The 57,431-nt window shown below is 59.0% G+C and overlaps 2 protein-coding genes across 2 annotated transcripts; both read left to right on the top strand.

The window, feature by feature from the left end:
• Nucleotides 1–3,130: 3,130 nt before the first annotated feature.
• SLC9A1 (solute carrier family 9 member A1) lies at nt 3,131–35,150 on the top strand. The gene is made up of 12 exons (XM_079325572.1): nt 3,131–3,614; nt 26,481–26,941; nt 28,413–28,663; nt 29,088–29,305; nt 29,740–29,942; nt 30,145–30,234; nt 30,571–30,641; nt 30,934–31,107; nt 31,233–31,347; nt 32,092–32,193; nt 32,474–32,546; nt 33,997–35,150. The coding sequence occupies exons 1-12, from the start codon at nt 3,287–3,289 to the stop codon at nt 34,317–34,319; spliced, it is 2,409 nt and encodes an 802-aa protein (XP_079181698.1). The 5' UTR covers nt 3,131–3,286; the 3' UTR covers nt 34,320–35,150.
• Nucleotides 35,151–40,721: 5,571 nt separating this feature from the next.
• TENT5B (terminal nucleotidyltransferase 5B) lies at nt 40,722–48,054 on the top strand. The gene is made up of 3 exons (XM_079325664.1): nt 40,722–41,144; nt 44,654–45,705; nt 46,030–48,054. The coding sequence occupies exons 1-2, from the start codon at nt 40,971–40,973 to the stop codon at nt 45,671–45,673; spliced, it is 1,194 nt and encodes a 397-aa protein (XP_079181790.1). The 5' UTR covers nt 40,722–40,970; the 3' UTR covers nt 45,674–45,705; nt 46,030–48,054.
• Nucleotides 48,055–57,431: the final 9,377 nt, after the last annotated feature.

Below are 57,431 nucleotides of genomic sequence, written 5' to 3'. Positions count from 1 at the left end.
GGCCCCGGGACCCCCGAGAGCCCCTGAGCTCCGAGACACAGCCCGGGTTTGCCTGCGAAATAAAACTCCCAGAAAGAGCCAGGAAAGAGCCAGGGGGTGGCAGTGTTAGCAAAACCCTTCCCTTCTCCTTGTCCTCCCTGGCCGCTGGCCCTGGGGACACTGAGGACAGTCCCAATTATCTCAATGAACCCTCCCAAAAAGGGGATGTGCGCAGAAGAAATCAAAACTTAACAATTCACCTCCCTATACTTTATTTCCACATTTAAACATTCCTGAAGTCTGCTAATAAAGTACAATTAATAGTTTAAATTTTCATTTGGAAGTTAATTCCCTGGCTCCCAGATAATCCCAGCTGCATGGCAGAAGAAAATTGATACTTGATTATTCCAAAAGAAGGAGGAAAAGCCCCTTAAATCAGAGACAGCCTGAGGACTCTTCCCAGCACCTCCAGCCTCATAAATGACAGCTACAATGATCTGTCTCCACCTTGCAAGTCATTAACCCATTCAGCTGTTGTCAAAGTTCTTTACAGAAGGTAATTGTTAATTGTTGCCTCTGCATCAGTCCAGACTCTTTAATTAAACAAATAATAATCGAGATCCATCCTCACAAAAGGGCTTTATCTTCTTTTCTCAGATGCCATCTCCACGGGGATCCAAAGCTCCACGCAGAAAATCAGGCAGGCTTCAGATGCCCTTGACATGGAAGTTTTTGTTGCTGATGGAGAGAAAATTGGGGCACGGGAGCTTGGTTTTTTCTCAAGCTGGTGAGGGGAATAACAGGGCTGGAGCCAAGGAGGCCTTGCTGGCTCTGCCTGCCAGGCCTGGAGTTTCCTGATGCAGGCTCTGAGCTGGGAATGCCAGCACGGTGCTCTCCCAGAGGACAGCCACACCTTGCACAGTGTCCTCGAGGAGCAGGGCTGGGGCCTTCCAGTCCAAGGAAAGTACAGGGAGCAAGGAACAGCTCTGCCTGGGAGCTGCCTTTTTACAGGGCTGAAGTAATACAAAAGGCATTTTTAACACTTTCAATAAATACCTGTCTCCTTTCCTATCCTCAACCTACGCTACACAGAAAAAAAAAAAAAAAAAAGAAAAAGAAAATTCAGTGTAAAAACCTCACAACACACACATAAAGCTCAGTTTTACACCCTGAGCCAGAGACAGGATGTCCCAGGGTGCAAATGCAGTTTCACAGACACAGATGTCACTCTGAGTGGTTGGTCCTGGAGCTGCGCTAGGATTTGTTTGCAGCTTAGAACGGTCAGGCCCGAGCAAGGGAAATTCCTTTTGGCCAAGAACCAGCCAAAATCCTTTGCAGAGCTGAACAGGCTGGCAGGCCCCTGTCCAACCAAGACAAGCAGAGCTGCTACCAAAGCAGGAGCCCTTCCCTGGCTGCTGCATCTCCCCTGGAAACACCCACCGGCTGAGCCGGGCATGAGGAGGGAGAAAAACCCGACCCAGCCACTTCACAGGAACACTGCACCTGTTTGAGCTTCAGGAACTGCTCCTGGGAGCAAAGCAGCCCCCGTGTTTTGGGCTCAAGGAGCACAGTCCTGCTCAACCCAAACATCACCAACTGCATGGCACCAGCTCCTTCTCACCCAGATATGACTCAGTCCTTTCAGCACGAGAAACGCTCAGGATTTCTTACTTAATTGCTAAAACAGATTAATGTGACCATCCAGCACAGAGCCAAGCGGAAAAGAGGAATTGACACACCTAGCAGGTTCCTGCTAGGCTGACGATGTGCTGTAATTGATGGGTCACGTTTGGGGATGATTTCCCAGCACGTTTCTGCCGCTGGGCTCCCCTCCTGCCACACTCCCTGCAGCCTGCTGACCACTGGCGCTTCGGGAGGCTCAGATCCAGAATGTGACTGATGCAAACCAGCAAACCTCACCTTCAGAGCTCCAGGTTCAGCTGCCACATGTATGGAAAGGGCCCGTGCCTTCCCCACAGGCAGCTCTCCCAAGAATCTGGCTGCATCTTTACCTAAAGGCCCCTTGGCTCCTCAAGTTTGGGCAGTAAAGCAGGTCAAAACTCGTTTGGATTGCTCCGGTCACGCACATGTGACAGTCAGGATGCTGGAGGGGAGCCAAGAAATCAGGGTGGCCGAGCCCGGCCGCAGTGCCAAGCAACCCCCCACGCTTCTCCAGAGGTTTTATTGGAGCCTTATCAGATTTCCTGGTGACTCAGAGCAAACGGTCACTGGGCAGAAGGGCACGGCCACGGCAGCAGAGATGGGATTACAGCTCTATCCAGAACGGCAGCCCGTGCCCCCGGGCCCCAGAGCACGGCTGTGAGGGGCAAAGGGGGGCTCAGGGGGCTCTGCCAGCGCCCCGTGCCCGGCTGGCTCTGCAGGGCGCTGGGCTGGGCACTGCCCCCCGTCCCTGCCAGCCCCAGAGCCACCCCTCTGCTCCCCTACACGCGGTGCGCTGCTCTGCCTCGGAGCGCAGCGGCTGCTGCACAGCTCCCCTCTCTCTGCGCCCCTCCTGGGCTTCCCATCCGTGCACAGCTGTGCCCCTGCAGCCCCCTGCACCCCTCACACACACACACACCGCGACCCTTCCCCGCGCCCACCTTCCCCTGCCCTCGGCACCCCCAGCCCCCGTTCTGCCCTCTTCCCCCCTCCGAGCTCCCCTCGCACACCCCGAGTCCCGCAGCCCTCCCGCCGCTCCCGGCCCCATCCCTTCCATGCCCTCCGTCTCCCCTCACTCCATTCTCGGCCCCATCCTTTCCCTCTCCCGGCCCCATCCCTTCCATCCCCTCCCTATCCCCTCACTCCATTCTCGGCCCCATCCTTTCCATCCCCTCCGTCTCTCCCCTCACTCCATTCCCGGCCCCCTCCCCTCCGTCTCTCCCCTCACTCCATTCTCGGCCCCATCCCCTCCCCGTCTCCCCTCACTCCATTCCCGGCCCCATCCCTCTCCCGGCCCCATCCTTTCCATCCCCTCCCCGTCTCCCCTCACTCCATTCCCGGCCCCATCCCTCTCCCGGCCCCTTCCCCTCCGTCTCTCCCCTCCCGCCGCTCCCGGCCCCATCCCCTCCCTCCCCGTCTCCCCCGCCCCGCTCCCGCTCCGCTCCCGCCCGCCGCCGGCGCCGCCCCCGCCGGTCCCTCCCGCCGGTGCCTCCCGCCCGCTCTGTGGGCCGAGCCCGGCGCCGCGGCCGCCCCAGCTCCGCTCGGGCTGTGGCGGGGCGGCTCCAGCCCTCGCCGCCGCGGCGGCCCCGCCGCCCCCCGCCCGCCCGCCCGGCCCGGCCCGGCCCGGCCCGCGCCCCCGCCCGCCGCCATGGGCGCCGCGGCCCTGCGCGCCCTGCCCTGGGCGCTGCTGCTGCTGGGGCCGCTGCTGCCCGGCCAGGTCCTGCAGGCCAACCCCATGCTCACCTCCGAGGGGCAGCCCGCGCCGCTGCCCGGCGCCGACGTGCCCGGCTTCACCGCCGCGCCGCCCGCCGCCCCCGAGCTCATCCACCCGCTGAAGGAGCAGCCGGCCAACGGCTCGGGAGAGGGGCACGCCAAGCCCCGCAAAGCCTTCCCGGTCATCGGCATCGACTACAAGCACGTCCGCATCCCCTTCGAGATCTCCCTCTGGATCCTCCTGGCCTGCCTCATGAAGCTGGGTAGGTGGGCGGCGGGGTGGGGGGAAGGGCTGGAGAAGGGGGGACCCCCGGAGCGGGATCCCCCGGGCAGGCGGGACAGACACCCCCGAGCATCCCAAGGAGCGACCCTCGTGAGCTTCTACCAGGAGGGACCCACCGAGCATCCCAGGACGGGACCCCCTGAGCATCCCAGGGCAGGACCCCCTGAGCATCCCAGGGTGGGACCCCCTGAGCATTCAAGAGTGGAACTCCCTGAGCATCCCAGGGTGGGACCCCCTGAGCATCCCAGGGCGGGACCCCCTGAGCATCCCAGGGCAGGACCCCCCGACCATTCCAGAGTGGAACTCCCTGAGCATCCCAGGGTGGGACCCCCTGAGCATCCCAGGGTGGGACCCCCTGAGCATCCCAGGGCGGGACCCCCTGAGCATCCCAGGGTGGAACCCCCTGAGCATCCCAGGGCAGGACCCCCTGAGCATCCCAGGGCGGGACCCCCTGAGCATCCCCAGCTGTGTGGGACAGACACCCCCAGTTATCCAGGCAGTGACTCCTGTGAGCATTCCAAGGAGGGACCTTGGAGCATCCTAGAAAATTCCAAGGTGGGACCACCCCAAACATCCCAGGGCAAAACCTCCTGCACATCTGCAAACCTCCCGGGCTGGCTGGGCCGGGGTGGGCACTGCTCTCCCCACGACCTTGGCTCTGTGTCCTGGGCCTGGACAGCGCTCCCCGGTCCCTGCGCTCCCGCAGCCTGCTCCGCGCCTGGAGCGGGCCCGAGATGCTCCTGACCCCTGCTTGCCCCGGGGCTTTCCCCCCCTTTGACACTTAGGGAGGAGGCATCCAGTTTGCTCACTTCCTCTCCAAACCACAGGGTGCCTTTTGTAACCTTGGAGAAGTGACTCAAACCCCTGGCGCTGCTCCGGCCTCCCCTTCTCCCCTGCGCAGCACACCGGGCTGGGTTTGCCTCTGCTGCAGAGCGTCCCGCGGTTCCCGCATTAAACAGAGCGCCTGGGGCTGGAAAAGTCACCGGCTCTGGGAAGGCATCCCTCCCAGAGGGATGCCTGGGAGCGGGGGTTGTTGACAAAGTGTTTTCCAAACTTCTGCAGCTGGATCAATACCAGCCGAATTTCCCCCAGGCTGTGATGTAACGCTGTCCCCGGTCCCGGCAGCGCAGGGGTGGAGCTGGCCCTGCTCCCATGGCTGTGGTAAAGCCAGGGGACAGGTGAAATGCTTGCCTTGGAGCAGGTGAGGAGGGAAGGGAGCTCTGCACTCCTTCATTTTGTTCCTCAGTCGTGGTTTAGTAACACTCACTTATGGGGTGCTCCAGCTTGCCGAGGGAAATCCTACTTTGGGAGCTTTTTAAAGCTGGTTCCTGTTGTGAACTGTGCCCTGTCCTGGTCTGGAGGGGTCTGAGAGACCCCCAGGAGCTCACTCAAAATACCCTCCTCAGAACTGTGAGCCTGCGTGGGCAGGTGAAGCCCCATTTCCAATTCCATTCAATCCCTCCGGAGTGTTTTATTTAGTGCAGGCAGAGGAGTGAGAGCACTTCAGACCGGAGGCTTGCCTGGGAGGGAGGCAGGCAGGCAGGCAGGGTGGAGCCAGGTGGGAACCTCGGGGTTTGTGCCTTCCTGGCAGTGCCCAAAACCACCTGGGGCACCTTCAGCTGTCCCTGGGGAAGGCAGATCTCCTTTGGCAGGGCTCTGTGTTGCACTGCACCTTCAGCCCTGCTCGGGGAGCAGGCAGTGAGGAAATCAGGAGGATCTGCACGGAAGCTGGTGGAGAAAGGAGGGGCCAATGGCCTGCGGGCGTGCCGGGGAGCACGGGAGAACTGCCTGGAAAAGAGCAGAATGGGCAGGGGGAACAGCTCTGGGCCACGGATGGAGCTGCTGGGACACCCTGCCTGCCCTGTCCCTGCTGGGACACCCTGCCTGCCCTGTCCCTGCTGCTGGGACACCCTGCCTGCTCTGACACTGCTGGGACACCCTGCCTGCTCTGACACTGCTGGGACACCCTGCCTGCCCTGTCCCTGCTGGGACACCCTGCCTGCCCTGTCCCTGCTGCTGGGACACCCTGCCTGCCCTGACACTGCTGGGACACCCTCCCTGCCCTGTCCCTGCTGGGACACCCTGCCTGCTCTGACACTGCTGGGACACCCTCCCTGCTCTGTCCCTGCTGGGACACCCTCCCTGCTCTGTCCCTGCTGCTGGGACACCCTGCCTGCCCTGTCCCTGCTGGGACACCCTCCCTGCCCTGTCACTGGGGGAAGCTGCTCCTGCCACCCTTACTTGGAGTGGGGGCTCGTTCTTGCTGCAGGAAAAGTTGTGTGTGCCAGCTGTCAGCTTTGATGCTACAGACATTGTGCAAGACTGTGTGTTTAAGGGGTGTATTTGAGGAGAGGCTGCCCTGCAAGTTTGGCAAAGGACTTTGGAGGTGGCAGGTGCTCTGCAGAGCTCCAGAGATGCTGATTATGCCAAAATCCACACTTTAGCTTACCCACACCTCTGACAGGGCCTTGACAGTAGGGCTGCCCTGGGGCACCCTTTTCCTTGGCCTCCTCTCCAGGGTTTTGCATTTCTTGTTCCTGCTGCCTTGGCAGGTAGTTCCCAAGCTGCTGGTACAGCTCCCTCTGCTCATCAGCTGCAAACACATCTCACTGCTCCGTGTCCATATCCCAGCCTTGTCTGCCCAGCCCTGGATCACAGGCTGTTGTTCAGCAGCAGCAAAAGCAGCTCCTCCTGTTGTCCCATCCAGGGGATTTGTCCTTTCAGCAGCTCTCACTGTGAGTTCCTTTGGGGAATCAAAGGTGTGAGTTGGGCCCTTCCCTCTTGCTGCAGTTTTTGTGAAATGCCTCAGAGATGGTTTCTGGAGGATTCCTCACCTGCCAGGGCACAGAGGGATGTGTCATCCCAGCATGTCCTGCAGGCATGGGCTGTTCTGCTTTGTTAATCCCGTGGAGAAGGGGAAGCTGCTGCTGGCTGCTTCACTGAGTACTCACATGGTGTTTTAAGGCCGTCTAGGGGAGGAGGGGGTGAGGGGCAGCGACAGCCATGCACAGGTCAGGTCTGGTGGTGGCCTGGCTTTGCCAGGAGAAGCCTTGGCAGCTGCAGGTTGCTACCAGAGATGGTCTCAACCTGTTGTGTTGTTGCAGAAGGTCAGGCCTTCATAAAACACCCCAATGAGGAGCTCTCTCCAAGGCTTTGCAGGGATAGCCTAAGGGTTCCTTCACACCCTGCTAGGGAGTGGTTGGGAAGCTGAGGGCTTTCCCAGCAGGAGAACTCCACTGTGCAATTCCCTCTCTGAGCATTGACCTTTCAGCTCCCAGAGGTGTTTAGGGGAATTCAGGTTTGACTGTAAATACTTGCTGGTTTCGAGGGGAAGGGAAGGAGTGAGTCAGGAATGCAAATAACAGATTGTGGTCAGCAGTGCCTTTGCTGGCTGTGCTGGGGCCCAGCAGGCACAGCTCTGTGGTGAGCACCAGCTCTTACCCACCTTGGGGAACAGCTGGGGTACCTGTGTCTCCAAAGTCTGCTGGCCCTTCCTAAAGCCAGAAACAGAGTGAAATTCCACTAGCCACCTTCCACTGGGGCATGACCTTTGTCTGTCTGCACCAAATGGCTTCCCAGCCTCCCTGGAGCATCCTGGCCACTCCACCATCAGCTCATCATCACAGGCTGTGCTGGGTTCACCTTGGCTGGAAAGGAACCTAAAATTCCTGTCTTGAGCCCAAGGTTTGAACGTTGGCTGATGCCTTTCCATTGTTCTGTGCCCACCAGGCTGCTTTATCACTTCCCTCCTCTGCACAAGAAACTAGGATGGAAAAAACCTCATGGATCAAGATAAAGGCAGTTTAATAAAGCAAAAGCAAAGGTCGCGTGCAGAAACAAAGGGAAACAAAAGATTTATTCTCTACTTCCCATCAGCAGATGATGTCCAGCCACTTCCTGAAGTACCTTCAGGAGCACGCGGCTGCTCCGGAAAGCAAGTGTCGTAATTCCAGCTGCCCACCCTCTCTTCCTATTCACTCTTGGCTTTTCTGTGGTGTGGAACATCCCTTTGGTCAGTTTGAGGCAGTCCCAGACTGCTGCCCACCCCCACCCCTGGCGAGGGGCAGATGTGGGGGCAGCTGTGATGCAGTGAGTTCTGCTCAGTGTTAGCAGTGAGTGCTGCTCAGTGTTAGCAGTGAGTTCTGCTCAGTGTGTTAGCAGTGAGTGCTGCTCAGTGTGTTAGCAGTGAGTGCTGCTCAGTGTTAGCAGTGAGTTCTGCTCAGTGTTAGCAGTGAGTGCTGCTCAATGTTAGCAGTGAGTGCTGCTCAGTGTTAGCAGTGAGTGCTGCTCAGTGTTAGCAGTGAGTTCTGCTCAGTGTGTTAGCAGTGAGTTCTGCTCAGTGTTAGCAGTGAGTTCTGCTCAGTGTTAGCAGTGAGTTCTGCTCAGTGTGTTAGCAGTGAGTGCTGCTCAGTGTTAGCAGTGAGTGCTGCTCAGTGTTAGCAGTGAGTTCTGCTCAGTGTGTTAGCAGTGAGTGCTGCTCAGTGTTAGCAGTGAGTGCTGCTCAGTGTGTTAGCAGTGAGTGCTGCTCAGTGTTAGCAGTGAGTTCTGCTCAGTGTGTTAGCAGTGAGTGCTGCTCAGTGTGTTAGCAGTGAGTGCTGCTCAGTGTTAGCAGTGAGTGCTGCTCAGTGTTAGCAGTGAGTTCTGCTCAGTGTTAGCAGTGAGTTCTGCTCAGTGTGTTAGCAGTGAGTGCTGCTCAGTGTTAGCAGTGAGTTCTGCTCAGTGTTAGCAGTGAGTGCTGCTCAGTGTTAGCAGTGAGTTCTGCTCAGTGTTAGCAGTGAGTGCTGCTCAGTGTTAGCAGTGAGTTCTGCTCAGTGTTAGCAGTGAGTGCTGCTCAGTGTTAGCAGTGAATGCTGCTCAGTGTTAGCAGTGAGTGCTGCTCAGTGTTAGCAGTGAGTGCTGCTCAGTGTGTTAGCAGTGAGTGCTGCTCAGTGTTAGCAGTGAGTGCTGCTCAGTGTGTTAGCAGTGAGTGCTGCTCAGTGTTAGCAGTGAGTGCTGCTCAGTGTTAGCAGTGAGTTCTGCTCAGTGTTAGCAGTGAGTTCTGCTCAGTGTGTTAGCAGTGAGTGCTGCTCAGTGTTAGCAGTGAGTGCTGCTCAGTGTGTAGCAGTGAGTGCTCTCAGTGTTAGCAGTGAGTTCTGCTCAGTGTTAGCAGTGAGTGCTGCTCAGTGTTAGCAGTGAGTGCTGCTCAGTGTGTTAGCAGTGAGTGCTGCTCAGTGTGTTAGCAGTGAGTGCTGCTCAGTGTTAGCAGTGAGTTCTGCTCAGTGTGTTAGCAGTGAGTGCTGCTCAGTGTTAGCAGTGAGTTCTGCTCAGTGTTAGCAGTGAGTGCTGCTCAGTGTTAGCAGTGAGTGCTGCTCAGTGTGTTAGCAGTGAGTGCTGCTCAGTGTGTTAGCAGTGAGTTCTGCTCAGTGTTAGCAGTGAGTGCTGCTCAGTGTTAGCAGTGAGTGCTGCTCAGTGTTAGCAGTGAGTTCTGCTCAGTGTTAGCAGTGAGTGCTGCTCAGTGTTAGCAGTGAGTGCTGCTCAGTGTTAGCAGTGAATGCTGCTCAGTGTTAGCAGTGAGTGCTGCTCAGTGTGTTAGCAGTGAGTGCTGCTCAGTGTGTTAGCAGTGAGTGCTGCTCAGTGTGTTAGCAGTGAGTTCTGCTCAGTGTTAGCAGTGAGTGCTGCTCAGTGTTAGCAGTGAGTTCTGCTCAGTGTGTTAGCAGTGAGTGCTGCTCAGTGTTAGCAGTGAGTGCTGCTCAGTGTTAGCAGTGAGTGCTGCTCAGTGTTAGCAGTGAGTGCTGCTCAGTGGTAGCAGTGAGTGCTGCTCAGTGTGTTAGCAGTGAGTGCTGCTCAGTGTTAGCAGTGAGTTCTGCTCAGTGTGTTAGCAGTGAGTGCTGCTCAGTGTGTTAGCAGTGAGTGCTGCTCAGTGTTAGCAGTGAGTTCTGCTCAGTGTGTTAGCAGTGAGTTCTGCTCAGTGTGTTAGCAGTGAGTGCTGCTCAGTGTGTTAGCAGTGAGTGCTGCTCAGTGTTAGCAGTGAGTGCTGCTCAGTGTTAGCAGTGAGTTCTGCTCAGTGTTAGCAGTGAGTTCTGCTCAGTGTGTTAGCAGTGAGTGCTGCTCAGTGTGTTAGCAGTGAGTGCTGCTCAGTGTTAGCAGTGAGTTCTGCTCAGTGTGTTAGCAGTGAGTGCTGCTCAGTGTGTTAGCAGTGAGTGCTGCTCAGTGTTAGCAGTGAGTTCTTCTCAGTGTTAGCAGTGAGTGCTGCTCAGTGTGTTAGCAGTGAGTGCTGCTCAGTGTTAGCAGTGAGTGCTGCTCAGTGTGTTAGCAGTGAGTGCTGCTCAGTGTTAGCAGTGAGTTCTTCTCAGTGTTAGCAGTGAGTGCTGCTCAGTGTGTTAGCAGTGAGTTCTGCTCAGTGTTAGCAGTGAGTTCTGCTCAGTGTTAGCAGTGAGTGCTGCTCAGTGTTAGCAGTGAGTGCTGCTCAGTGTGTTAGCAGTGAGTGCTGCTCAGTGTGTTAGCAGTGAGTTCTGCTCAGTGTTAGCAGTGAGTGCTGCTCAGTGTTAGCAGTGAGTGCTGCTCAGTGTTAGCAGTGAGTTCTGCTCAGTGTTAGCAGTGAGTGCTGCTCAGTGTTAGCAGTGAGTTCTGCTCAGTGTTAGCAGTGAGTGCTGCTCAGTGTTAGCAGTGAGTTCTGCTCAGTGTTAGCAGTGAGTGCTGCTCAGTGTGTTAGCAGTGAGTGCTGCTCAGTGTTAGCAGTGAGTTCTGCTCAGTGTTAGCAGTGAGTGCTGCTCAGTGTTAGCAGTGAGTTCTGCTCAGTGTTAGCAGTGAGTGCTGCTCAGTGTTAGCAGTGAGTTCTGCTCAGTGTTAGCAGTGAGTGCTGCTCAGTGTGTTAGCAGTGAGTGCTGCTCAGTGTGTTAGCAGTGAGTGCTGCTCAGTGTTAGCAGTGAGTTCTGCTCAGTGGTAGCAGTGAGTTCTGCTCAGTGTTAGCAGTGAGTTCTGCTCAGTGTTAGCAGTGAGTTCTTCTCAGTGTTAGCAGTGAGTGCTGCTCAGTGTGTTAGCAGTGAGTTCTGCTCAGTGTTAGCAGTGAGTTCTGCTCAGTGTGTTAGCAGTGAGTGCTGCTCAGTGTGTTAGCAGTGAGTGCTGCTCAGTGTGTTAGCAGTGAGTTCTGCTCAGTGTTAGCAGTGAGTTCTGCTCAGTGTTAGCAGTGAGTTCTGCTCAGTGTGTTAGCAGTGAGTTCTGCTCAGTGTTAGCAGTGAGTGCTGCTCAGTGTGTTAGCAGTGAGTTCTGCTCACTGTTAGCAGTGAGTGCTGCTCAGTGTTAGCAGTGAGTGCTGCTCAGTGTGTTAGCAGTGAGTTCTGCTCAGTGTTAGCAGTGAGTTCTGCTCAGTGTGTTAGCAGTGAGTGCTGCTCAGTGTGTTAGCAGTGAGTGCTGCTCAGTGTGTTAGCAGTGAGTTCTGCTCAGTGTTAGCAGTGAGTTCTGCTCAGTGTTAGCAGTGAGTTCTTCTCAGTGTTAGCAGTGAGTTCTGCTCAGTGTTAGCAGTGAGTTCTGCTCAGTGTTAGCAGTGAGTTCTGCTCAGTGTGTTAGCAGTGAGTGCTGCTCAGTGTGTTAGCAGTGAGTTCTGCTCAGTGTTAGCAGTGAGTTCTGCTCAGTGTGTTAGCAGTGAGTGCTGCTCAGTGTGTTAGCAGTGAGTTCTGCTCAGTGTTAGCAGTGAGTTCTGCTCAGTGTTAGCAGTGAGTTCTTCTCAGTGTTAGCAGTGAGTTCTGCTCAGTGTTAGCAGTGAGTTCTGCTCAGTGTTAGCAGTGAGTTCTGCTCAGTGTGTTAGCAGTGAGTTCTGCTCAGTGTTAGCAGTGAGTGCTGCTCAGTGTGTTAGCAGTGAGTTCTGCTCACTGTTAGCAGTGAGTGCTGCTCAGTGTTAGCAGTGAGTGCTGCTCAGTGTTAGCAGTGAGTGCTGCTCAGTGTTAGCAGTGAGTTTTGCTCAGTGTGTTAGCAGTGAGTTCTGCTCAGTGGTAGCAGACACTGCTGCTGCTCTGCAGCCTGTGCCACTCACAGAGTCACTGCTCTGCCTCTTCTGGCAGCCCTGCAGTGTCTGGGGTGTTCCCTGCCCCTCCAGACCCAGTGACAGCTGCCACTGCCAGCCTGGCACTCACACAACTGTCCTCACTGTGTGCCCTCTGTGCCCCCTCTGTGCCCCCTCTGTGTCCCCTCTGTGTCCTCCCTGTGTCCCGTCTGTGTCCCCTCTTTGTCCCCTCTGTGCCCCCTCTGTGCCCCCTCTGTGTCCCCTCTGTGTGCCTTCTGTGCCCCCTCTGTGCCCCCTCTGTGTCCCCTCTGTGTCCCCTCTGTGTCCCCTCTGTCTCCCCTCTTTGTCCCCTCTTTGTCCCCTCTCTGTCCCCTCTCTGTCCCCTCTGTGTGCCCTCTGTGTGCCTGTTGGGCTGGGGTAGAACAAGCCAGGGCAGGGTCTGTGCTCAGAGGGAGCCCAGAGCTGTGCCAGGGTGGCTCAGGTGGGGACACACTTGTGCCTGGGGGAGCTTTGGTGTCACACCTGAGCCTGCTGTGCCAGCACTGCACTGTGCTTGTGACTGTCCTTTGGAGAGACCACTGGTCCCCAGCACTGGAGGAGCAAGATTAAGGAAACTCAGAGCCTGTGAGCTGGTGATAGCTGGGGAAGAGCAGCAGCTCAGGGTGCAGGAGGAGTTGTGGAGCCTCACAGAGGCCCAGGGCATGCAGGGCAGCTCCCAAGCCTCGAGGAGGAGAGGCAGTTCCAAAATGGCCAGAGAAATGTTTGTAGAAGCTCGTGGCTGCTGCCTGGCAGTGAGATTTGGGTGCTACAACTCTTGGGTATCAAAACACGTGGGTGCTTTTCAAATGTTTTTATCAGCCCACATCCCTGCCCTGAAATCATGGCTTTTGGAGGGGCCACCCCAAGGTCTAACAGAGCCCTGAGTTGAGGAGCTGGAGGAGTCCTTTGTGTAGGGTTGATAAGCAGGGTGGGAAACCTGCTGTGGTGGCTCTGGATGGAAGAACTCGATCTTGAAAGCAGACACAGCAGAAACACCCTGGAGCAAAGGTGGGGACACCTCTGCCAGTGGCACCTGCAGGGGTGGGGATGGGACAGCAAGGAAGGATTCCCAGAAGTGCTTTGGTGTTGGGAATAGGAGTGTGTGACTGGGAAGGGGGTGCTGGGGGTGTCTGTGACCCCTGTGCCACAGAGGGTGGCTGTGCTGGGCTGTGGAAGGGGCAGCTCCTGCTGGATCCTGCTGCTGCCTGGTCCTGGTTCCCTCCCCGAGCCCCGGAAAATGTTTGTCCTGTTTCTGGTGGGAATGTTTGTTCTCCAACCTGGCTCACCACGTGTTGACTGCAGACACTGTGCTGGTGAGAGCTCTGAGATCACTCCAGTGCCCCACTTGTCTCAGGAGCTGTTCAGGGGAGCTGGGCCCTGGTGACTCACTGTTGGGGAAGGATTTTGGAGCCCTGCTGCAGCTGGTGCCACAGAAATGTAAATTGTCGTGACAATGAATTTAAACAGGCTCTTCCAGTGCAGACTTGTTGCATTCCCTCTCCCTTATTGGGGGATGGTCCAAACACATGCTCTGGCTCCCTTTCCCCTGCTTTGCCATCTCAGAAAAAACAGCCATGGCATTTATTTTCCCCTCTCTGATCTGCACATTGCGGGTGTCTGAGCTAGAAAACATCCAAACTGTTCCTTCTGTGGATCTGAGAAAACCATTAGTTTAATTATGGCTGGAAGAGTGAAAGGTTCCTGCTGTGAAATACGGGATGGTGATGGAGTGGGGAAAGCAGAGCAGGTCTGTAATCACAGCCATTCCTGCCTGGTGAGCCCTGATGTCCATTAAGGCAGGATTACACTCCATGGCAGCCGTGGCTTTGCTCCCTGCAGGGACCCTGCTGCCTGTGGCAGCTTCTGGACCTCGAGGCCCTCAGCAGCCAAAGCTTTTGTTTCATCCCATTTATCAACAAAGGCTTGGAGACCTGATGCTGGGGTCAGGGAAGGGCTGGCTGCCCACACAGGCTGCAGGTGGAATTTGGGATGTGGCTGTTGCAAGTCCTGTGGCAGCCACAGCCCAGACTGGAGCTGGCCTGACTTTCAGGGAGATGCCATGGAGCTGCTCCTCCCCTGAGACCTCCAGGTGACCTGGGCTGGTTTGTGCCAAAATTTGGCCTGTTTGGTTCATGTTCTTCTCCCAAAACTGCCCAATCACCCAAACAGTTTGTCCAGGACTCCCAGAGATGCTGGAGCTCCCTTGGGAAGAAGTGGCGTGGAGGACAAGTCTTCTGTCTGCAATTAATGCAACTAAATCATCTGCTTTGGGGTTTGGGAAGGGAAAACCAGGTGGTGGTGGAGGGCAGAGAGTCATTCTTGGGGTGACAGTAATCCTGTGGCACAGAGGGACTGCAGCCCCTGTTGTGCAGAAGAGACACAGGTATCTTGTACTAACCAGATGCTCATTGGGCTTACAAGTAAATACTTCTTTGGCATAGCCCTTCCCTTTTCCCTGCTGCAAGCCCTGGTTTTGGTGTAGGTGCAGAGGTGATGGGGGCTCTGAGCCTGCCCCAGGGCCGTGCAGGGCTGGTCCTTTGCTCCAGCATCCTTGGGGCTGAGGGCACCAACAGGGGAAGAGCAGTAATGGGGATGAATTACTGCAGCTGCCTTGTAAACATTTGGTTTCTTTTATTTTTTTCTTCTGTGTTGGGTCCCCAAGGCCTAATTTGTTCAGATAAAACCCAAAATCCCCACAGAATACTCTGTGAAAACACAGCCTTGCTGAGTGGAGCTGGCGCTGGGTTACACCTCATGCCCTGTCCTCACTGGGCTGCCTGAGTCAGCAGCAGCTTCTTCTCACCCACTGGGGCTCAAAATTAGTGGCACAGATTTGGTGAAAACTTCAGTGTTTGGAGATGAGGGCCAGGCAGCTTCCAAGGGAGCAGCAGAGGGGCAGGGGGTGGTTTGAGCTGACCCAAGTGGTGGTGGCTGATCCTCTCACTCCACGGGGGTGCCACATCTCTTCTCCATGCTGCAGGATAATATCTCACAGTCCCCTCTGATTGTACAGTGTGCTCCAGTTGTGTAAGTTTTGTCATGTTCTCTCCTTTGGCTCTTTCCCAGGGCAGCAGAGCTCGTGTGTTTCTGCTTGGGAAGGAGGAAACCAAGTTGAAAGCTCAGCAGATGGGCGTGCACACACTCGTTGCTGCCTGTTTGTTGGAAAAGGCAAGATCCAGGGCTGATCCCTGCTGGGGTGGAGCAGTGAGAATGACTGGTGGTGTGTCACCTCTGGGGTGCAAAGATCTGGTGTTCCATCGCCCCTGTCCTGGGGCTCCTGCCCAGAGCCTGCCTGCAGAAGGGCTCGACTGAGGCTCATTTGAAGTTGGGTGTTTTGAGTGGAAAGTTGAAGAATGCAAAGTACTTTTTTAGTCAGAAGAGAACGCAGGCAGTTTTCTTGGAGTGACTCACAATCATCTCGGGTCTTTGTCCCCGGAAAGTTTCAGTACAATCGACCTCCAGGGACAGCACTTAAATCCCACTTACCAGAGGGTGCTCTGGGGAAATAGTTCCCCCTCTTGTGCAAGACACACGTTTCAGAGCAGACACCCCGTGGCTGCAGCTTATTTCTAGTGCCTGGAATTATTCTGCATTTTGGAGTCACCACATGCTAAGTCTTAATGAGGGATTTGGAGAGAAGGCAGCTTCCCACCCCACTGTTGGAGATTTACCAACACACACGCCAGGGGCACAGACTTAAGCACATAGAGCCCTTTAAAGAGAAGAGCTGGTGTTTCCAGCCCTGTTAGTGCCTCAGTTTCCCTTGGGAACACTTTTCCCACAGCAGCCTTGTTCCCTGGGGGTGGGTGTGCAAGGAACAGCTCCTCTCCTGTCTCAGCTGCTGTGGAGGGACAGCAGCTGGGCTGGGTGTGAGGAGCCCACGGTGGTGCTGGTGGCTGCAGTGGTGTCTGTGTGTGGTGTCACACTGTGCAGAGGTGTCTGTGTCACACTGTGTGCAGTGGTGTCTCTGTGTGGTGTCACACTGTGTGCAGTGGTGTCTCTGTGTGGTGTCACACTGTGCAGTGGTGTCTGTGTCACACTGTGTGCAGAGGTGTCTGTGTGTGGTGTCACACTGTTCAGAGGTGTCTGTGTCACACTGTGTGCAGAGGTGTCTGTGTCACACTGTTCAGTGGTGTCTGTGTCACACTGTGTGCAGTGGTGTCTCTGTGTGGTGTCACACTGTGTGCAGTGGTGTCTGTGTCACACTGTGCAGAGGTGTCTGTGTCACACTGTGTGCAGTGGTGTCTCTGTGTGGTGTCACACTGTGTGCAGTGGTGTCTGTGTCACACTGTGCAGTGGTGTCTGTGTCACACTGTGTGCAGTGGTGTCTGTGTGACTGTGTCACACTGTTCAGAGGTGTCTGTGTCACACTGTGTACAGAGGTGTCTGGCCAGGAGGTGACAGTGGCCACTGCTCGTGCTGGCGTGTGCTGAGGGTGGTGTCACTTTGCCTGGCCCTGCAAAGCCCGGTAGTAATCAGTGCTAATTGCAATTACTCCTCCCTGCTGTCCGAGTGGACGGCAGCAGGTTGTTTCCTGAAAAGCTTTTGTTTGTCCTTCCTGCCCGTGTTCCCGGTGGACCCTGCCCTTCCTGGGAAGGGTGGTTGGCATGGCTCTGCCTGGGCTTTGTGCTCACCTCAGCCTGGCTCAGGTTTAACTCTCCCCAAGGCTCGAGGGCCAGCAGGAGCTGGAATTAAAGGCTGTGTGCTGTGGTTGAGGGCGAGGAGCTGGGAGAGCATCTGGAGCCTTATTTTGTGTTTGAGGCACTGTCTCTGCATCACCTTGAGTCCCTGCTGCTCCAGAGCTCCATCTGCACCCAGCAGTGTGCAGGCTGCCTTTGCACCACGCAGATCTTAACTGGGAGGATTGTATGCAGAAATCCCCTGGCACTGACCCCTCCTAACCCAGCTATTCATGGCATCCAGCGCCTTGCAGCAGCTGAAGGAATCTGGGAAGAGCCAGCTGCTGAGAGTGAGTTATGTTTAGCTCCTTGTCCTCTCCCTGGAGCTAAAGAAGTTTTTCTAAACCTTAAACCTCCTCAAAATGCACAAGTCCAGCTGCCACCACTGTTTTGAAGGATATGAACCTGGGTGAGGATGGTGTTGCCCTGTAGAAAACTCAGTTTTCAGTGTGCCAGGCAGGTCCCAGCCTTGCAGGCCTGGTGAGGAAGAGTCACAAAGGAGTCTTGAGACAGCAGCAGCGGAAATGTGGGTGGCAGTGTGTCCCCGTGTGCTCTGGGGAGGATTCAGGGTCCCGCCCTAGGAAAGCTGAGTGGAGCCTGCCCAGAGGCTCTGAACAGGTTTGGTGGTTGCAGGTTTGGGAGTGGCTCTGGGACGTGCCCGGGGCAGGAATGCAGCGGCAGGATCGGGGTACCCGGGACACCGGGGCTGCCCCAGAGCTCGGGGGAAGGTGGGTTTGGCACCTTGGGCAGCTCTGGGCCTGGAGAGGGGTGAGGAGAGCTGCTCCATGCCCAGCTGTGCACAGCTGGCCCGGGGAGAGGGTTTTGCACCATGTGGTGGCTCCCAGCCTTGGCGCCTCCCCAGCCATCGCTGGTTCTGTGTTCTGGAATGCTGCAGCCGTGGGGTGACAGCCCGAGGGCCCTGGGGCTCGCAGCCTTTAATGGCAGTCAGGTCTTTCTGAAAATGTGCTTTTCTTGCAGAGTGTCCTTGGCTTCCCTTCTGGTGTGAAGGAGAAGCATTATCTAAACACAGGACTGGAAATTGGGAGCTGCTGGCTTCTCACGCCATTCACTTGGGGACTTGGGCAAGTCCATTTAATGTCTTTTGTCTCTCATTTCCTTTTTACAGCTAGAGAAAATTAATACCAGCTCTGTAAAAGACTCCCAATTGATCTCTTAATTTCTTGTGAGTGGTTCAAGATAAAACCAGGGTACATGCTCTTGCTGCTCTCAAAAAAAAAATGTGTTCAAGTGTTTCTGCTGAAGGCTTCTGCCCATGGATTGTTCTCAGGGCACGCTGTGGTGTGTGTGGGCACCTTCTCCTCCCTGCAGGCTGCTCCAGGTCCTTGCCAGGGTCGGGGCAGTGAGGCTGAGCTGGGAGGGATGGCTGGTGGCTCTTTGGCTGCAGGCTCAGCAGTGTGTGCTGGGTGGGGAATGCACTGCTGGCTCCCACAGAGGGCTCAGCTGCCTCCTCTGGGCTCTGGAAAGAGGGATGAGGGAGAAGCAAAGAAGGGAGCCCATGGCTGTGCTGGAGGGAGGGGTGGGTGCTGAGGCTGGAGGGCCAGGGAGGAGCTGTGGGTGTTGTGGTTCATTCCCGGTGTAAACAGCTGGTGTCTGAGTGAACTCTGCAGGCCAGGCTGCCTCTGGCTGATTCAGAGCAGCATGGCTCTCTGCAGTGCTGCCACAGGCTGCCAGCACCCCTGCACACCCCACACAGCCTGCCCTGCACCCTGCACACCCCACAGAGCCTGCCCTGCACCCTGCACAACCCACACAGCCTGCCCTGCACACCCCACACAGCCTGCCCTGCACCCTGCACACCCCACACAGCCTGCCCTGCACACCCCACACAGCCTGCCCTGCACCCTGCACACCCCACACAGCCTGCCCTGCACACCCCACACAGCCTGCCCTGCACCCTGCACACCCCACACAGCCTGCCCTGCACACCCCACACAGCCTGCCCTGCACCCTGCACACCCCACACAACCTGCCCTGCACTCTGCACACCCCACAGAGCCTGCCCTGCACCCTGCACACCCCACACAGCCTGCCCTGCACCCTGCACACCCCACACAACCTGCCCTGCACACCCCACACAGCCTGCCCTGCACCCTGCCCCCCACAGCCCTGCACCCTGCACACCCCACACAGCCCCTGCCCCCCTCCTGCACACCCCCACACAGCCTGCCCTGCACCCTGCACACCCCACACAGTCTGCCCTGCACAACCCCACACAGCCTGCCCTGCACCCTGCACACACCCACACAGCCTGCCCTGCACACCCCACACAGCCTGCCCTGCACCCTGCACACCCCACACAACCTGCCCTGCACACCCCACACAGCCTGCCCTGCACCCTGCACACCCCACACAGCCTGCCCTGCACACCCCACACAGCCTGCCCTGCACCCTGCACACCCCACACAGCCTGCCCTGCACACCCCACACAGCCTGCCCTGCACCCTGCACACCCCACACAGTCTGCCCTGCACACCCCACAGAGCCTGCCCTGCACCCTGCACACCCCACACAGCCTGCCCTGCACACCCCACACAGCCTGCCCTGCACGCCTGCACACCCCACACAACCTGCCCTGCACACCCCACACAGCCTGCCCTGCACCCTGCACACCCCACACAACCTGCCCTGCACCCTGCACACCCCACACAGCCTGCCCTGCACCCTGCACACCCCACACAACCTGCCCTGCACACCCCACACAGCCTGCCCTGCACACCCCACACAACCTGCCCTGCACCCTGCACACCCCACACAGCCTGCCCTGCACACCCCACACAACCTGCCCTGCACCCTGCACACCCCACACAACCTGCCCTGCACACCCCACAGAGCCTGCCCTGCACCCTGCCAGGGAGGGGACTGGGCTTTGCCTTTCCAGGGGGGCACAGGGCAGGAGGGAGCTGGGCTCATCTGCATGCAGCTCCTGGCTCCTGCCAGGATGCACTGATGCCTTTGGTCATGTTCTCCAGGCTGCTCAGCTTTTTGGGGACCTTCCTGCATCTCCAGCTCCAGCCCTACATGGGAAGGGCAGCCCCGGGGTTTCCAGGCAGTGCCATCATCATCATCATCATCCCTGGAATTGCTCTGCTGGAGCCCGTGGCTGGGAGGGGCTGCAGCAGCAGGGGCTGCAGTCTGGCACTCCCTGCATGCCCCTGCAGCATGGCCCTGCTGTGGCTGCCACGGGCCTGCAGGCACATTCCTGCTGCTCTTGCTGCAGCCACTCAGCTACCAGAAGAGACTTTGCCCTTGCACTCAGTTGCCAGAAAAGCTGTGCCCTTGCCCTGCTGCTGCTGTCTGTGCCAGGGCTCAGCTGCTTGTCCCCTGCTCCCAGCTGTGTTGTGCCAGTGGCTGGTGCTGGGTGGGAAGGAGCTGTACCCCCTCCCCTGCCCCAAGAGCTGCTTTGACAGCACACCAGACCCCATCCCATTATCACCAGAGCAGCTGCAACACATGAAATGGCTCTGAAGAGCTGCTGTCCACCAGGCTCTGTGCACAGAGCAGCCCAGGCCTGTCCCCCAGCCCATCTCTGACCTGTCCTTGGCACCTGGGCCTGGCAGAGCCGTGCCAGCATTGCTCTGCTGCTGCCCTGGCATCCATCCCTCTGTGCATGGAGCATGGCAGGCTCTCAGCATCCTTCCAAGGAGAAAGGCTCTGCCTGCAGCTTCTTTGTGTTTATCCTGCCCTGGGCTGCAGGCTCTGCTCCCCAGAGGTCCCCAGGGAAAGTGAGGCTTGGGAAAGGCAAGTGCTGCTGCCTCTAGCTCAGATGAGGTGTCTGCACTTGTCTCCCCTTCCATCAGAGGGTTTATTCAGAGCCTGCCAGGGGAATTTCCTGGGAGCTGCTGCTGCAGGAGGAGTGTGGAACTGTCAGACATCTCAGCCCTGCTGCACCTGCCCACAGCCCCTCTGGCAGTGCAGGGGAGCATCTGCAGTTCCTCAGGGGTGAAGGGCTCTGCACCAGCCAGGCCTCTGCTCTGCCTGCTGTACCTTGAGGGCTGCACCAAGCCATTCCTCCCGTGTGGAGCCTGCTCCACTTGTGACTGCTTGGCTGAGCTGCAGCAAGGCTGGTACCTGGCAGTGTCTGCTTTTTGTCCTGTGGCTTTCAGGTTTCAAGGCACACAAGGGCTGGCCTGATGCTATCAGCCCTGTTCTTATCTTCTGCAAAGCAGAAGGTCCAGCCAGGTCACCTTCCCACACACACCTGCCTTGCCTCAGGCACTGGGGCTGGACCCACAGGGCTGGGGCTGTACCAGGCAGGAACTGCTTCCTTTTGTGCCCAGGGTGTTTGCTTTAGGTGGGAAAAGGGGTAAATCCAGGGGCAGCTGGGTGGCTGCAAGGTGGGGCTGAGCTGGGTGAGCAAGGTCTGTAGGCACAGGGGTGATAATGGCACAGCAGGGGAAAATAAAACAGTCCCTTCCTCACCTGGGAAGGGACAGCGTGGCTTCTGGGGATGTTGTGTGCAATCCAGCAGGTCAGGGTCTCAGCCACACTGTGCTGGGCACCTTGGGCTGGCAGATCCTGGAGGGAGCAGCCAGGGCTTCATCCCACCCCATCCCATCCCACCCCACCCCATCCCATCCCATCCCATCCCATCCCATCCCTCCCATCCCATCCCATCCCATCCCATCCCATCCCATCCCATCCCATCCCATCCCATTATCCCATTATCCCATTATCCCATCCCATCCCAGTGGATGAAGTTGACCCTGACTCCTGAAACACCTGCAGGCTCTGGGGCAGAGCTGGTGCTGCTGGTTTTTCACCCAGCCCTGCAGCCCCTGCCCACCCCAGTTTGGGGTGCAGGAGTGACCCCGAAGTCAGGGCTGGGTGTTTTGCTTTTCCCTGTCCTGTGCTGGCTTTGCACACTGTGTCCATGGCGAGGTGGCTCTGTGGCCCTTGTGTGGGATCTGCATTCACTCAGTGACTCACAAAAGCAGCATAAATTAATTACCTCCCTGCTTCTTGGCTTTGCTTCGTAATTAGCGGCAACAAAATAATGAGGCTCGAATGAAACATTTGGTTTGTTCGGGAGGAAGTTGTTTTGCTTAGAAGCACTTTCTGTACCTGTGCCTTAACACAAAAAACAAGAAGTCCCCTTCTCACCAGGAAATGGCATTTGGGTGGAAAATCAACGCTTTTCCGTTCTGGATGTTGAAGCCACTGGGTGCTTAAAGGTTGCCCAGATCAACCCAAGCTGCTGAAACCATCCCAAAAAGAGCTGCAGGGGAGCACTGGGGTGACCTGGACCTGCATGAAAGCCCTGCCTGCTCCCTGGTGAAACAGAAGAGGGTTTGGCAGAGCCCAAGTGCGTGATGGCCCCACGTGTGCCCTCCCGTGGGGTGGCTGTGGGCATGAGCTGGGCTGCAGCTCCTGGGCTGGAATTTCAGGGCACGTGGTGACGTGTGAGCTCGTCAGAGCAGTGGATGTAATTTAAGTAGGGTGGTTTTACCCCCTCTCCTGGCAGGGTGACACCAGCCCTGGCCTGCTCTATTTATAGGCGTAAATCACCAGCTATTTAATTCCTTTTGAGCAAGTTCAATTTTCATCCCCTTCCCTCGAGGCTTCCCTGTTCCATCTGCTGCAGCTCTCTCTGTTCTCCTTGCTCCCTGTCTTTGCAGGGAGCTGCTGGATCCAGCTCCATTTTCCAAGGGAGAAGCACAGCAGGGCTGAGCCATCACCAGCAGCAATCTGCAGAGCCTGGCTGATCTTTGGGCAACTGCTGGTCAGGCCAGCGAGGAGAGAAATCCAGTGTGCAGTTTCTGAGGTCAGAGGGTAAATGGAAAGAAGCTGCAGCTGAACTCTGGAGAACTGGGATGGATTTTCCCCAGGGAAAACATTGCAGAATGTTCTGTCACTGCATCACCATGCTCACAGGGCTTTAACCCTGCTGGGGTCTCACCCCCATCCTGGAGCCTCCTCCTGCCCAAGGCACAGCAGGGAAAGGCAGACCCAGGGGCTCAGAGCTCTGCAGCCCCTGGAGCCCAGCCCAGCCCTCCTCCCCTCCCCTCCCCTCCCCTCCCCTCCCCTCCCCTCCCCTCCCCTCCCCTCCCCTCCCCTCCCTGCTGCTTCTCAACAGGAGAAAGAAGGGGATGCTGCTGAGTCATGGCTGTGGATCACTTGTCCCCAGGGCTGGTGACACATTTTGGGGTTCAGCCAGCAGTGCCAGTGTGTGGGGGCTCCCCCTGTGTCTCAGGGGGCGTGGGAGGCATCCACACCTGCCTGCATCCCTCGTCCTGGGGTGGCTGCTGCCTCTCCAGGGGCACCCAGCCCCTGCCAGCCCAGTGCTGAAGGGGTAAAGTGCCCTTTGGAGGCCCTGGTGCTGTGAGACACGTGTGAGAGCCCTGCTCTCTGCAGTGTCCTTCAGAAGGGCAGCCTTTCTGAGCATGCCTGCTTCCCACAGCCTGTGCCTGCTCCAGGGCTCTGCAGCTGCCCACCAGCCCAGCCCAGAGCAGCATCCCCCTGCCCAGACTGACCCTGCATCCCCCACCCCCTTCCAGAGCACTCCTGGGCTGGGAGAGCTCCTGACCCTGCTTAATAATGGAGGGGCTGCTCTGTCCTGCTGCTCCAGTGAGCTGGAGGCCTGGAGGATGGGGCTTGTGTAAGCATTGTCCCCTCTGTGCCTCTCCTGGCTGGCAGGGAGTATCCTGGGAGTATCCTGGGAGTATCCTGGGGGCATCCTGGGAGTATCCTGGGAGCATCCTGAGAGTATCCTGGGAGTATCCTGGGGGCATCCTGGGAGTATCCTGAGAGTATCCTGAGAGCATCCTGGCAGCATCCTGGGAGTATCCTGGGAGCATCCTGGGAGTATCCTGGCTTTCCCAGGCCGTGTGTGTGCTCAGGAATCTGGGCTGGGGCCTCGGGAGCACCTGGCTGTGCTGAGCCTGCAGCTCCTTCCCTCCTCCCTCCCCGGCCTGACAACAGCCAAGTGCCTTTTCTTCCTCCTCCTTCCTGTTTCTTTTCCTCCTCTGGAAGGAAGGGATGTTAATCCCACCCAAACTCAGCCTGCAGGAGGATGTGATGTCTGGTGCAATCCCCAGTTGCAGGGACTGGCTCGTGGGGACAATCCCCTTGTCCCCAGGGCTGGCACAGGGTCTCCTGGTGCAGGCTGGCTCCAGTAGCAGCATTATACATTTTTTAAAATTATTTTTCTTAGTTTTATTCTTTATTTCTCACATCTGAGCACCAGCATTTTAGGGCCCATGGGAGTTGCAGAGCCTCTTGCAGCTGCAGCCCCAGGAATGCCCCAGTGGTGGGAGATGCTGACATCTCCCCGAGCTGGCCTGGATCAGGGAAGTGCCTTTGCCTCCTTTTCTTCATCAAAGGTTTGATTAAAACATTCCTACAATGTTCTTTCCACAGGGTCTGAGGGAGGTCTTTAAAGCAGAGCTCTGACTAAGGCTGACCTTGGATCCCGTGCCATGTGGAGCTGTAGGGCCAGGGAAACTGAAATCCTTCCCTCCTGGCCCTGGGAGAGGCTTTCCAAGGGCTGGGAGCACCTCAGGGCACGGAGATGCCTCAGCCTCAGCTGCAGGGTGGAAGTGTCACCCCTGGCAGGTGCTGAGGGGGCTCTGGCTGGCTCTGACCCCTGCAGGGTGGGATTGCCAGGTCTGGATTGGTGCCACCCCCCTCCACATCCTCCTCCTGCTGGGCTGGGGGTGGAAGCAGATCAGATCAGATCAGGGTGTGAGTCTTAGGCAGCAAAGGAGCTGCTGGATGTGCTTGTCTAACCCCAGGCACAGCATCCAGCAACCCAGAAGGAAAGATCCCCAGTGGGGCAGAGTGTCCCAGGCTGCTTGGTCAGGAGTAAATGTTTTCATGGCACTGCATCCCCCAGCAGCCAGAGCCTTGCAAAAAGCAGCCCAGCTCCCCCTGGAGGGATGGGGTAAACCTTTAGCAGCCAGAATGGGACTCCTCAGGCTTGCAAACCTCCTGGGGGAAATTCCTGATGTTGCCCTCAATTCCCCCGTGCAAATCTACTGACCCCAAAATAAACACCAGAAACGTTCAGAAGCTACAGAACAAACTTCGTCAGAGCCAGCTTTCCTTGCCCAAAGTCCTTTAATTTGGAGGATAGCATTTCCTGCAGATCTTCAAGTGCTTAGACTGTGGTTGAAACTGGGATTCCCATCCCTGAGTCTTTCTGCCCCAGCCCAAGGAGTTGCTGAGCACCATGAAGGGATCCCTTGCTGTGTGTGCCTTGCTGGGCACGTGGGAGCTGGGGGTGTGATGAGGGCAAGGAGCTCTTTCACTAGGAGCTTTTATCTCCTGGATTTCCTTTTCCTTGTTTGCTCAAGCTCTTGGGTTCATGTTTAACTCGTCTGTCTCACTTTTAATGGTTCTGGTGGTGTTTGATGCTGGTGAGAAGGAGCTGCTCCCATGGAGTTTGTTTTCCAAAGGAGGAAGCTTGAGTGACTGTGCTAGGGATTTAGGGATCAGAGGTCACATTATTATTATTTTATTATCATCATATCAGCATCATTTTTAAAGCCATTGTCAAGGCTTATTCCCCTTTCTGCTGCTCCTGGTGTGCCCATGGCTGGGCATCCTCATCTCCCAGCATCCTGCCACAGCCTTCCTCCTCTTCCAAGAGGTGCCCATCAATCACCCAAAGTGGGATGTTGGACCAGGATCCCACCAACACATTGGTACCAAGGAGCTCTGGAATAAAAAATAATGAGCAGAGCAAGCGGGGAGCAAAAAATGGCTGAGATTCAGTGAAATCAAAGGCATAATTAAAATGCAGCCCGTGTAAGTGTATTTTTAGGGCCCTACAAAAAGGCTGTAAACCACTGAATTCCCATCAGCACACGAATGTTCCAGTTTAATGGAATCCTGGGGGCCTGTGGGGAAGAAGTGAGAGATGCTTAATTGTCAATGTTTGTGTTTTATTCATGATTGAACATACTTAGCAAGCAAAAACTGATCTGCTGTTGGCTTCTCGCTGCTTGTGTGGCTTTAAGCCTTATTCCAGCCAGAAAGTGCCTGGTGTGCTGGAAGGGTCGGTGCTTCCCAGTGTTTGCATGTGCAGGGAAAGGGGATTATCACCTCCCCTCCCACAGGAGCTGCGTGCCAGGGCTGCCTGGGGGTGCCCAGAGCTTGTGTGGGCTGCAGGGGATGCAAGGAAGAAGAGAAATCCCATGGGGGAGGATCGGGAGCTGCAGCCGGGCTGGGAAGTCCCTGGGTGCAGGTGATGGGTGTTGGGGGCACTGGGGGAGTTTGGATGTTCCCATCTCCTCCCAGCTGCCCTCGAGCTGTTTGCTCAGGATTGCTGCTGCTGTGGCAGAGCCCAGCTGGGGACCAGACTCCTTCCAGCATCCCCCCAGCACCAGCGACCCTTTGGAGCAGCTGGAATGGTTCCTGGAGCCCGGGGGTGCTGCATCCTCTGGGCTGGAGCCTGTGCTGCAGCTCAGGGGTCTGGGGGCTCCTCCCTTGGAGCTGGGTGGGTGCCCAGTGCAGGTGGAGGAGGGGGGAGCTGGCCCTGGCACAGATGTGGCCCTGCAGGCTCGGGGGGATCTGGCTCCTTGGAGGGGATTGAGTCTGGAATGGCTGCAGATGGCGCGGCCGGAAGGAACACGGCGTGCCAAGGCAGGGCTCCTGGTTTTAAACTGCTTCCCTTGCCAGGGAACAAATGTGCCTCACTTCAAAATAATAATGATATAGCCTGGGAGAAGATCCAGGGAGCCCAGAACCCTCCTGTGGGTGTTGGTGTGCTGGCAGATGCCTGGCTGGGGTGCTTGGTGGGAATGTCATCAGTGGGTCAGAGGCTCAGAGATCTGTGTTGGGAGCTGTGCTGTGACTGACACAGGGGAAATGTGTTCCCTGCACCCCAAGGGTGCATCCTGTCCCTGCTGCAGCCAGCCATGTAAAACCCCCAGGAAGGAGAATTGCATCCTGAAATCCACTAAGCAGCAGCTTGGGTTCTGGCCTGAGACCAGCAGTGCCAGGGTCTGGTTCAGCTGCAGTTTCCACTTGGCAGAGCAGGGCAGGAGGGGAAACTGAGGCACACAAGGAGTGACAGATGATGAGAGTGCAGGGAGGGCTGGGAGCTGGTCCCCATCTGGCACTGTCCCCCTGCAGGCAGCATCCTCCATTCCTGCAGCCAACGAGCCTCTTCCTCCATGCTTCTCTCCAGGCTTCCACGTGATCCCGTCAGTGTCCAGCATCGTTCCCGAGAGCTGCCTGCTCATCGTGGTGGGCCTGCTGGTCGGGGGGCTCATCAAAGGGGTGGGTGAGAAGCCCCCCATCCTCAAGTCGGACATCTTCTTCCTCTTCCTGCTGCCCCCCATCATCCTGGATGCCGGCTACTTCCTGCCGCTGCGCCCCTTCACCGAGAACCTGGGCACCATCCTCATCTTCGCCGTGGTGGGCACGCTGTGGAACGCCTTTTTCCTGGGGGGGCTGATGTACGCCGTGTGCCAGCTGGGCGGGCCCGGCCTCAACCACATCGGCCTGCTGGCCAACCTGCTCTTCGGCAGCATCATCTCGGCCGTGGACCCGGTGGCCGTGCTGGCCGTCTTCGAGGAGATCCACATCAACGAGCTGCTGCACATCCTGGTCTTCGGGGAGTCCCTGCTCAACGACGCCGTCACCGTGGTGAGTGCCACGGGCCTTTGCTCTGGGCAGGGCCTCTCGGGGCAGCCAGGGCGTTCCACACTGCCGGCACCTCCTGCAGCTCTGCCTGCACCAAACCTGGCCCGGCTGCAGAGCCAAAAACAGAGGCTTAGAACACCGCAGGGGTGGGTTGAGGTGAGGTGCTGCACCTGGTGGGCTGGGGAGGCTGAGGGCACGTGCTCAGTCAGGCTCTTGGTGCCCTGGGCTCTGGGAACCTGCTCTGCTGCTGTGCCTGTGCCCTGCCTGTGCCTGTGCCTGTGCCTGTGCCTGTGCCCTGCCTGTGCCCTGCCTGTCCCTGTGCCAGTGCCTGTCCTGCCCAGGGAAGCACAAGGGGCTGCTGCTGGTCAGGCAGCGCTGCCCTGTAGCTGCTGCTCCTGTCATGGGCTCACCCTTGCTGTCCTCCAGCTCCCAGGAGGTGGGAGGGCAGGACATCAACCATGGCACAGGGGAGAACTGGAGGGGCTGAGGGCCAGGCTGGCATCCCACCTGGATCACCCCAATCCAAGCAGCAGCTTTGCAGGGACTTTTGGGAGGTGGGGCCCAAAGAACATCACTGTCCAGGTGCTGGCTGGGCCAGCATGGCCTTCTCCTCTCTGCAGAGCTGACTTCTAAATCAACTTCTAACCCACTGCTTTTTCCTGGCTCTTTTCCCATATCCCAGCTGTCCATTTTGGAGCTGGCTGCCCACCCCTGCTGACAAGGTTCCTGGTGACAAAGAACACTCTGTCCTACCACAGGGCTTTACCCAAGCACTTCTCCCCCATTTCTCAGCAGAGGGGTGCCTGCAGGGTCTGTGTCCCCACTCTCATCCCTGGGGAGTGCTTTTGTCTGCCCCTGCCCCTGTCTCTCCCAGGGCCTGGCCTCAGCAGGCAGGAGCTGGCACCTTGCCCTCCCCCTGCCTGCAAGTGCTGCTATTCCTGCAGGATGCCCTAAATCCTGTTTCCCATCCTGACACTTGCTTTAACATCTCTGCAGTGTAGGAGGAGGCAGCACAGCCCAGAGTCTTTCCCTCAGGTTTCCCTCAGCTACAGAAGCTGTCTAAGGGTTTGGGCTCTTCCCTGGGCTGTGCAGGGCAGATGGTGGCTCTGTGCATCCATCAGGAGTCCCCCAGCCTGGGTCTGTCCTGACCTGCTCATTGGGGAAACAGGAGCAGCTTCTGGCAGGTGACCAAAGGCCCTCCTGGGACCTCTGGGCAGCAGGGCTGTCCCAGGCACATCTGTGGTGGCACCGTGTCCCTGTGGGCACAGAGGACACGAGGCTGGTCCCCCTGGCTCTGTGTCTGCCCCAGCAAAGCACCAGGAGCTGGTTTTGGGTGAGCCTTGGTCAAGCACAGGGCCCAGCTCGGGGTCAGCAAGCACTGCCACAGCCCAGCCCAGGTGTGCCACCCTCCCAGGGGACACGAGGCTGTCTCACCTCAGGGACAGCCTGAGCCCTGCTCTCCTTTCCCCGCCAGGTCCTCTACCACCTCTTTGAGGAGTTTGCCAGCTTCGAGCAGGTGACCATCCTGGACATCATCCTGGGCTTCCTGAGCTTCTTCGTGGTGTCTCTGGGCGGGGTCCTGGTGGGCGTCATCTACGGGGTGATCGCCGCCTTCACCTCGCGCTTCACCTCGCACATCCGCGTCATCGAGCCGCTCTTCGTCTTCCTCTACAGCTACATGGCCTACCTGTCTGCAGAGCTCTTCCACCTGTCGGGCATCATGGCGTGAGTGGGGCTGCCTGTCCCCAGCACCTGCAGGGTCTGCTGGGTGCACCCACAGTGTCCTGTGGTCAGTGCACGGCGGGGTTGGGCTGGTGTTCAGGAGACACGGGAGAGCAGTGAGTGCTGGGGGTTTCCTGCAGAGCCCCAGTGCTGGCAGCCTGTTCCTGTTCTGCTGGGCACACAGGAGCAGGCAGAGCCTGCTGAGCACTCAGGACAGCTGGGTTTGTGCTTCAATGCTCACCCTGCCCTGCCAGGGGAGGGAGAAACCTCCTGTTCCCTTCTCTGGAGGCCTTGAATATTTGCTGGTGGTTCACAAGGCCTGTCCTGCCCTGGGTTTGGTGTCAGAACACAGAATGCTGCTGCAGGGCCGGGGCTGGGGGCTGTCCCTGTGTCCCCATGGCTGCTGAGGGCCCCACCTCACCCCCAGGCTCATCGCTGCTGGCGTGGTCATGCGGCCCTATGTGGAAGCCAACATCTCTCACAAGTCCCACACCACCATCAAGTATTTCCTCAAGATGTGGAGCAGTGTGAGCGAGACCCTCATCTTCATCTTCCTGGGTGTCTCCACCGTGGCTGGTCACCACTACTGGAACTGGACCTTCGTCATCAGCACGCTGTTCTTCTGCCTCATCGCCAGGGTGCTGGGTGAGCTGTCCGTGTGCTGGCAAGGCCCTGAGGTGGAAAAAGAGCCGTGCCATGGTTTGGGTTGGAAGGCACCTTAAAGCCCATCTTGTTCCAGCTGCCATGGGCAGGGACACCTTCCACCATACCAGCCTGGCCCTGAGTGGCCATCTGGGTCACAGTGAACTCTCAGGACCGTGATGGCTCCCTGTGCTGGGGAGGCTGGAGATGACTGGGTGGCACTGCTCCACCGTGGGCATCACCCCTGCTGGTGGTTGGTGGTGTGGGGAGAGGGGCTGAGGCTGTGCTTGTGCCAGACTGGGGTGGAAGGTGCTTGGGGATGTTGAATGAGCAGGCAGCTCTCACCTGCAGCCAGGGCCCCGGGGGGCTTCAGGGCAGGCTCTTTGGGACTGGAGGGGACCCTTGACCGTTCACACAGCACTGTGCTGCTCCCCCAGGTGTCCTTGTCCTCACCTGGTTCATCAACAAGTTCCGGATCGTGAAGCTGACGCCGAAGGACCAGTTCATCATCGCCTACGGGGGCCTGCGTGGCGCCATCGCCTTCTCCCTGGGCTACCTGCTGGACTACCACCACTTCGACATGAGGGACATGTTCCTCACTGCCATCATCACTGTCATCTTCTTCACCGTGTTCGTGCAGGTTGGTGGCACTCAGGCTGTGCTTCCAGAGGGAAAGGGGGCTCTTCGTGGCCGTGTGCAGAGTCAGGGCCATCCCTGACCCTGTCACTGTCCCACGTCCCCAAACTGCACAGTGACACCACAGCAGCAGCTTGGCTTTGCTGAGCCTGTCCCACTCCCAGCACTGTGCCTCGGGCAGAGCTGTAACCCCCTCCCCTCCCCAGGGCATGACCATCCGGCCCCTGGTGGATCTGCTGGCTGTGAAGAAGAAGCAGGAGACAAAGCGCTCCATCAACGAGGAGATCCACACGCAGGTAACGCGCGCTGCCTCCGCCCTCTGCTCTCTGCTTCTGCCACTCCACTGTCACTGGGACCTGCCCCTAAAGCAGTGCCCAAGGTAAGGGGGGGCAGAGCGAGGGCTCTCCCCTGTCTGTGTCGTCCAGTGCCCGCTCTGACCCACACCCCCAGTGCCTGTAGAGCCAAGCCCGCTTGTGTGGGTCCATCCTGCCCTCCCAAAGCCCGTCCTGGACCCAGAGCCCTGATTTTACACACCCCGAGTGCCCTCCCCACTTGTCAGTGTGGGTGTGAGGGGAGGGAGAGGGTGGGCAAGAGCCCTGCAAGCTGCTCACGCCTTGGACCATCTCTTCCAGTTCTTGGATCACCTTCTGACAGGGATCGAGGATATCTGTGGTCACTATGGGCATCACCACTGGAAGGACAAGTGAGTGGGGAGCTTTGGTGCCTGGGGAAGGCTTCCAGTCACCACCCACAAGGTTGCACAGCTCTGTGCCAGGGCCATCCCTAGTGGGCACCAGCAGGTGCTGGGTGTTGTGGAGACACCCTGGCTCGGGAGGGATTCAGGGAGGCCTGGCCTGAGCCTGCTGGTTGAGCTGGAGCCAGCACTGAGCCCAGCAGCGCCGTGCTGGGCAGGGCTGGGCAGGGGGAGTGGGGAGTGGGACTGGGGTGGGGCCAGGCTGACCCGGGCTGCTCCTCCCCTCCCGCACGCCCGGAAGGCTGAACCGCTTCAACAAGAAGTACGTGAAGAAGTGCCTGATCGCGGGGGAGCGCTCCAAGGAGCCCCAGCTCATCGCCTTCTACCACAAGATGGAGATGAAGCAGGCCATCGAGCTGGTGGAGAGCGGGGGCATCGGCAAGATCCCCTCTGCCGTCTCCACCGTCTCCATCCAGTGAGTTCCCTGCCCTGGGCACCCCCACACACCCTGAGTGCTCCCTGATGGTGGCCACAGGGAAGCAGCCCTTGGGTGCTGCGTGGCCATGGTGGAGTGGCTCTGAATCCTGTCTGTCCATGCAGGAACATCAACCCCCAGACCCTCCCCTTGGAGCGTGTCCTTCCAGCCCTGTCCAAGGACAAGGAGGAGGAGATCCGGAAAATCCTCCGCACCAACCTGCAGAAAACCAGGCAGAGGGTGAGGTGTCCCCTGGCACTGTGTCCCCTTTGGAGCCCCCACACTGTGTGTCCCCTCTGTAACCCTCACACTGTGTGTATCCCCTTTATAACCCTCATACTGTGTGTGTCCCCTCTGTAACCCCCACACTGTGTGTGTCCCCTCTGTAACCCCCACACCGTGTGTGTCCCCTTTGGAGCCCCCACACTGTGTGTGTCCCCTCTGTAACCCCCACACTGTGTGTGTCCCCTCTGTAACCCCCACACCGTGTGTGTCCCCTTTGGAGCCCCCACACTGTGTGTCCCCTCTGTAACCCTCACACTGTGTGTATCCCCTTTATAACCCTCACACTGTGTGTGTCCCCTCTGTAACCCCCACACCGTGTGTGTCCCCTTTGCCTTGCTGGAGTGGCAGGGACATTGCCACCAGACAGGCCCTTCACCCCTGCTGTCCCTGTCCTGCTGTGCCTTGTGCTCCTGGCCTGACTCTTCCTCCCCTGGAAGCTTTTCCTCCTGGGATGCTGCTGGGATAGTCTGAGGGGGGGCTGGTGTGGTATCAGTGCCTGAGCCCAGCCTTTAAGCCCTTGTTGGGCCAGGGTGGGTCCGGATCAGGCATCCCAGGGTGGCACACAAGGGATGAGCCACGAGCCTGCCTGGTTGCTGGTGGCTGTTCCCTCCATCTCCAGGAGGAACGGGGCCGGGTCCTGTCCTTCCCTTCCCGTGTGGGATGTTTTTAACCCGTCTCCTTTGCTCGGGCTCTCTCCAGCTGCGATCCTACAACCGGCACACGCTGGTGGCTGACCCCTACGAGGAGGCCTGGAACCAGATGCTCCTGCGCAGGCAGAAGGCCCGGCAGCTGGAACAGAAGGTGCTGGGGGAGCACAGGGCAGGGAGTGCAGGCTGGGCAGGATGGGGCCAGGGAGGGCACGGGGAGGGGCTGGAGCTGGGATGACAGAGGGTGACCCCGAGCCTTGAGGGCCCTCTGATTGCCCCAGGCTCCAGGCAGGTCCCTGGAGGGTGGCTGGGAGGATCTGTGCCTGTGTGCCCTGCATCCCCCTGCTGCTCCCTGCTCATCCCTGAGGCCAGTTCCCTGCCTGCCCTCCCCACTGCCCTGGGCGTGCTGCTGACGCTGCCCTGCTCTGTTGCAGATGAACAACTACCTGACAGTGCCAGCACACAGGGTGGACTCACCCACCATGTCCCGGGCTCGCATCGGCTCAGGTAGGTGTGAGTGGTCTGCAGGAGGAGCACCTGGAGCCCTTGGAGGGCTGTCCTGCACCTCCTCAGCTCCCTGTGGCTCTCCAGCCCTGACCATCCCCATCCCATACCCACCCCAAGTCCCAGAGGGTTGCTGCTCCCAGCAGGAGCATCCAGCTCACTCCCCAGCACAGTTCCCCCTGTGCAGTCAGGCCGGGCTGTCCCTGTGCAGCTCAGCTGGCTCCAGGCACAGTTCCCCCTGTGCAGTCAGGCCGGGCTCTCCCTGTGCAGCTCAGCACAGTTCCCCCTGTGCAGTCAGGCCGGGCTGTCCCTGTGCAGCTCAGCTGGCTCCAGGCACAGTTCCCCCTGTGCAGTCAGGCCGGGCTGTCCCTGTGCAGCTCAGCTGGCTCCAGGCACAGTTCCCCCTGTGCAGTCAGGCCGGGCTGTCCCTGTGCAGCTCAGCACAGTTTCCCTGTGCAGTCAGGCCGGGCTCTCCCTGTGCAGCTCAGCACAGTTCCCCCTGTGCAGTCAGGCCGGGCTGTCCCTGTGCAGCTCAGCTGGCTCCAGGCACACAGCCACAGCTCTGTCGGTGCCCCCAGCCCCGCTCAGGGCCCGCTCAGGAGCAGGACCCGTTGCCCGGTGTTCGCAGCGAGCCGCTCGCTCTCGGCTCGCTCGGTGCCGCTGCCGTGCGGTGCCTGCGGTGCGGGTCAGGCTGTCGGGGCTGCACAGCGGCGCTCCGGCAGCAGAGGGCAGCTCCGCCCTGCAGCACAGCCGCTCACGGCTGCCGGAGCCTGCGGGGAGCGCTGGGTGCAGAGCGCAGGAAAAATGCAAATGTGTAAAATACCAGACTGTACTTTAAATAAATGCCTTATTGGCTTTATTCGGTTAGACGCAGGGCTTTTAATAAATAATATCATTAATATAAACAGAAATATAAATATACAAGTATACAATATATGCGAACATAAAACTAAAAATATATATGCATCTATAAATATATGTACGTATATATATAAAATATAAACAAATAGAAGTATATATGTAGGTTATCATACAGATTATACTGTATATGTTATAGTGTATCAAATACATAACACATAAATTAAAGATATATGAGATATATAAATTGAAAAATATATTTAAATATAGTTTAAAATAAAGGGGCCTCCTCCTCCGAGGGGTGGGACCTTTCTTCTGGGTGGCAGGCCCTCCCTGCCTATAATCTTTATATAACTAAAATTTATTTCTATTTTATGTATATATTTGTATGTTTATATTTTTAAATTATTTATTAAAAAGCTCTGCCCCGCCCCCCAGGGGAGGAGCGTTAGGGTTGGGTTAGGGTTAGGGCAATTACACAGCTGAATTGGAAATCAGTGAGACAGCCCAGGCACCCCAGCCCCCAACAAACATCTGGGTGCATCCCCGGGGGTCGCTGAGCCCCCCGCCCTGCCTGACCCTCTGACCCCCCCAGACCCGCTGGCCTACGAGCCCAAGGAGGACTCGGAGAACCTGCCCATCATCACCATCGACCCCGCCTCGCCGCAGTCCCCCGAGTCGGCCGAGCTGGGCAGCGAGGAGCCCAAGGGCTGCAGCGGCCTCCCGCCCTCGCCCGAGGAGGAGGAGGAGGGGCTGGTGATGCGGGTCAAGGAGCCTTCCTCCCCGGGGACTGACGACGTCTTCACCCCGGGGAACAGCGACAGCCCCAGCACCCAGCGGATGCTGCGGTGCCTGAGCGACCCCGGCCCGCGGCCCGAGCCCGAGGAGGGGGAGCCCTTCATCCCCAAGGGGCAGTAGCTGCTGGCACAGAGCCTCCAGGTCGTTTCTCTCTCTCTTCACTCATTCGTTCTTTGCTCTCCTTTTTGGTTTCTCGTCACTACGCACCGGGTTCAGGAAGGGGAGCCTGTCCTGGATGGACTGGGATGGCCAGGACAGCTCTGCCTGGCGAGCCCTGGGCTGGCCCCAAGGAGCAGGAAGGAGGCCTGGGGTGCCCCGGGCTCCTTGGGCCCACGTGCCCTGGGGGTTGAGGACGATTTTCCGCCCGGGATTGGGATTTGCAGGTGCCTCACAGCCCCCGCGGGGCTCTGCCGAGGTGCCCACCCACTCAGGACCTGGCCGGCTCTGACCAGGGGTGTCCCCATGGCACAGCTTCCCCTCCCCTCTTGTGCTGTATTGCCCCCTGGCCTTGCTGTGAGCAGAGATGGGACGGCAGGAGCTGTCACGGGCTGGCACACACGCACAGACACACACAGACACACAGACACTCCCCCTGCACCCTCCAGGCACCTCGGGCTCCCCTGCCTTGGCAGCTTCCCCCTGGGACCGGCTGTGCCTGGGATCCTCCCTCCTGGCCTCACATTTCATGCCAGGTCTTTTCAAATCAATATTCTAGAGCCATGCAGGGGTGCAGCTGGGACCCCCCCTCGCTTTGTGCAGCCTCTCCCTCCCTCCTGGACCTGCTGTCAGCTCAGCTGTCCCCACGGGGCCCTGGCCAGCTCGGCCCCTCGCCCTGTGCCAGCGCCGCAGCGGCCGCTCCTTAACCAAAGACGGGGCCCGGGCTGTGCCCTGTGCCAGGGGGCTGTTGGTGCCCCTGCAGCCCAGAGGGGCTGGGGGACAGCCGAGTGCCAGCACCCCAGCCTGGGGACACGCTGGTCCAGAGGGCTGGCAGCAAGGGGACGACTGGGGGTGCCGTGGTCCTGGAAGGACCCACCTTTCCCAGGCTTGTGAGGAGCACTGGGTGTTTGGGTGACCTTTCCCAGGCTTGTGAGGAGCACTGGGTGTTTGGGTGACCTTTCCCAGGCTTGTGAGGAGCACTGGGTGTTTGGGTGACTTGCAGCCCTCCTCAGGCTCAGGAGTGTCCTGTAGCTGTCACCTTGTCCCCACGTGCCACCTCTGCCGTGGGTACCACGGGTGCTCAGTGCCCCCTCCCCAGGCCCAGCCCCTGTCCCCTCCCCTGCCGTGCCTTGCCTGGCTCTGCCCCTCTGCCTTGGTGGCACCTGTCCCACATGCCACCTGCTGCCCACCCGCTGCCCCCAGCAGCCTGCGCCTGCCTGCTGCCCTGCTCTCTTTCCAGGAGGAAAAAAAAGCAATGGAAATTCTCTTGTATAAAAAGGAAAAAAAAAAAAACCCACATGTAAAGAGATTCTTGGTTTTTATCATAAGTATTCTAATAAATTAATGTTAATTTTTAGTGGGGGTTTTTCCAGCTGTTCGGACTCCTGCCGCTGCCACATGGTCCTGGCTGTCCCAGAGGAACGAGGTGGCTGTGACACCTCGTCCCCATCACAGGGATGGAGAGTTTGCCTCTCACCCTCCTGCCGTGGCTCAGGGACAACTGGAGCCCCATCCAGGGGGACATTTTAAACCATTCCCAGCTTTTGGCTCTTGACAAAGCCCAGGCTCCCAAGTCCCTCCCTGGAGCTGCAGTGGTGTGAGGATGTGTTGGAGGCTGTCCCGGGGGAGGGTCCTTTTCCAGGACCACCCCGCACACGGAGAGAGCCGCAGGATTGCAGCAGCCCCGGGCAGTGCCCAGGTAACTCACCTGCCCACGTGCCAGGGAGCATCACCTGCAGCCTGATTTCAGTCATGCCTTCAGAGCGAGAACTCCCCAAACCGAGGCATTTCCAGGATATTCCTGCTTCTGTCTCAAAGGGTGAGTAACTATTTAATGAGGGAGGACTAATGATCCCTCCAGGGCTGGGCTGTCACCGCTGAGCCACTTCCAAAGCACACGCAGTGCTGGGGCCGGGGCTGGATGGGCAGCAGCGTGTCCCCCGCCATCCTGGCACTGATGTCCTTTCCCCGTGCCCCATATCCCCCCCTCCCTCCCAAAGTATGTATGGACCGTGGTGGTGGCACCACAGACAGGGAGAAAAGGGGCTCTGAGCAGGATGACCTTATCCCTCCACCTGTGTGCCATGGTGTTTATGCCCATTCCACAGCCCCCATCCATGAGGGTTAAACATCTGCAGCCCCAGTCAGGAGATGGGATTTCCCGTGCCTCAGTTTCCCTCTGTGGTCCAGCACGAAGCCTGGGGTGCAGTGGGTGGCAGGAGGGACCGTCCCCATGGCCCCAGCAAGGACTGAGAGCCCTCGAAACCCCCATGGAGTCACTCCCCGAGTCACCGAGTCGCGCTCAGCAGCCTCCAGGGCAGAGCTCCCGGCTGTCCCAGCCACGGGACAGGGAGTCCTGGAGCTGCCACCTCCCGCGGCTGCGCTCAGCTGGCACCCGGGGCCCCAAAACCCAGAGCCAGGGAGCGGCGGTGCTCCCTGCCAGCCCCAAATTAGTGGCACTGAGATGGGTCATCCCTGCCACGGCTGTAAAGGCACAAGTCATGCCAAGAAAAACAGCACGTGGTGTCACCGGGAAGCCACCGAGCCGGGGGACACGCAGGTCATGCTGCCAGGGGACAGGGATGTCCTCAGCCAGTGACACCCCAGGGGAGATTCAAGCGGGGCCGCATCAGTGCTGTGGCTGTGTCGCTGTCCCCACAGCCTGGCGGTGCCGTGTCCCCCCCGCTCCCCGGGCAGCATTTTGCGGCAGCCGGGGAGGTGACAGGTGCCATTCCCCAGCTCTGTGTCACCTGCAGTAATGACACCCTGCTCCCTTTCATCTCAGCGCTCCCGGGCGGCCCCGCTCCGGCGGCATCGCTCATCATCCCCTCCGGGGTGGGATGTGGCCGAGTCTGGGGGTCCGGGGAGGTGACGCAGGGACCCCAGGCTGAGAGCAGCGAGTGGCAGCAGTGTGACACCGCTCATGCCGTGCAGTGGGTGCTCACAGTGCCCCTTATGCCAGCCCCAGCCTTGCTGTGGCCAGCACGGGCAAAACACCTCTTTGGACAGCTGCGGCCACCAGGGCAGGCGGTGGCACTGCCCAGGGACACGGGTGACCTGCGAGCAGGGGTGGCACCTGTGGGACGGGCTGTGTGGGAGTGAGCGGGGCTGGACAGTGAACCCGAGTGACTGGGAGGTGTCCACGAGCTGTATTTGCTGAGGGAGGATTTGGACACGGCCGTGGAGACGGACTCCACCTCCTAAACCCACAGCGGGCACGTGGACACGGGCAGATACGAGGGGATGGCAGCGTGGGCGTGGGGACGGTGACGAACGTGCGGGGACAGCAGCAGCTGTGCCTGAGACAGTGCGTGTTTGCCCGGCCATGGTGGCTTTACTGCGAGGGGACGGCTGGGGACAGTTCGTGTCCCGTGGGGACAGTTCGTGTCCCGTGGGGACAGTTCATATCTGCCTGGGGACAGTTCATGTCTCCATGGGGACAGTTCATGTCTCCGTGGGGACAGTTCGTGTCCCGTGGGGACAGTTCATATCTGCCTGGGGACAGTTGGTGTCCCGTGGGGACAGTTGGTGTCCCGTGGGGCAGCCCCGCACAGCGGTGGCTCTGCGTGCCAGGTGGCGCGGGCACGGCGGCGGTGCCAGCCCGGGACACGGTGACGAGAGCACGGTGGCGGTGCCAGGGCGCTGCCGCGGCAGCGGGGCAGCGGAACGCCCCCACCCCGCCAGCAGCACTGCTGTCCCCCGGGGCGACACTGCGTGACGTCGGTGGCTCCGGGAGCAGGGCTTGGTCCCTGCTGCTTGCTCAGGGAGTTGGCACCCGCCCTGCGTCACGGCGAGTGGGACGGAGCCCGTCCCACGCGGGTCACGGAGTCCCCGAGCTCTCTCCACCTCCAGGCCGGAGACACTTTCACCCACTGCCCCACTCCCGCGGCTCTTCCCGCTCCTTTGCCCCAGTGTCCCCTCTGACCGCCCCACCGGGGCTGCCGAGGGTCCCCCGCGCCCCGAGGGGCTCCGCGCAGCTCGGGGGGCTCCATCTGTGCCCCCGCCCGCTCCTTCCCGTGCCCCCGGCAGTGCGGGGTCCCCGCTCCTCCCCGCACACGGGCTGATTTCCCGGGGGATGGAGCAGCGGCCGTGGGGATGCTGCCAAACCCAGATCCGTGGGCCAAGCGGGGTCACGGCATCCCGCTCTCCGCCCCCCTGCCCAGCCCCTGCCCCACCCCCGTGTCTCCAAGGGGCTCTGCCACCCTCGTGCCACCCCCGGACAGGCAGGATCCGCCCGCGTTTCACCCCAAGACGATGATTATTCCTTAATTGTTAGCAAAACAAACGAATAAAGCCCGGGCTGGCCCTGGCTGAGCTGGAAGGAAACGGGCCGGTGCCATTCCCAGCTGCCGGCGGCTCTCGGGGAGTTCGGTGATGGAGGGTAACGAGCAGCTCGGCCCGTGTCAGCCCCTTCCAGAGCTCCCACGCTTCCACCTCTGTCCCCTTGGCCCGGGCAGCCCAGAGTCCATCCCAGCTCATCCCAGCTCAGCCCAGGAGGATCTGCAGCACCTTGTCCGTGCAATCTCCATGTCTGGATTCTGCCCCAGTGCCCGGGGCTGCCAGAGCTGGGGGTCCCCAGGCCCCACATCCATGGGGTGCTCAGCCCCCGACCAGCCCTTCCCCTCCTTCTGCTGCATCCTCTGGCTGATGGATCCTGATCCCTAAAGCTGTTTGGCCCCTCAGCCTCTTGGGAAACCTTTCCTCATCCAGGTTTTCCGCCAGCAACATCAAAAGGATTTTGCAATGAGTGGCAGCTGCCTGAGTTTTTAATCAAGTTCCTTGGAAAATCACTTTCCAGCAGGGCTCCCCTTGTGCTGTGCCCCAGTTCAGAGCCTCACGGGGAGCAGCCAGGAGCATTTTAATCCCAATGGAGAAGCATGGTGGAGTCACAGGTGGAAGCCAGGGAGCAAAACATCACAAGAGGAGAAGCTTCCCACCCAGGGACCCCAGCAGAGGGGACTCCAGCCCCCCTTGGGACCCCTCTGGCTGTCAGTGCATCAGGAAATGGGGAGGGATTCAGAGAGAACCAAGGCTTGGGACACCAGTGCCCTTCTCTCCTCTCCAGCCCCGGCTGTGGATGCTCCTGAACACCCCAATGCCCCCAGCTCCTCTATCTGCAGCCAGCTCCAGCCCCCAGCAAAAACCCTCAGGATGTGGCAGAGGCCTCAGCTTCCAAGATGAACTTTGCATCTTGGAAGAGCTCTGCAGTGCCTTCCCTGAGGTGGAAAGTCCCAGGGTGGATGTTCGGGAGTTTTCAGGGGAGTCCTTGCAATAAAACCCTGCCAGGGTCTAAAAACAAATCAGCCCTAGCTCATCTCCCAGCAGGCCTTCGAAGGATGGATCTCAGCTCCAAGCAGGAACCGGGGAAATGGGAGTGGCTGCTGCAGGTGTGGGGCTGGAGCTGTTCTGTCCATCCCTGGGACCGCGGGGCACCAGCTCAGCGGGGAGGGCCCTGCTGGAAATGTCTGCAGGTGGAACGCTGCACAGGAATGGGCACTGCTGTCACAAAGGGATGGGAGCTGTTGGGATGAAAGCAAATGGGTGGCCAGAGGCCAGGGACACGTCTGGCCCCAGGAGGAGGTGGTGGCTCAGCTGAGAGCTGGGCCACGCTCTGGGATTTAGGGGCTGGGTCTGAGCTCCTGGAGCTCCATCACTCCAGGGTGCGGCCCTGTGTCTCCTGGGTGCCAGAGCTGGAACAAGGGGACTTGGGGACTCTGCTGGCCAGGGACAGAGGCATGGGAGAGCTGGGGGTGTCAGGATGGGGACACTGAGCTGTGGAGTGACAGGCCAAGAGCCGTCTATGGGGTTTCAGACCATTGGGCATCACTCCAGGGACAGTCAATGGGGAGCATCACTGGGCATCAGGGGGGAACAGACCACAGGGCATCAGTGGGGCACCAGGGTATAAATGGGGCATCACTGGTGCATCACATCATGAGGCATTGGGTCACGGGGCATCGGTGGGCATCGATGGGATACCGGCGGGACATCAGTGGGACATCAAAGTGTCCAATGGCACTGATGGGGCACCACACGGAGCCAGCGGGACATCAGAGGGCACTGGTGTGGCACGAGCGTGCCCCGGTGACACCGAGGGACATCGCCGGTACCGCTGGACCCCGAGGCCGCCAATCGCCGTCGGGATTCCCGCCAATCACGGCCGGGATTCCCGCCAATCACGGCCGGGATTCCCGCGCGCGGCGGGGCGGTGCTGCCCCGCCTCGGCCCCGCTCGCCGCTCCGGTTGGTCCCGGTGCAGCCGCGCTCCGCCCGCGGCTCGGCTCGGGCCGGGATTGGCGGGGGGCCGGGCCAGCGGCGCGGGCCGTCGCTCTATATAACGCGCGGCGGGGCACGGGCGGGCGCAGCGCTCGGCGGAGCCGGTGGCGGGCGGGGGGCGGCCGGGCCCGGATCAGTGCGAGTCCTGCGGGCACCGACCGCGCTCCCGCCGCGCCCCGCGCAGCCGCCCCTCGCCGGCGCCACTGGGCTTTTTTTTTTTTTTTTTTTCTCTCTCTTTTTTTTTTTTTCTTCTTTCCCCCCATTTTTAAATTTCCCCCCCGCTCCCCCTCCGCACCCGGCGCTTCCGGCGGGTTTCCGGGCGGGCTCCGCGCTGGCGGCGATGCTGGAGGCGGCGGCGGGGCCCGCGGCGGGCGCGGAGCGGCGCGGGAGCCGCTTCAGCGTCCTGTCGTGGGAGCAGGTGCAGCGGCTGGACCAGATCCTGGGCGAGGCCGTGCCCATCCACGGCCGCGGCAACTTCCCCACGCTGTCGGTGCGGCCGCGCACCATCGTGCAGGTGAGCGGGGCCGGGGCGGACTCTGCCCCTCGGCCGGGCCGGGCACGGAATCAAAGTGCTGAGGCGGCGCTAAGCGGGCCCGGCGGGCCCCGAGCCAGCGGCGCGGAGGGGATAAAGATCGGGGAAGGTCCTCGGCTGGACGGGGATCGGGCATGGCTCTGCACGGGACACCCCCGAAATCCCCCGAGCGCTGCTCGGCCTCCGGCGCGTTTGGAATTCGGGAGAAGCATCTCGTCCCAGCGCCCTGCATGGGCACGGGGGCACCTTCCGCCGGCCCCCAGCCCTGCCCAGCCCGGCCTGGCCGCTCCAGGGGCAGGTGGAGGTTTTGGGGGGCTGGCCCCCATCGTGCTGTGGGCTCAGCTCCCCATTCCGGGGGTCCTGCTGGGGCTGCTCCCTGGCCTGGGGCTGCAGGGACCCTCCTGAGCACTCGCCCTTCCTGCAGCTGATCCTGCTTGGCTTCCTCCCCTCTTACCCTCTTCCTCCTCTTTTTGAGTTAATTTGTTGCCCTAAAAAGCAGTGAAATGTGTGTGGCCAGGGCAGAAGCGGCTTTTTTTGGAGCCGCTTCCACGAAATGGCTTCGTGCTGGTGGACATGTTGGGCTCGTGTTGGAAGAGGCAGAGTTATTAATTCAAAGGCCGGATCAAATGTCCGTGTCCTTTGATTTCTGGGCACCCCTGGCTGAATCCTCTGGAGCCTGGCCGAGACTTCGGCTTGTTCACGAGCTCCTCTTAGTTTAACTATCAAGTAATAACTGTGTTTAATATTAAACTAACAATGTAGCTCGAATGAGCTGATGCATATTCATATTTGGGAGGCGACTTCATTCCTCAGTAATGACTCATCAAATGTAAAATCGGGCATGTTGGCTTCTAATTAAAAAGCCTATTCACGGCGCTAAGACCCAACTGGCTTTCACAATAACCGGGATTTTGGAGCCTCGGCTGCTTGAGAAAGAGTTAGAGTTAAGCCTGGGAGATGGAAAGGTGACATTTGAAAGGCTGGTTTGGGATTCCTCGAGTTCCTGTCGGGGGCAGGAGCGCTGGGTTTTGGCTGCTTGGAGCTGAATGGCAGAGGAGAGCTGCAGGCAGGATGCTGGGGCAGCACCACGGCACTGAGCAGCATCAGATATTCCAAATATTCCAGCATATTCCAAATATTCCTCCCTGGTGCCACGGTCTGGTGCCCAGAGGATGCTGCCAGCAGCAGCTCCAGACACGGGACCAGTGAGGGCTGTAATTGTGCTGGCCATGCTGGCAGACCCTGTGTTTAGGGCTGACTAAGCTGCACCAGTAACCCAAAAGGCACTTATTTATCCTGTTGTTGTTGTTGTTGTGGGAGGGGGGAAGCAGCAGGTCAGGACGCTGCAGGATTTGATCCTGCCTGCCTGTCACACTCAATTATCCCAACCACACGGAAGGTGAGCTGCTCTTTTGGGAAACAGGTCAGCAGCTGCCTAACCCTGGAAATATCCAATCCCCTGGGGAAAAATGCAGCCCTGAACCCACTGCCTGCAGCCAGGGGGGACAAGGTGCAGGGAGGTGAGTGGGAGCTCCCAGGAATGGCAAAGTGCTCTGCCTGCTGCTCTGCATCTTGGAGATCTCTGGGATGATTTGGGACAAGGCTGACTCAAAAATGGGTTTTTCTCTTTTTTTCAATGTATCTCACACAGACAGACCTGGGGAACTGGAGTAAGCTTGGAGCTTGTGGCTCTGGAATGCTGCAGGTCCTGAGCCGTGCCCAGAAAGGGTTAAGCAGGTGTGCTTTGGGGTTAGGAGATTAATCTGGAGCAAGATCTTCTCCAAGCCTGGGCCCAGCTCTGCACCCAGCACTTTGTGACCTATATCTTGTCTCTAAGCCTGAGAGCAGTGAAGTCTGACTCCACGAGCAGTGCTGGAGCTGTGCCCTGGGTGAGTGGCTCCAGCTGGCACCAGGCACAGCCCAGGAGCTCCCCTGGGCCGCCTGTGTGCTGTTTGCCCAATTTGGGGGAATAACCCTGTGTGAATCTAGGAGCAGGTTCGTTTTTTCCAGACTGTCTGCCTTGGGAAGCAGCTTCTTTGTGTGTGTGCTGGGGCTGGCAGTGTGAGCAGTGCCCTGGTGTGGTGCCTGCCCTGAGCTCCAGCCACAGCAGGGGTGGCTCCTGCTGGGGACACAGCACAGGGAAGCTGCCTGCTGAGCCTGGAGCTGCAACACCTGTCCCAGGTGTGGAAACACCACCGGGTTTGTTCTGGGATGTTTTTGCCAAGGCAGCAGAACTTGCTGGTGATGTGGTGAGGATTTCATGCTGCAGTCCCTGACCTGCTGTGTGTTCTTCCTTCCAAACAAAACCCGTGGAAGGGGCAGTTTTCCTGCTGCTGAGACCAGAACTGCAGCGCCTCTGGTCTGCCCCAGAACTGGCAGCCAAGAGAGCTTGGCCCTTGTGCTACAGCTTTGAATTGAAATTCACATTTTGGGCGTTTTGGGGCCCCTCAAACTAGGGCAGGCCCCCGAAGGCCCCAGTCAGACTGGCTCTTGTGATCCAATTTGTCCATTTGTGTCCCAAGCCTTGGCTCTTTCAAGCCATGGCCTTGCTCTAGGCTGGCTTTCCCAGGAAAATGGGGAATGGCTGGAGGGGAACAGGAAAGCAGGATGAGACGTGGGAAGAGCTGCTGCTGGAAGGTGCAAACCCTAATCTTCCTGGGATCTCTGAGCCGAGTTAAACTCAAATTATAAGCTGGTGTCCAGGTAGTTTATTTTATGGTCTTGGGGGTTATTTTAGCCTCCTGCTTGTTAAGTAATCAGGCAGGTGATTCAGCTTCCCCGTAAATGAACAAAGCTTTGGAGGGGCTGCTGGGTGTGCCAGGACTGGGCAGGCAGCATTAAAATCACCGGAGTAACACCCGTAAGATGAAAGCTGCCTCTTGTGCTTGATAGCATGCCAAGCTCAGCACGAAGCTCTGACACACTGGAAATTGTTAGGATACACTTACTAGTTGGGACATGAACTTGCATACGCCTGGCTGGGGCCTTTGAGCTGCTCTGGCATCTTGATTTGCCTTTAATGAATCTTGACAGGCCGGAGGGATGGCTCAAAGGAGTGAGCCACCCTGATTAAATCCACGGGGACTGCTGCAGACCGTGCTGCCACCTCTGCTTTGGGGTCACTGTGGGGTTGGCTGCTCTTGGCTTGGTCACTGGAGCGGGGAGGGGATGGGCAGGGCAGAGACCACCCCAAAAATCGGGGCCAGGAAGCCTCTGCAGGTCAGCGTGGGAAGGCAGGGAGAGCAGACACTGCCCTGGGAGCAGAGCAGCTGATGGTGTGCAGTCAGATCTCTAATGCCAGGGAGTAAGTGGAGGAGAGGCACCCCCAGCTGCTGGCAGGAGCGGGGATGCTTTCCACAGTGACCCATTTCCAAAGGATTAGCTTTTATTTGAGTGTCTTGCACCGGAGTGACCCGGGTGAGCGCTGGGAGTGAATCCCCCGTGCTGCAGGAATTCCCTGCTGCCTCTCACCAGCTCTGTGTCTGTCCCAGGTGGTGCGCAGCCGCCTGCAGCAGAAGGGAATCACCGTGCACAACGTCAGGCTGAACGGCTCCGCTGCCAGCCACGTCCTGCACCAGGACAGCGGCCTGGGCTACAAGGACCTGGACCTCATCTTCGGGGTGGACCTGCAGAGCGAGGACGTCTTCCAGCTGGTGAAGGATGTGGTCATGGACTGCCTGCTGGACTTCCTCCCCGAAGGCGTCAACAAGGACAAGATCACGCCCATGACCCTGAAGGAGGCCTACGTGCAGAAGCTGGTGAAGGTGTGCAACGAGAGCGACCGCTGGAGCCTCATCTCGCTGTCCAACAACAGCGGCAAGAACGTGGAGCTCAAGTTCGTGGATTCCCTGCGGCGCCAGTTCGAGTTCAGCGTGGACTCCTTCCAGATCATCCTGGACTCGCTGCTGCTGTTCGGGGAGTGCTCGGAGAACCCCATGGCCGAGAGCTTCCACCCCACGGTGACCGGGGAGAGCATGTACGGCGACTTCCAGGAGGCCATGGAGCACCTGCGCGGGCGCGTCATCGCCACGCGCAGCCCCGAGGAGATCCGCGGCGGGGGCCTGCTCAAGTACTGCAACCTCCTGGTGCGGGGCTTCAAGCCCAAGTCGGAGGTGGACATGAAGGCCCTGCAGAGGTACATGTGCTCCAGGTTCTTCATCGACTTCCCCGACATCGGCGAGCAGCTGCGCAAGCTGGAGGGGTACCTGCAGAGCCACTTCGTGGGCATGGAGAGCAGCAGGTACGACTACCTGATGACCCTGCACAGGGTGGTCAACGAGAGCACGGTCTGCCTCATGGGACACGAGAGGAGGCAGACCCTGAACCTCATTGCCATGCTGGCTGTCAGGGTCCTGGCTGAGCAGAACATCATCCCCACCGTCACAAACGTTACCTGCTACTACCAGCCGGCCCCCTACGTCAGCGAAATAAACTTCAACTACTACGTGACCCACGTGCAGCCCTTCCTGCCTTGCAACCAGTCCTACCCCACGTGGCTGCCCTGTAACTGAGCCAGGACCAGCTCCAGGGTCTGTCCTCCGAGGTGTTCCCTTGCCTTGGGGGCGGGTGGGGAGGGTGGGCAGGGGGAGCGCAGTGAAAACCCCCCCCACCCTCCCAGAACTGGCAGAAGGAACTTCCTGGACTCCTGCTGGAGTGTCTCGCTGCCGGGGCTGTTGGAGCGAGGCCTGTCTGCTGTACACTGTGATGGGAAGTGCAGTGTTCTGGAAATGACTCCTTGTGGAATTGTGGAGGCAGTGGGTGGGTGGGGTGTGTGAGGGGAGACTGTAGAATTACGCTAAGGTAGAGCTGCACTGCCCTGAAATGGATCTGAATTGTGGTTTGTTTTTTTTTTTGTTTGTTTTTTTAGTGCAGGAGGTGTTATGGGTGTGCAAACTTGTGGTTTCTGCCGAGAGAAGCCAGAGTGGCTAATTCCTTTGAAGGACCAAAGAATCCTGTTTAAGTGCCTGTAACAATAGAAACACACTGTACTGTAAACCTTTATTATTTTTTGCTGAGGCTGACGGCCCAGAGCTTGAGTGGGGAATGTCTGAAGAGGAAAATGTTTCTGTCGTGGGTGGGGAGGGTCGCAAGATCATTTCTTATCCTGGCTGAGGCCAGAGCAGGTTCTGTGTGGCTGAGGGGTTTGGGCATGACTTGCTGCCTGTGAGCCAAGAGCTGCCAAAGTGGGGCTGCACAGCCCAGGGGGTTGGGATGGCTGGAACTGGGGGCACTGCGGAGGGATGCTGGAAAATGCTGTGCAGAGCTTGCTGGACAAAAAGGCAGCAGGGACCTACACATGGATTTCTTCAAGCTCCCAAGTCTGCAGTGCCAAAATATAGTTGAGTTCCTAAATGATGAGGCAGGTGATTTGTCCAGGAGCCTGTCCCAGGCTGCCATACCTAATCCTGTATTTTCTAGGGGAATTTGAAATGCTGCTCTTACGATTTTTTTTCTTTTTTTTTTTTTTTTTTTTTTTTTGACGTGCAGTGATTTTAATGCACAAAGCCAGAGGCCAGCTGGGCTCTTGGGGAAGGTGAGGCTTGTCCTTTGAAGCACAAACCATCCAGGTCACTGGTCAGTCATTTCCAGCTGTCACTGTGTCCTTCAGGACCTCTTCCATGCTGGAAATCATCCCTTGGGCAGGTCCTGTCTCCAGAGCAGAGTCCCCAGCTGGGATTCCCTGTGTGATAGCATTTGAAATTCATCCTCTAGCTAGAAACAGAGCCTGGGGGAGGAAGGGGGGGGTGAAGTTAGTTGGCCTTAGGAAAAAAATGTCTAATAAACAGACCCTGTTGTGTTTTGAGGGTTTGGCTCTCGGTCCCACGTGGCTTTGGAGTTGTTGGGTGTCTGGAGCTCAGAGTTTTTGTGGAGGTGCTGCTGTGCCCACAGCCACCTCAGATGGGTGTCAGAGTGCAGGGAGGCAGAGGGGAGGCTGCAGGCATTCATCCCCTGGGATGCTGCTCCAGGGTCACCACAGCTTCCTGGTGCTTCCTGCCAGGCTGATATTCAAGTACCTTTACTAACCTGTGGGGTTTTGTTTTTTCTTCTTTTTTTTTTTTTTTTTTTTTTTTTTTTTTTTGTGACAGAACTGTAATAGCTGGGCAGATTGAAATAAAGACTAGATCCTTGGAATGTGCACAGCCAGATTGGTACCTTTCTTGGGGTGGGGGCAATGGGGTGGGGGTGGCTCTGGCACCTGGCATGAACTGGCCCAGCCCTGCTCCCTCCCATCAGAGCTGGGCGAGTGCCACTGGCCCTGCAGGTTTTGGTGCCCCCCTGCAGCACAGCTTTGCCTTCATGGCCAAGTCCCCCAGACTCCCTGTGCTGGGAGCTTGGGATTTCCAGTGCAAGAGAAAACTGATTTAAGGGCTGCTTTTGGGAGCCCCAGTGTGCCACTTCTGTGGCTTTGAGGAAGATGAGGGGGTTTTTTTGTTTTTTCCCTTGCATTTTGAACTGAGCACAGATGCCCTGCAGCAGGTTGTTTACAGGCTGCTCCTACCCACAGACACACCAAACTGAGATTCCCTCCTTCCTTCCCTTTGAGATGCCCAGAAAGATCCCCTACAGCCAACAGCTCGACAGGGCGACCTACCCCTGAGATTGCACTTTGGATTTGTGGAGTGTGTGTGCTGGGACTCTTGTGCATGGGTTGAACCTGAATTTTTCTAGACCTTGCAGTGATACTGTGCTGCCTCCGGTGAAGGGGCAATTGGAAGATTCCAGTAGCTTGAATGGCACTTGATTTCTTCTTTTTTTTTTTTCGTTGTTTTGTTTGTTTTAAATGTCTTTTTTTTTTTTTTTCCTACACCTGTATCACTTGTCATGCGATGGGCTTGACATAGACTCACTAGATTCTTTAGAATCTGTTACAAATAAATACAGTGTATTCAAATTTGTTGGGTTATTTTTATTTGCTTGTCCATGTGGGTAGTGTGATGAGGGGATGACCCTGACCTTGCTCCCACCAAAAGCCAGGCTGGGAACTGGCTGGGCACCTGGACAGGGGTGAGCTGAGATCCTGCTTGGACCTGCCCAGGTGTTCCCCAGGCCAGAGCAGCTCTGAGTCCTGGGCAGGGCCACAGCTGAGGTCCCCGAGGTGGGGGTGGCACCAGGAGCCCCTCCCTGCTGGTTTTCCCTGCTGGTTTTCCCTGGTCCATTCCTGCTGCTGGAGCTGCAGCAGCTGAGCCTTGGCTCTGTGAGCCTGCAGGGTGGCTGCTGCTGGAGAAGGAGAGGCTGGGGAGGGTTTCTGTCCCAGCAGGAGCTGGTGCTGCTGCTCAGGCACATTCCCAGGGCAGGGCTGGCAGCGGGTGCAGCTCCTCCAGCCCTGGCTGCCCTCCAGCCTGAGATGAAGTTTCACTTTCCCCTGTCAAGCTCCAGGCAGTTCTGGTTCCACTGCAACAATGGAGCTGATGATGTGCCAGTCCCTCTTTGGGACAAACTTGCTGGCTCTGCACCTCCAAATTTTCACAGTCCAGGGCCAGAGCTTCCCTCTGACAACAGGGCTGGGATGTTCTTGCTGGGCTGGCACTGCCAGGGTCCCTGTCCCTGCCTTTTGCAGGGCTCCCTTCTCTCCAAACTGGGTTTGGAGATGTTTCCCTCTTTCTGGCACAAACCCAGCACAATGTGCTGCCTTTTCCAGGTGTGTCTCACGTACAGCAGCGGCTCTGAAGTCTCTGAGTCCCTCAGCTGTCTTTGTGTGGGTGGCTGGTCCTGCTGTTGGTGTGTGGTGAATAAGCTGCCTCTGGATTTGTGACCCTGAGCAGAGCAAATAAAGCCCTGACAGAGTCGGCTGGGCATTGTTGGAGTGGATCAGAGCATACAAAGGGATGTTGGTGGAAAGTACTCGTTGTGATCAGAAAGAAGCAATCAATGTTTACAGCCGAGATTCCCATCCCTCTTTTGTTAATTGTTAAATAATAAAAAAAAAACCAAAAACCAACTCTATATTTTCTCACAGCCTGTAGTCTGTCATTATTGTCCTCTCTGAGCAGAGGGGGTGATGGATCAGTCAGGCTGTGCCTGAAGCTCTGGTGGGTGAAATTCAGGCTCTGGTGGTGCTGCAGTGCTGTGTGAGGGGTGGCTGCTCCTGTGCAGCAGCTCTCTGTAGCTGCAGCCCTGGCTGTAGCCCCGTGCTCTGGGCAGGAGCAGGGGTGGCACGGGGCTGCAGAGGCACCAAAAACCCTCAGCCTTGCAGCAGCAGGATCGCTGCTGGGGTGCTGCAGCTGGCCGTGCTCCAGGCTGGCTGGAAGCGCAGGAATTCCTGCTGCCTGCAGCGCCCAAGGAGCGTCTCGCAGCGCGGCTGCTGCAGCCGTCCCTGCCCCGCTGCCCGCAGCCGAGGGTGGCACCAGCTCTGTGCAGACGCCTCGCTAGACCCAGCACGCCGTTTCCAGTCTATTTTTAATCTCTCTGTTTAGCTTTTTCCTTGCGGGGTGCCAGTGTTTTCTCCCTGGCTGTCCTCCTCCTCCCGTGCCCGGCCGGGTGCGCAGGCGGCTCCGGGAGCTGCTGCAGCGGCGGAGAGCGGCACAGAACAGCCGGGAACAGCAGAGAACAGCGTGTGTGTGTGTGGCAGCAGCACAGAACAGCGGCCAGGGCTCCTCTGGCCGTTCACAGCCGCGCTCGGGCTCCAGCCCCGCTCCTGGCGCTGCCAAGCGCGGCACAATCGCTCCATTGACGCCGCGTCCCGGCCCAAGGCTCGGGCTGGGCTGCGCAGGGATGGAACAGCCCCTATGCGAGCCTGGGGGTGAGGGGTGGCCGGAGACTCTGTCCCTGTGTCATTGTCACCCCCGAGCTCTCCTGCCCCGAGCCTAGGGGTGAGGGGTGGCCGGGGACTCTGTCCCTGTGTCACTGTCACCTCCCCCCGAGCTCTCCTGCCCCGAGCCTGGGGGTGAGGGGTGGCCGGAGACTCTGTCCCTGTATCATTGTCACCCCCGAGCTCTCCTGCCCTGAGCCTAGGGGTGAGGGGTGGCCGGGGACTCTGTCCCTGTGTCACTGTCACCTCCCCCCGAGCTCTCCTGCCCCGAGCCTGGGGGTGAGGGGTGGCCGGGGACTCTGTCCCTGTGCCATTGTCACCCCCGAGCTCTGCTCCCGGCGCCGCTCGGCTGCTGCTCCCCGCAGGGTCCGTGCTGCTCTCGGGGCTGTGCAGGGCTCGGAGCAGAACATGCACAGCAGCAGGCACAGCCCAGCGCGGCTCGGAGAGCTCCCAAACCCTCCCTGAGCTCTGCCGGACTCGGGGCCGCGACCATTTCCAGTGGGTGTAGAACATTCTGTGTGCACAGGCGGAGGAACCTTTAAAACGCTTTTTATTCCCTCTGCACATGGAGTATTTGCTCTGTTCATCTACAAATACAGGTTGCCACAGACTTTAACAGCTCCGTGATCTCCCTGACAAGCACCTTCTCTCGCCTCTCACTGCTGGGATGCAGCCTGCAAGGAGCAGCTCGGGCGTTCCCGTCCCTCCTGAGCCATGCCAAGCAGGGATCGGCTCTCGCCCGCCCCGCAGCATTCCAGCTTCCCCCGAAGCCCCGGGTGCCGGATGCCGGCTCTTCCCTGCTCCTCTTCCTCGCAGGAATGAGCCTCACGTGGCGGGGCTGGAAGGTGCTGCTGGTTTGCGCTGCCTCGCCTGGGTGGATCCCCGAGCCCGGACACACATTCCAGCTTGTAGAAACACGATGGCTCTGACAAATTTGATTGAAATCCTCTGCTGGCATCCCGAGGTGTTCCGGGCAATGACTGACAGCCGTGGCAGAGGCGTTTCCTGAGGAAAGGAGGAAAAGAAATGAATTGCCTCGTCACCCAGCCTGGAGGTGTTGCACAAGGGAGCCAAGGACGGGCTGTCCTTGCCCTCCTGTACCCCAGCCCGGGGTGTCCTTGCCCTCCTTGAACCTGTGGGGCTGTGAGTTGTGAGGTTCTGAGGCTGTGAGATGATGTGGGGCTGTGAGATGTGAGATTTGTTATCTCTTGTGCAGGTGAGAACTCGCGTTTCCCAGAGCTGGCTTTCAGCGCCAGCAGCTCGGCTCCCTCCGCAGCCGCTCCCCCCTCGCTTTGCGGGGATGGGGACGCAGCCCCGGCTGCTCGGGGTGGTTGATCCTTGCCCTCTCCAGCACCACGGCGTGTTTACCCTCCTTATCTCGCCGCTATCGAGGCCCGGGCTCAGCTGGAGCAGTGTCACCCTGCCTTCAAAGGGGAAGCCAGCGCTCCCCGGGCGGTTTGTGTGCCCTATATTTTTGCCTTGTAATCCAAGGAGGGGTTGGAGGCACGGCCACCCCTCCAGCCCTGCTCCCTTCCCCCCTTTCTGGCGTGGCTGGAACAGCTGATTACCTGAAGCATCCCTGCGCTAATGTGCAATTACAGGTGGCTTGTGCTGAAATCCCGGCTGAATCCGCGTGTCCGTGCCGTGACTCACCAAAGTGCTGCTGCCCTGCTGGATCCCGCACGCATTCCTTAAAGGCTGGACACAATGGTTAGCATGCCACTCGCCAGCCACCCTTCCCAAATGTCACCAGTGTAACGAGTTCAGCCAGTTTGTCCCTCTGCTCCTCCTTTCCCGCAGCCCGGGATGGTGCCGGCACGTTCCGGGGGCCAGGCTGAGCCCCGGCTGTGATCCCCCCTGGCAGAGGGGTTTTCTAGCAGGAATCAGCCCCTCAAAAGGTGAGATCAGAGACCAAAATCCCCAGAATGGGGTGGTGGGAAAGCAGGACAGACGCAGTGAGGGGTGGAGGAGCGCACGGCGCCCTCTCCACCGCCGGATCGCTCCCGGCCCGGCAGCTCCGGGCTTTGGGAACGTGCCCTTCCAGGGAAGAAGGAGCCCTCGAAGCCAAGCTGCTCATTTGGGGCAGGTGCTGCTGCTCGGACTGAGTAAGAGCATCCCCAGCTCTGCCCACGTCAGCGCTGAGCTCACCCCGGGAGGGGCCGGGCCCTCCGCCCCCACTAATGCCCAGGGAATCGGAGATGCTCGGCATTGCTAATGGCACTAATTGCCCCGTGGTAATTTAGCTGATGATTTGTTTTATCCAGGCGGGCTGAGTTGGGTCTGACCCATCGGCCCCGAGGCCATCGCGGTGTGCAGAAAGCCAGGAGAGAACAGGGGATGGTCCCACACAGGGCAGAGAGCAGGGGAGGGAACCGGGGCTGCTGCGGGTGACGAGCTCAGCGAGGCTGCGAATGTTGGCAGCCCCGAAACGCAGCAGGACCCTGGGGCAGGGGAGGGGGATTCTGCCCTGTGCCCCTCCCAGGTGAGACCCCACCTGCAGAGCTGGGACCCAACATCAGGAGGATGTGGAGCTGCTGGAACGAGCTCAGATGGGCCACAGAGATGTTCCAAGAGCTGGAGCCCCTCTGCTCTGAACCCAGGCTGGGAGAGCTGAAGGTGTTCGGCCTGGAGAAGAGAAAGCTCTGGGGAAACCTTAGAGCCCATCCCAGTGCCTAAAGGGGCTCCTGGAGAGCTGGAGAGGGACTTGGGACAAGGGCCTGGAGTGCCAGGACAAGGGGGAAGGGCTTCAAACTGCCAGAGGGCAGGGATAGGCTGGACATGAGGGATAAATTCTTCCCTGTGAGGGTCCCTTGGCAGCTCCTGCAGCTCCCCCAGCCCCAGGTAAGAGCAGAAGCCACGGGCAGCCGGGAAGAGCCGGCTCTGCCCCCAGACGAGGTGCTGGTGGGTTCTGGGGAGGCTGCTCGGGGGTTTGGGTGCCAGGCCCGTGTCTGTGGGCAGGCAGGGAGCTGCTCTGCTCCCCAGCTCAGCAGCTCCTCACTCAGCACCACGGGGGCGGGAGGGAGGCTCATCCCGCAGCCGGCGCTCCCTAAACCCCGGCAAGCCGGGATTACCGGCGTTATCCCCTAATTAAGGAAATCCCTCCTTCATTAGCCCCGGCAGGGCTGCAGCTTCCCTTCCCTTCCCTTCCCTTCCCTCGGGCAGGGGGTCCCCACTGCTCCCCCATGCCCTGGGTCTCTCCAAAGGAGTTTGGGGGATGTTTTCGGGTATAAAGGGGTGCCACGAGGTGTCACATGGCAGAGCCTGAATTCCAGCACAAGGTTTTGGGGTTGGGAAGGGGAGCCCAGCAGAGCTCAGCACGCCCTTGGGGCTGGCAGCACCAGCACCCCTGGATCCAGGGGTTGAGATTCTGGGAGCTCTCTGTGCAGGTGAGGCTTAAATTTCAGAAGTGTCCAGGCTGGTGAGCAGATCTGTGGCTCAGCCCTCAGACTTTGAGTCCCAGTCACAGGAAGGGTTTAACAGCTCTCAGGAAGCAGGGAGTGGGGAGAGCACATCCCTGTGCTCCCCTTTGGAAGGCTGAGCTGAGCTCTTGGGGCTCCCCACGGCACGAAGAGTCCCAGCAGCAGAAAGGAGCAGCAGCACCTGCTCCAAAACCCACACCGGGAACTTTTCCACCTGCTGCACCAGCTGTAGATCAAACCTCGGTGACCTGCGGGGCTGTCAAAGGGAGAATGGGCTTTTGGGGTTTGTTTAATGTCCCTGGAGCTGGGAAAGGACGTTCCCAGCCTCGCTCCTGTCCTTCCTTTGTTCCTGGGCTGGGCACTGTAGCGAGGAGCCCCAGCAGGGGCTGAGCTGCCCCGGCCTCTCTCCAGGGGCTGCAGCTGCTGGGCTGGTGCTCACAAGGATTTTCAGGGGTTGTCTGTTCTCTGGGGTTTCTCTCTCTGTGCTGAGGATGCCGTGCCAGCATCTCCCTGGGGCAGAGCAGCTTTCCCCAAAAAAGGATGGGGGAGAATCCTGTCCCGGCTCTCCGTGTGTCCTGCAGCCCCCGCCCGCTGTGGGCAGGGGATGCGGGCCAGGGTGGGAGCTGGGAGCTCTGGGTGAGGCTCCCCAGCAGCGGGAGGGTTCTGTGTGTGGGATTTGGCCGCGGCTCCTCCTCCGGGCAGCCGCTTCCCCCTCAGAGGGGTTATCAGAGCAGCCGCCGCTTTCCCCCGGCAGCGATAGCACAAGGACACGGCAGCTCCTGGGGACGCGGGGACCTCGGCACCGGCCCCTGGCTTTGCTATCGCAAGGCAAAGAGCTGAAAACAGCCAGGGAAAATAAACCCAGGGCTCCGTGTGGGAGCCCCGCTGGCATCAGCAAAACTTTCCATGGAAATCGGTGGCACTCGGGGACAAAACTTCACCTCGGGGACACGCGAAGGGGACACAGGGAGGGGACACACTTTGTCCCCCACACCCTGGCTGCTGTTTGCTCATCCAAGGGACCAAAGCTTTGCTGCTGATGGGATGCTGGTGCTCCCCACGGGGATGGGTTTTTATGGGATGTCGAGGCGGTGTCCCAGAGCCCGGGGGTGATGCCCAGCCCGGGAAGTCGCGGTGCCAGAGCCACCACGGCCATCCCTGCCAGCCCCAGTCCCTGCCCGTCCCCACCCCTGCCACCCCCAGTCCCCGCGTGTCCCCCCGGTGCGTGTTTCTCTCGGCAGTCCCCGGGCAGGAATGTTTCCCCTCTGCCCAGCGAAAGTGGAGGCAGGAATTGCTGGAATAGCGACAGGCTGAGTAACAGCGCTAACTTTATTCTCGAAACAAAGGGCAGTGTCCCTGCGCCCAGCGCTGCTCCCGCTGCCGGCCGTGCGGGGGCCAGGGCTGGGGAGCGCCCGAATTCCTGTCCCGGGGACCCCCGGGCCGGCTCCCCCTCTGCTGCTCCCGCCGGCCAAAGGCGCTTTTCCAGGAGCCGAGAGAGGGGTCAAATGGCACAGAAAGGCCGGGATTCCCCTCCGAGGGAGCTCTTCCCAGGGCTTTTCCCTCTGCAGGTGTATCCCCAGCCTGTCCTGGGGATTTAGGGGGGCTGCGAGCTTGGTGTGGACATCAAACATCCCTGAGCACCCCGCGCCTGCCCCCCACTCCCAGCTGCTGGGATGGGGTGCTCACCCAACCCTGCCCTCCCCTCTGCCCCTGCCGGGGTGAATTCTCACTCTGGGGGTGTCCAGGGAGGGGATCCCCTCATCAGAGCCCACGAACCCAAATTTGACAGCACCTCCTGCTCTGAGGAAGGCACAGAGGCCAGGGATCACCCCTGAAACCCTCACCCCTGGACCCTCACCCCTGAAACCCTCACCCCTGGACCCTCACCCCTGAACCCTCACCCCTGAACCATCACCCCTGAAGCCAGCCCCAGGCTGGGCTCCTGCAGGCAGGAGCAGAGTTTGGGGTTTGGGGTTTGGGGTTTGGGGTTGGTCCCAGCAGGATCCCTGTGAGCAGCCTTGGTGCCAGGGCTGGCCTTGGCCACAGGGCTCGGGGCAAGGCAGAGCTTTCCAAAACAAATATTTGTGCAGTGCAACAACACGTGGGAAAGAGCAGGATTTGCTTCCCTGGCTGCAGGGGGAGGTTCCCAGGGAGCTGGGCTCGGCCGTGGGGGCTCAGCCCTGCCCTGACCTGTCACTGCTCAGGTTCTGATCCTCCCGGGTTTGCACTAAATGGGTTTTAATTTGCAATCCACAAGGGGAATCGCTCTTGCATGGATTCAGAAAATCCCTCTGGACGTGAGGGAGGGATGGGACTGTCCTGTGCCTGGCTCTGCCCTGCTATCCGTGCCAGAGGATCTCAAGGACCCCAAACCTGGCCCCAAACGTCCTGGTCCCTTTCTTCATCACTTTCAACATGAGACTGTCCTGCTCTGAAAATCCCTCCTGCTCTGGCACCCCGGGGTGGTGACACTCCCCTGATGCTGCTGCAGCTCCAGAGGGTTCCCCTGTAGGAAATGGGGAGGGACCCCGAGCAAAAGGCAGAGCTGGGGCACAGCCCTGAGCCCCCAAATCTCCTGAACTCCCCGGCTCCTCCTGGCCTGGCACAGGGCGAGGGACCTGAGCAGCGAGGGTCAGCACTAATTGGGAATTAGGGCACAGAGAGCCCCGGGTGAGGCCGGGGCAGTGGCACCAGGGCCTGCTGTGAGCTCTCCTCCTCCTCCTCCTCTCCAGGACGCACCAGCAGCAAGGTCAAAGGTCAAATTTAAACCCCTTTGTGTTTTATCGCAGCGCATCCCTGTGCCCGGCAGGGCTCGCAGCGGCTCTGGGGGTCCCTGGTGCCTCCCCCCTGCCCCGGGGAGGGCAGGACCCCCGGCACAGGGCTGGCTGTCCCTGTGTCCCCAGGGCTGCCGGCACGCCCCGAGCATGTTGTTCCCCCGTGCCCGCTGGGGCTGCCAAGGATGAGCAGGGCTTCCCCAGGGCTCTCCATAACGGGAGCTGCTCCCGGCCCCTCTTCCCTCCTGCTCCTCTCCATAAGAGGCGAGGCGGGGAGAGCCGAGAGCAGCCCGGGCCTGGCTCTGCTCCCCGGATTCCTTTCCTGCCTGTCAGCGACCGATTTAGTGCCCAGCGTCAGCGCCGGCCGGCACAGCCCGGGGACAGCGCTGCTGCTGCCGGGGGTCCCGTGGGGGCCACGGGCTCAGGCTGTGCCGGGGCTGTTCCCATCCAAACAGCCCGGGGGTCCTGGTGTCCCCCACCTCATGGCACAGGGATCTTACTTTCCCTTCCCTTCCCTTCCCTTCCCTTCCCTTCCCTTCCCTTCCCTTCCCTTCCCTTCCCTTCCCTTCCCTTCCCTTCCCTTCCCTTCCCTTCCCTTCCCTTCCCTTCCCTTCCCTTCCCTTCCCTTCCCTTCCCTTCCCTTCCCTTCCCTTCCCTTCCCTTCCCTTCCCTTCCCTTCCCTTCCCCTTACACAAGTGATGCACCAACCCTTGCAGAGGGATTTACCAGCCTCCTCTCCTCCCCCTGAGCTGCTGCCGTTCTCCAGGGGCTGCTCCCACCCATCCCAACTCAGAAAACCAAGTGGTCAGCGCGATGGGGGCCCAGGATGGAGCTCAGCTTGTGGTGAACCACTTTGGGGGGCTCCATTGGCATCTGGCTCCCCCCATTTATAAGGATGAGCCGGGACGTGCACAGAATCACACCTTGGGGAATTGCAGCAGAAAATGTCACTTTGCTTTCTGTAGATCTGAGACGTTTTGGGGCTTGGGAGAGAATGGACCAGATGCTCGATGAGCATCAGCCCAACCGCACTGGTAACCACCGAGCTGCGAGTCCAGGCTGCTCCTCATCTCCCCAGGGCTCATCACTTCCCCTCCCTCCGCTGACAGCTCCAGATAAATCAGCCTTGAAGAGGAAAATGGGCTGATTTGTGTGTTTTGTTTTCCCACGTCAACATATCTGAGTGTTTTCATACCTTGCGGGGCAGCTGCTGCAAAGAACAAAGCCCATCCGTCAGGGGAGTTAAAATTAGATGAGATTCTTCTCTGCCTCACCATTCTGCGCGGTGTGTGTGAGGTGGGGGTTTTGCAGCACCATTTCCTCGGTA

This window comes from Erithacus rubecula (assembly GCF_903797595.1).
Source record: "Erithacus rubecula genome assembly, chromosome: 23".
NCBI lineage: Eukaryota > Metazoa > Chordata > Aves > Passeriformes > Muscicapidae > Erithacus > Erithacus rubecula.
This window is presented reverse-complemented; position numbering and strand designations above follow the sequence as displayed.

What these genes read in the sequence shown, in the direction of transcription:
- SLC9A1 (XM_079325572.1), top strand. Translation starts at nt 3,287, where the DNA reads ATGGGCGCCGCGGCCCTGCGCGCCCTGCCCTGGGCGCTGCTGCTGCTG. An exon ending in GTCTCCACCGTCTCCATCCA is followed by an intron (nt 31,108 to 31,232) that starts GTGAGTTCCCTG and finishes CTGTCCATGCAG; the next exon opens with GAACATCAACCCCCAGACCC. An exon ending in CCGGGCTCGCATCGGCTCAG is followed by an intron (nt 32,547 to 33,996) that starts GTAGGTGTGAGT and finishes TGACCCCCCCAG; the next exon opens with ACCCGCTGGCCTACGAGCCC.
- TENT5B (XM_079325664.1), top strand. Translation starts at nt 40,971, where the DNA reads ATGCTGGAGGCGGCGGCGGGGCCCGCGGCGGGCGCGGAGCGGCGCGGG. An exon ending in GGCCGCGCACCATCGTGCAG is followed by an intron (nt 41,145 to 44,653) that starts GTGAGCGGGGCC and finishes TGTCTGTCCCAG; the next exon opens with GTGGTGCGCAGCCGCCTGCA.